The sequence below is a fragment of the Haemaphysalis longicornis genome, unplaced genomic scaffold (assembly GCF_048455015.1).
Source record: "Haemaphysalis longicornis isolate Haplotype H1 unplaced genomic scaffold, Haemaphysalis longicornis Haplotype H1 scaffold_19, whole genome shotgun sequence".
Taxonomy (NCBI): Eukaryota; Metazoa; Arthropoda; class Arachnida; order Ixodida; family Ixodidae; genus Haemaphysalis; species Haemaphysalis longicornis.
The window spans coordinates 7,174,998-7,246,684 of NW_027526288.1; the positions used below are offsets into that span (position 1 = coordinate 7,174,998).

The following is a 71,687-nucleotide window of genomic DNA, read 5'->3' on the forward strand; positions in this document are numbered from 1 at the left end:
TCTCTCTCTCTCTCTCTCTCTCTCTCTCTCTCTCTCTCTCTCTCTCTCTCTCTCTCTCTCTCTCTCTCTCTCTCTCTCTCTCTCTCTCTCTCTCTCTCTCTCTCCACAATCAGAAATAAGCACAGGAAGACACGAGACATTCACATACACTGTGATTGTAAAAAATAAAGACAGAGCGTCTTGACGGGGTCCCAAGCAATGTCATCGTAGAATCTGGGGCATAAAGATCTGCTCAATCTAGTTCATGGAGGTGTTGGGGACCCTACATCCAATTGCTTCATCGAGGGCACTTGCTTTACTGAATAGGGTCGTGGAAAAAGTGCTAAGAGCCTTGATAATTAATTGTCACATTTTGCTAGTCAATCGCAATGTTTTTACATGAGTAGCAAAATTTTGATAAGTTTCGGTGTGGGCTACGGGTTTAATGTCGCTACTGTTAATTGAGCATGGAATTGCAAGTGATAGGCGTTTGTGCAAAATGTGAGGCATTAAGATTGGATGAGACGGATGTGAGAGAAAGCAACCCTAAGAGATCAACACTGTGGAAAAGCACGGCTCGCAATGGTTCGTCATGCAAGACTGCATGGTATTCGTGTGTTGGCATGGTTGCCATGCGGCCGTCTTGCGTGATGAATTATTAGGACCTATCCCAACTCTAGGTGCATTTTTTTCTCCCCTCACCAGTTCCACTTCCTTGACAAGTGAGAAACCCCTGCTGACCCTTGGGGACTTGTCCAACGTCCAGTATGTGGACTGTGATGATAAGCCAGCTGGATACGACCCTTCTTTCATCCACAACTAAGGATAGGAATGCTGCTGGGAGTCAGGTAAGAACACATGCACCCGGCATTGCGTTCTTTCTAGTGGGTGCAGTTTAGTGCTGTCAGTAATTTCGCCAGGCTTGGCACAATCGGGTGGCCAAAGCACTGCCCGCAACCGGTGCACCTTTTTGTTCAGATTTGTGAGGTCCTGAACATTGTGGAGGCACGCCGTGTGTGTCCGTCTTCACTTCGTCCATGTCTCCCCTTTTTTTCGCAGTGATTTTATTTAGTTATAGAGTACCAACATGCCCAGGATGCTACTCTTATTAAGTCCGGCTTTTGCTGTGTTTGGGGCAGGAGAGAATCAGCTGATTAAAAGGACATGGCCCACGAAGCTACTTTTTTTTATTCGTCATAGAGTCATTTGGGGGGTTGCACTGGAACATATTATGGAGATGGACAACGCAGAAAAACCAGCACATTGACTTGAAGGCAGTGCATTTACCACCGGTCTTATTCTAAATGAGGTAAAACGTATAAGCGTGAGGATTGAAAGCAAAAACTATAATGCGAAAAGTGGAAAAGGAAAAAATGCGAGGTTACATTTTTTTGCGGTAATATGCCCTTTGGTGTAACCTAACACAAGTTCGCTCTTTTCTCCAAGAGCGAACACAAGAAGAGAGCGGTGGTGGGGCCCCCAGAGCCATCGCTGGAGATGGGGGAGTCTCTGAGGAGACTACAGCTGCAAAAAATTCCTCCAAAAAAATTACCCCACCTTCCCGTGAGGGGAACCCTGTGGAGATGCGACGCATCTTGGGGGTTCACTTGGTGTTTCCGTTGGGTTGATTCTCTAATTGCGTGAAACGTGTGAGGAACGCATATGATGTATTCTTTATTTCTTTGGCCGGTGCTGGAACGACCGCGGCTATGACACAACGTGGCGCGGCTATGACTCAACACAATCCAACACAATCCACTTTAATCCAAGCCAAGCCAGGCCAAGCCAACCCAATCGAATCTAATCCAATGCCCCTCGCGAGAGAGTGTTCGCTATCGGAGAGGAGAGGGGGTGAGCAGCGGAGAGCACAGCTTGCGCGGCGAGGGGAATGGGGGAGGGGTGTGGACGGACAACAACAACGCCGTATGGAGGGACAAGGCGAGTGAATGAGATGCAGTCGCATCTAAAAGTGCATATTGGGCATAGTGAGTGTGATAGAGGGGGAGCTCACGTGCTCTCCTTCACGCCCTGATGTTATGGCAACGGCTTCGAAAATATCCCATGGAATTCTGCCTGATGAAGACACGAAATTATTGGTTTATCAAAGGCGGCTTCACATTTGCACCTTGCTTTAGTGTAGGACAAGATTCCCTGCTGCTGTGGCTTGCTGGAATGCATTTCGGTGCTCTTTGAGACTGTCGTTGATGCCTCATGTAGTAACAACCATGAGACAAAGGCAAGTAACAAAATGATGCATGTGCCTGATTTTGCACATTGCCTTCCTTATTTATACAGCTTTGCATAATCCACTGAATTTTAAAGGAGCAAAAAGAACAACAATTTGTGCCACCTTCATATCGGTGTACTTTTTAGATGCGAAGCATCTCTTGCTCTCGGCTCCGTCGTCCGTCCGTCCACACCTCTCCCCCTACACTATGAAAAAAGAAACACAGTAGTTAGCGGCGCCCGGTTTCGATCCCACGACTCTCTGGCCGCAACGGGAGGTACGTGGCGCTCTTCCCACTGCGCTACAAAACCAAGACAGGAGGAAGTGCTACGAACCCGCCTTATGTCTTTGACTCATTCGAACTACGTCAAGAAGCTACTGATACAACGAAGGCACGCGAGGGTGAACGTCAACAAAAACGACGAACTGAAAACTTTAGAGGAGGATGTTGAATTTCCCGTGGGAAAGCTGTAGCAGGAAGCGCCACGCGCCTTGCAGCTCTACCAGAGAAGGGGACGAAGAGGGCAGGAAGCGGGGTAGGAGTGTGAGCACGCAGTAAAGAAAGACGAGAACCAGGGGGTGTTTGATCAGGTAACGCCGGTGTCGGTCTCTTCGCTGTAGGGGGGTTCACACTACGTTCCCATTCGTGCTCCGATAAACGAAACAACATAACGGCAATACAATGGAACCTACACGAAACCCCTATGATGCTTCGCATCCTCCTCATGGTTCCCCACGGGAAGATGGTGTAATTTTTTGTTGTTGTTGTAGTTGTCTCTGTCCATAATACATAACAGCATAACTCCTCAAAAAATGCTATACCAACAAGCCAGACATCACACTTTACTCTTCTAAGGATTGGAAGCCCCAACAATGATAGTTTTTTTGTACAGATTTGAAATATGCAATTAGTTTGGTGTAGCTGCATTGGTTCTTGAACTATGTAATGCGCAATAGTGAAAGATATTACTCATAATGGGCACTTTTTCAAGTAATGAATCTTACCTAAGAGCACCATGCTGCAGCTTATGTAGCTGTTTGGAGATAGCAAGGTGCCAATATTACACAGAAGCGGCGTTTAAGTACTGAAACTATAGTACAAAGTTTTGAAACTGTAGCTAATTGTGGCACAGTTCTCTAGAACACTAAGTGCGTTTACATGAATATGACAATAGCGTATCGCATTGGTTTGTCGAATGGGGCGAATTCGACGCGTTTGCGTTACATGCATGCGCATTGGAGACTAGCGCCGCCCTGTGTCATATCTGGGAGTTGTGTGGTCGCATTTCCGGTGAATATCAAATTTACCCTTCAGTGAAACTTATTCGGCCCAGAAGCTTACTTCGAGCAAGCTTAGTTACAGCACACGCAGACAAAAAAGACACGGACATCGAAGACTAGGATAAGCACTCGTTGTCTTTCCTGCCCATGTCTTTTATTTTTTTTTTGTGCTTTGCAACTGCAAATATGGAAGACCAACTAGCCTTAACCGGTTTTGCAGCCCTTCTCCTAGTAATAACCCTTGAGTCATCACTCATAGCTCTGTATTGGCAGAAAAGTCCTTTTCGTGTCACACATTTCACACAAGTAATTTTCCAATTCACCTAACATACATCTGATTTAGCACACACTTGGTTTGTGCAACGCCTGCTGTGTTAAGCTTTTTTGCACATTTTCGGTGTCATGCCATGAAACCATCTCAAGGGAGCTGCCGTGCAGTGAAGCTTGAATGTTGTTTGCTGGTCTTGCGGCAGAGGAATCTTCTGTTGCTGTATTTGTAAGTTTTGAGTATTTGAACACTTCTAATACTTATAACATTAAATTTACACTGTGAATCTAACAGCAAACAGTATTCGTGAAGTATTCAAGGTTTGGAATACTTGCACTATTCTCACATTCAACCTCTTTGGAATCTCTAGTTCACAGGCATTGGATGATTTGATAATTAAAGGGCAGAAGGAGCAGCAACAACTAGTAAGATGAATTACAAGGGGGGAGTGGTGTATTATGCAGGGCATGTCGTTTAAGGAAAATGCAGTCAGTGAATGTGTAGGTTCTTTCAAGAAATGCTATGTTTCTGAGTTATAAGTGAAATGAAGTTGGCATTTCGAGGCAAGCTATTCTGTATGGTCATAACTGGTTTAGAGGAAAAGGCATACAAAGATGTGATGAAGACAAAAGTCCTCCAGGAGAGAGGCAGAGAGTATAAGCTTTTATTTATAGCAAGCTCTGATGTTGGGGCGCCTGTCTGGTGCAGGGCATCCTAGTCATTCTACAGGGCTCTTCAATGGTGTAAAAGGAATTATTGTGCACTCCTATCTTTTTTTGTATGTATTCCTGCTGGTCTATCATTTGTGGATGTGTTTGTAATGATCTTGTGAATGGCTCACAATTGTACGTGCAGCCACATTCATGCGGTGCGCCTGGTCCTCCAGCTGGGCGACCTGATCGACATCAACAACGGCGGCTGTGGCGTGGGCCTGGACCGGGTGCTGTCGATGCTGGAAGCCCTGCCCACCTACCACACACTAGGCAACCACGAGCTGTACAACTGCACCCGGTGGGAGCTGGCCACCCACTACTCTGCCCACACCTGCTGCCCGACTGGACTCCCCCGTCCTCCGACGACCCCGTCTTCTACTACAGGTGAGGGGGAAGCTGCGCTCCGAGACAAACTACAAGCAAGAGGGAACGGGAAAACATTTTTCATGTGGAAGCTTACTTCGTCTTGAAGCGTTTTCTGAAAGGACCTTGCCAACACCTCTTTTCATCACTTTCAGTTATCGATAAATCTGCTCTTGCGCTACAAATTGCCACACTCCTGGTAGCTCAGTTGGCAGAGTGACTGCCCTAGTGGAAAGTCACTCTGATTGGTACACATTGTCTTCGGCTACAAGTATTGGGGGAAACCTGTACAGCTTTTCTTTCAGCCATGTGGCTGCACTTAAATGCCAACTGCAATGAAAATTTACCTGCCCCAAATTCTGCTTCAAGGTGTGGTATGAACCACAAAAGTCTCTTGTGACCTAATTTTAAACTCCAGAACTGCACAGTTTTTTTATTAAAACCGTTCGAAAACATGCCACTTGAGCCGACGCAGCACCTAGCGGAGTGTCGCCGCAACTTGTCGCCACTGCGGCGAACTTCTGGATGTGACGGGCCAGTCAGAACTCCCGTGCGGCCGCCGCCTCTCTCCTCAGTAAACCTCTTATGCGCAGCTTCACGCAAGTGAACAGCGTTATACGTGCCTCTTGCATGAATAATTGCTTTCACGCGTTTCCGTAATGCAAGACGCTGAAGAAGTTCAGGGTTGCCGATACTGAAAGAGCAAATTCGAAGAGTGTCGGGGCCGGTCTACGCGAGGCAATACACCGTCGGTGAGCGAGTACAGCAGCTGCAAAACGGCTGATTTCGTGCTCGTAACAGTGGCAGCAGGCTCTCAGTTGACTCGACAAGCACGCGAGTCGCGGGTACGGCCTACGCGAGGCGATACGCTGTGGGCGCGGCTGGTCGGTGCGTCGGCGGGTGAACGAGTACGGCGGTTGTGTGGCGCACTGCAAGATCGCGGTCGGGCAGCTCCACAAATGGCCGACGCGAGACGATACGCTGTTGTCACGGCTGGTCGGGGCACGAATGGGTGCGGAAGCTGTGTGGTGCACTGTAAGCTCACAGTAGGGCGTCTCTACGAGGGTGCAATACGCAGAACGGCCGACGCTGTTGTCGCGGCCGGTCAGGGCGTGAACGAGTACGACAGACGATCACGGCCGGTCGACTCTTCGGAGCACGAGTGGCGCAAGTACAGCCGACATGAGGCGATACGCTGTTGTCACTGTTATGGCGCTGGTCGGGGTGGGAAAAAGTACAGAACGAGGCGCACGTTCACTTCAAACAACTTCGTCAAAAAACAAATAAATACTAACCGCTGCTGGCAACATTTCTCTCACCAGTTCTGTTTTTCCCCTCTCACTCTAGGGCTGAACTTTGATCAAACAAAAATTTCTGGGATTGCTTTACGTTCTCCACTTTCTGTCAATACTTACAAGTTAAAACGAAAAACTTTGAAAGCAATTGCCAGTTGTCATGCTAACAGCCATACAGCCAATGAAAATGAGAAAGAAGAGTGGGGAGAGAGTCACCCACTGGTACCTTTGATCGTCCAACGGTTTTCTGTGGGGTAAAATCGTGGCAAAATGAAATGCACAAATGAAGACGTGCACCCAAGCACGCAACGCATGTTTCTGTGAGAGCAACACCGTAGATTGCTGATTGTTATTTCTAACCTTGTGTTTTATTTGTGCACAATTTTACACTTGTCATGGCATCAGTAGACCAGAATAGATTTTCGCTAGTACAGGTGCCCTCAGTTCACACTAGTATTTGCAAAATAGAAATGACATGCTTCGCAACCCACAACTTCCTCTTCCCACTGCTCTGATCATCCCAATTTCTTGTGACTCTGGGGAAACGGCTGGGGGATAACTTAGTGTGCTCAGTGAGGGTTATCTCTCTAAGAAGTGTTCCGATGCATTTTGTATCTCGTCTTTCAACTGTGCTAGCCGGCATGAAGCCAGCTGAGTCCTCTACGTCACTGAAGGTGTGCCGTTTTGCTCTCGTCGTGCAGCTTCAGTCCTGTTCTGGGCGTGAAGCTGATTTCGCTGGACTGCTTCGAGGAGAGTGTGCTGGGGCGTGATCCGTTGGAGCCGCGGTGGCAGCTGGAGGCCCAGCTGCTGACAAGAGTCCATTGGACGACTGATCGGGAGGTGTGGTAATGGCCGGACAACCTGCAGGGGCTGGACAGGTGCTTCGTAAACTCCAACGGAGCGCTCAACGAAGCTCAGCTGCACTGGCTTGGTGGGGCGGAGCTGACGAAGGCGGGCACCGTGGGAGACGCCATCGTCGTCTTTGGTGAGATTTGAGTGCAGTTAGCCTTTAAAGGAGCCATGAAGAGAAAAGACAACTTCATTTAATTTGAAAGAACTAGGATTCAGTATCTCACTCAGCTCCATTACAGCCACAAAAGATGTTTTTTTAACGAAAAAAACGCAAAAATTATTTTAAAACTTTCAAATTTTGCGCCACAGTGACGTGTTATGAGCAAGAATGACGTCATACGGGCCAACAATAAAATATAATTTTCAGTGCGTTAACTGCACGTTAGCATTCAAGTGATGCGGTCAAATGGAACTAGAGGCCCCATTACAGACGTCCAGTCATGTGTCGTCGCGGCAGGTCAGCTAGGCGGCCGCCAATCGCACAAACAAGGTTCCGTGACGTCATAGAAAAGTTGCGGAAAATTGGCTAGGGGGGTCGCGCCTGCTTCACACGTTTTCTTTAATATCTCCGTTATTTGTTTGAAGATTGCGATGATATTGGTATCAGTGTTATCGGGACTAAGCAGTCTTTCTAATAAACCCAACTGGTATTTTGTCTTCATGGCTCCTTTAAGTTGTGATGAACTCTTCTGGGATTTCTGTGCAGCAGAAAAATAGATTGTTACATTTGTTTACACGGTATGAAGCCAACTGAGGTGTTCTGCCGTCACCCCTTGATTCAACACAATGTGGGGAAAGGGACCCTGGAGTTGTTGCAACGGGATTTTTTTTTTTCCGTTTCCCCTTCCAGAATACTTTTTCTATAGCACTCACGGCTATTGTGGATGTGGAGTACCAATTCGTCATGGTTGATGTTGGAGCACGAGGCTGGCACAGCGACGGGGTTGTGTTCGAGGCATCCGAGTTTGGACACTAACTAAGGAATGAGACCCTGGATATTCCCAAGCCTTCCCGGCTCCCAAACAGCAGCAGGGGTGCCCCATACGTCTATGTGGGAGATGAAGCCTTCCAGCTCAATCCTGACTTCATGCGTCCATTCCGAGGAATGAACACGCTGCCATGCAACATGGTCGTCAACTACCGGCTGAGCAGAGCAGGGTATGCGAGCCAAGTGGGTAAAAAAAAACTCATGAAAAAGTAGTTCAAGTTCACGTGATAATGTCAGCTACGGTTAAGCCAACAGCTTTATAAGGTAGTGGGCCCCTTCCCTTTTAAATACAGCTTACACAAGCCTGTGGCCATGGGATGTTGTGCTTTTTGAAATCACACTTGTCGTGAAGCTGTGTAACCTTTTTGTATTCATTCCAACGCATTAACTTAAAGGGACCCTGCAACAGTTACCATCGACTGCTACGAATGTATTTTGGGGTAAAGTCCATTGTCTCAGCAATCTCCTCCCACAAGAATTATGAAAATCCGTTCACAATCACCGAAACTACGCGCGATGAAAAATCGCGCATAATCGTTCCCTCTCAACTCGACCGCAGACAACGCGCCGAAAGCTGCGCCACTCTCCCGGAGAGGGGGGCGGCTCGCGGCATTCTCTTCGGCGGCCTTCGATATATCACAGGCCGGGGAGTTTTCTCCTTTTCCCCGCAACGTGGACGGGTCTATTTCCGGTCTGGTGCCACAAAAAAGCAGGCATGGGTGCCTGCTCACAAGCGCTCGCTCGGTCTGGTAGAGCGTTTTTGAAGCAATAAACGTATGTAGTCGAGTGTCCCGTTGAAAGGGTAGTATTAAGCTCATCACTCAAACTCCACGCGCACTCAAAACACAAAAGAAACGGCAAAACTGTGCCTACAGGTTCAGGCATAGAAGAGGTTCATACACAGCGATGACGACGGCGAAAATGGGAGAATCTAGCCACGAAGTTGACCAGTGACTGCCGATCAGGCAGCCATGGCCTCACTGGCGTCGCTTAGGCCATGCCAGGGGTGCATAATGAGGAGAACTGAAGAGAGTGCGGTTGGTTTTTCCGCGTCTTTCACAGCGATTTGCGTGCTCACCGCTTCACGTGCACGTGTAATATTTGGCTCAGGTATTCCTGGCAGTGTAATCTAAACGTCGCGCAGCTTTACTTGCACTGCTCAAAAAGTGTTGCAGGGTCCCTTTAAATGAGTGCATTGAATGCGCTCATTGTGTTCACTGATGGACTGTGAACAGTCTATGTCTACACGCTTTAATCTAAGCAAAAAAACTAGACGAAACTGCCCTACTTGGCAATTATCACATACTTCATAGTATTTACAGTTATCCTCAAGCTTTAGTTCTTATTCTGCTTTTGTTTCGTCTCTTTGAACTCTGTTTTTAACCTGGACTGCTCGTTTTTCTTAACTTTTTTTTCTCCTTTTGCGAATCAAGGGAAGCTGCTGGAGCAGATTAACCTTCATTGCCTTCGTCGTTGATATTCAGGTTGTTCAACACGTTGCTTCCCATTTTTGCAGACTGTTTTACATTATGAATTTTTTTTAATGTAGGTTTAACTTATTTGCACTTTATCGTTTATCCTTTTCTATAATGTAAATTTATTGCCTGCAGATATGTACAGTGCTTCCTACACCACTGAAGCCAGAATTGAGAACCGGGTGCCATGCACATGAATTGGAAGCCAAACGGACCACAAACAACTGTATGCAGTAGGCAAAGAGTAATTCAAAACGTACTACACCTGCTTACCATCATCGTCACAGTCAGCACCATCATACATTGCAGCAGAAACGGCTTGTGCATTTTTGCTGTTCTCTGCAACTTGTGGCTCTTGCTGGAAGTTGCTGGTACTGCTGAGAGAGAAAGAGATGGAGCAAAGTTGGTTATTGGACAGCCTAACTTAACAATCTCTGTCATGGTGAATGCTTGCAACGACATTAGTATAACAATAATTGCTTCGCGTAGGGCTGGCAATTACGAGTGCGTTTTTATTAGATTGCCTGACTGTCGGAACTAATACTTCGCGTATCAATCAATGTCCACTAGTCTCTGCAGGAACATTAGCAGGTAGAAGTATGGCTGCGTTATTGGCTTCTTCCCCTTCTCGCCTGTACTGGCCGAACCGCTCGGTGCACCATCCTTCCTTGTGCAGCTCGTACTTCTTGGTGAAAGTGTCTCGCAGCCCCTTCCACCGTTCTTGTGCCATTGTACCTACAAACGAGCAAATTTTAGCCAAAATTGTATAAATGCAAGAAAAATGATTCCATGCCCGTCTGTGGAACTCAGGTGTGTTTTTTCATTGAGTCAAATTTAACAGATATGTGTCTTATGCGTTTCTTCTACTACTGCAAAAAAAAACATGGTAGTGGTAAAATGACTTTCTGGAAAAATTTTAAACTAAATGCATCTTTCCACAATTATCTCAATCATTTCAGAAAATATTTTTTCGCTAGCCCTTTTTCTTTCTTATTTATGTGAATGTTTGTGATTTTTATTGCGTCTTGACAATGTGCCTTTCACTCCTTTTTTTACCAGTTTATTTTGCTGTACGGTTGTCGCAGTTTTGCAAACTATTGTGGCCTGTTTTCGATTGCTTTTTTTTTTCTGTTACTACAGACTGCATTCACTGTTTTGAGGTGCCATAAAAGTTCTCTCTCTCAAAAAAAAAAAGAAAGTAGGCTTTCTTGCGGAGCAAGCGAGCTGTGCGGAGGAGAGTCAGGCGTCTGAGAACTGGTCCATGAAACTGTCGTAGATCGAAACTTTCTTTTTCACTTTATGCTGCACGTAAGCATCACGTGTACCCTTTGGTACCACATCAGTGATGCAAGCTCAAAAAGGGCTCCTAACACATTCATCATGTGACATTACTGAACAAATGTACAGCCACGAACAATCTGAAGGTAATCGCAAGAGCATCACCCAGCGGGCTTTTAAAGCTGCATAGCAGTCGATTTCCAAGCTTTGGAGATGTTATAAAATGTAATCTGGTTGGAAGGAAGACGAGGCAGAAGGAATGATCCCAGCAGCAGCAGCACGGGCAGCGAGGCTCGTGACATCATCATCTTTTACTGAATCACCCGCCCAAAGGTCATAATAAACTGGTGCTCCTTTAACCGCGTTTGCTTCCTGGTCTTCAACAATTTAGTGCCGTGACCAGGATGGAAGGATTACACCGTTGAAGACCTTTACCGATGAAGCAGACCCATTGAAGAGGATGCACCAGCCAAGAACGACGCATTGCTCCAGCACCTGCTAGCGCGGCATCTCCGTGTACCGGGTACCATCATGGACCGTCTCAAAAGGAAGCGTGGTGCTCTGCGTGCCTCAACTACACGTATCATCATCATTGAAATGAAGGCCACAATGGAGACTACCCCGCTACTGTCGGGTGAGTTGGCGGAACAGCTAAATATTCTCAAGTTGAAACAGACTCCTTTAAACGATATTGACAAAGAAATAGAGGGCCACGTCCCCGATGAGGAATTAGACGATGAGTTGGAAGCCGTAGAACAGTACCGTGACTCTATCGCACGTACAGGGGTGAGACAGCTGCGCATATTGCGCAGATTTGATACAAATTGGTTTTCCTGCGCCAGGCTGCTCCAAAAGCTTGAAAATTGGTAAAATTGCGCCAAACTGCTCCAAAACAGTCTGAGAGCCAACGATTTTAACGCTCCCATCAGTTTCAGTGGGGGAAATTGCTTACTGACCGCATACTTTTTCATTATCCCCAAGGTGATGCTGTTTGTAAAAATAATTTGACTGATAATTCAATAAAAAACCCGCATAAAATGGTCCCCGAAAAAGTTTTTTCGGAAGTCACAATGTCGGGTTGCACATGTTATATTCTCTACGTTTTTAAAGCTTTCCCATCGAAAATGATTGCAAAGTCCTAAATAAAAATCCTAATGTTTACTGAGGCGACAAAACTTGTTCAAGTTGTTGACAAAATGGCAATTATTTGAGCGCCGTATCTCCGGAACGACATTACGTACATATACGGGGCGCCGCCATCTTGGTATGGTGAGGATCGGAAAACATGGCCAGCGGGCGAAGAAGTTGCTCGTAGTTCAGGCTAGTTCACTCTAGTTCAGGCAGACAGCTCTTCGCAGATTTCTACCGTGCTTTTGGTTATGGGGGTGGCTAGGTTTACATTTAGTTTGATCTGTTACGGGAAGTTGCGCCACTCGAAAGGTGGAGTTCATAGAATACAACGCGGTGCCCGCGAATTCGCCGCGTTTCGCACTTGAAGTGAAATTTCGGACTAATTGCGGTATTATAAAACGCTTAGTTATTGCTGCCTTTGACAGCGAGCTTGCGAATGACGGGAACGGGACGATCGACACTGCAGAAGTGGAGGCGCAGGCTACATCGCCGCAAAATGTTCGAGCTGTGTCGGATAGCGGGACGGACTAGTATTGCACGATAGTAATATTGCTTCATCTATCAGAAGATAAAATTTAATGCCAAGAGGGAGGTGGCTAAACATACCAACGTTACTGAAATTGCGATTGTAGTGAACGTGCACCTTGTAATTGAAATGGGAGGGCTGGTGGGGTGTGACGACGGTCACCTCGCTTTGCGCAACTTTTGCCGCGATTCTACACTTCTGCGTAATGTCCTTTCTGGGATTACAAAAATAATAATTTCTGCATTCACGTGATAGTAAAAGTGCCCTACAATTGCTTAGTTTTTGAATTTGAAATTTTCAACGCTATCTATGCATAGAGCCTGAGACTTTAAAACCGGTTTACAAAAGGTGGTGCAGTTCGTACCTTGTGATACTCTGGTAGAAAACACTTTACTGAAAGGCAGTTTCAGTGTTATGCACGTCCAAAATTGATTAAAAAGTGCACTTTTGCCCCCTCAGTTGCCAAAAAATTGATTTTTTAGGCTCCTAAAGTGACATAATAAATGTAGTTCTGCTCCAAATCAAGGTTCTTCTGCTCCGAAATCGACATTTTGCTGCTCCAAAAACTGCTCCCAAATCCGATTCAGCTGTCTCACCCCTGCATGTATGATTTTCCGCGCTGAAAAGCATCTTGCAAACGTGTGCCCTTTAACGGCGACTAGTGCAATACAGGCTCCAACCTCTCACACCAAGAACGAGTTCAGGTTAGACTGCCAAAGCTTGAAATTCAGCCTTTTCATGGAGAATTTATTCAGTGGCCTGCATTTTGGGACCAGTTCGAATCGACGATGCGTAAGAACTCATCGCTAGCCAACGTTGACAAACTGAAGTACCTGCGCAGTTATTTGAAGGGGAAAGCGGAAGGCGTAACCAACGGATTACCAACAACCAATGAGAGCTACCCCATGGCCATCGAACTGCTGCAGCAGCGTTTTGGAAACGAAACCCTGTTAATCAACGAACATATGAGAAAGTTGCTGAACCTCCCTAAAGTGACCTCCTGCGACGACTTGAACGGCCTCCAGACGCTCCATGAACGGATACAGACTAACGTCAGATGGCTTGAGAATCATGGTGTACACATTCAGTCCTACGGGGTAATGTTGAAGACAGCGGTATTGCAGAAGATGCCCTTTGAACTCGTCCTCAAATGCAACCAGGTAACATTAAAGCAAACGTCAACACGAGGACCCCGAGTGGAACGGCCTGACAAAGTCTCAGCGCTACTTGACCTATTGAACCTTGAAATACGAAGTCGAGAGATGACTTCAAGGATCACTGGATCAGACACATCTGCCAAAATAGAACCAACCAGGAACGAAGTCAAGGACAGCATTCAAGGTTCTTCTTCCACGCTAACGATCAAGATATCCCGCCATAGATGTGTTTTTTGTGAATCTGACGAACACCGCACAGATGACTGCCCGGCTGAACTTCCGTTAGAAGAAAAGAAAGCCAAATTGCGAAAACGGGGATGTTGCTTTCGCTGTGCCAGGCCCTTCCACTGCGCCAAGGAGTGCAAGAATGCAAGGAAGCTTTCATGTTGGCATTGCAATGGACGTCATGTTACTTTCTTGTGCGATCCAACCTGGAAAAGCCCATCAGAAACACTGACGACTGTGTCCAGCTCTACGGACGAACCAGAGACATCCCAGAAAACGGTTATTGGGTGGACACTGCAAGGAGATGCGAAATTTATGTCGCCAGACATCGAATTAAAAACGGCGACAAACTTGCACGTGGCAAATGAAGAGCGAGTTTCCGTGCCGAAACCATTTCGGGAGCTCGACCACCTAAGACTCCGAGATAAGCGAAAACATTCCGAAGGAGATTATGAGGACTTAACAGCCTAAGCAGTGAGCGTAACCTTGTTGAATTGCGTAGGAGACCAACTCATCATAAGGCCGGGCATGACGAAAACACCGACAACATCAGCCTTTTCGAACACGGCGAACATATCGGCGACAAAGGTGCAACGTTTCCACACCTAACTCGACGAGGAAGGAATGCTGAGGACAGCAGAGCTTCTTTAGCTAAGGAACTTCACCGGAAGGAGCGTGCTTGCCGAATTGAAAGGGGATTTTTTGCCCGTTACCCAACTGCTTCCCTTGTTAGTTTATGCTCAGCTTTAGCGCTTGAATCTTCATCAACAGAAACCATTTGTGCGCAATGGAAACATTGAGGGCCTGGATTGAGCAGTCGATGGAACACACATTGCGTACGCGTGAACACCTGCACAAGTGGCCCGCCACCCATATGACTCCAAGGAAAGTTTCAGTTCCTCTCGTCCTTGAGCAGAAATGCGCACATCGACAAACATTGACGAATGACTCAACGTTTCCTGGAAGAGATGGAAAAGTTTGCTTACGTGAAGTTCGCAATCCTGCCAAAACCATTTCTAATCGACCGATTTAGCTATGGCACTCCGACTTATCCGCAAAGAGCTCATTCCAGATCCAAGAAATTATTCAACCAGATCCGTATTATTTGGCCGGCCCGGAGCTCATTATAAAATGTGATCTGGTTGGAAGGAAGTCGAGGCAGAAGGAATGAGCCCAGCAGCAGCAGCACGGGCAGTGAGGCTCGCGACATCATCTTCCTTTACTGAATCACCCGCTCAAAGGTCATAATAAACAGGTACTCCTTTAACCGCGTCTGCTTCCTGGTCTTCAACAGGAGATAAATATAGGACTGCCTTCTTCCCTTCGAAGTCCTTATTAAGATACAACCATGACACAACCCATAACATAGCGCTGCTGCTTGTTTCTTTGCCACCTGCACGATCACCTTTAAATTGCTCACGACTGCTTCTAAATTTTCTCGCAATTCTCTGGCCGCCTGTTAAACGTAAGCTTCCCCGAGCATAAACATTACGAATCAATCCCACCCGCCCTGCAGTACTGCGCAGTGTTGACTGAGAAGAAAGAAAAGGTCACTTGCTGTCAAGGTCGAGGACGACCTACTGTTCCACCTTAGCCCACACAACAATTCCTTTTGTGGAAGTCCTTGTAAGCGACATCCTTGCAATCCCATAGCATGGGATGACACTGCACGGCTACAATCAGTTTGTCATTGTACTCTATTCTCAATAGCTTCCTATCTATGCTTTTCGCAAGAGATCTGATCAGTATGCAGAAAGGGTGTGAAAAGAGTCGGCTTTTTGGCTGCTGAGTGTGCAGGCGCTCTTTGCAGACAGGAAGTAGAAAGCTGTGATTGGCTGTGGCTTCAAATTGCACTTTGCCGCTTCCGGTTGCATTCGCCGCCACACGTCCGACATCTAGCTTGTGCAGATCGCTGGGGAAAACCCATATTTACAATGCTGGCGGTGGAGCAGCTGCCACCTGGCATCGTTCGCTGCTCCTGCGCCGACATTTTGCTCCATGGAGGTTGGCCTTTAGGGTACTTTCATTTCATTTTTAGCCACAAGTTTGGGAACATAGGCAACTTTGCTTATTTAAAATACAGTTATTTAAAATACAAAAGAAGAAACTCTACTGTGCAGTGGATTTTTATTGTGCTGACATGTTTTATTGTGGCATGTGTGGTGTGAATTGTAATGGCCCAAGGAGTTGCACTGGTTCATTCAGCACCCAGTGCCATAGTGCTTTTATCTGTTAACCGAGTGGCATGTGCTGCATATTTCCACTCAAGCTGTGCCTTCATAAAAATTGGCACAGGAGTGAGGATGATAATTGTCCAACGCAGCTGTCTTAATGTACTCACGCGTGCACTTCACCTGTCCTTTGTTTTCTGTCACTGGGGATTCGAATTCTGATTGTCTTATTAGCTTTTTTCTTTTTGTCATCTACTTAGTGCTCTACTTTGACAGCTGGGAGTACACCCAGTGCAACTCCAGACAGCCTCGGGCTCATTGAACATTGTTCCTGCCACCTTTAGGCACTTGCACTGGAGTCGCCCCATGCCTGGCAGTGAAGAGCATGCGGTGCGCCTGGTCCTCCAGCTGGGTGACCTGATCGACATCACACAACGGCGGCTGCGGAGTGGGCCTGGACCGAGTGCTGTCGATGCTGGAAGCCCTGCCCACCTACCACACGCTGGGCAACCACGAGCTGTACAACTGCACCCGGCGGGAGCTGGTCGCCCGCTACGTCTGCCCACACCTGCTACCCGACTGGACGCTGCCGTCCTCCGATCATGACCCCGTCTTCTACTACAGGTGGGGGGGAAGCTGCGCTCCGAAACAAACTACAAGCAAGAGGGAACGGGAAAACTTTTCCCCTGTGGAAACTTGCTCCGTCTTGAAGAGTCCCCTGAAACGGCTTTGCCAACACGTGTTCCCATTGCTTCAAGATTCTAGTGAGTCCACTCTTGCAATACAAACTGCTATGCAGCAGGTAGCTGTGGTCCCTGCTTTGAATTCAAAATTGGAACACATTGCTTTCAGTTGCGAAGTTTTCAGGAAAACCTGTGAAGCTTTCCTTTTATGGCCATGTGGCCGCACTTCAGGCGATTTTCCCTATTTCTTTGGTGGTTAATCTAATGGGTGTGTGCAGTGGTCTGCTGTGCAATCAGGAACAGACTCCAAGAATGTAGAGTTGTCGCTGTGAGCGGGGAAACATGATTCCACAAATGCTGGTTTCCCTGTCTGGCAAGATGAGATGGCCATACCTAGCCTGACACACATGAGGAACAAAGCAAATGGAACTGCTTGGGAGCAGTGTGAAAGGGTGCAACCTCTGTAAGGCAGCAGTCACATTGTTTTTATGTGGATAGATGTGGATGAGGAGGGGGGATTAGGAGGGGGGTCGCTATCTTCCGAGGTGTGTCAAGCGAGGACAGTTGGGGTTATCATGCACGCATGAACTAAAGGGTGCCTTTTTTTCTTGTGTGTTGAAGTTAGAGGAAAGCAAGGTGTGCGCGCTGCGTCAGATGCCCAATTTCATCCTTTCTTTTTATTTTATCCCAACCGTTTCCTGAGCAGGCATAATTATGGCGGACAGAAATGTGAACTGGAGATGTGAACCCAAGCACACAGATTGCCTGGTTCGCTCTGCCAGTAAAATTGGTGCATGGCTCTGCAAGTTAAAAAGAAACGAAAATGGTGGTTTCATGGACCTCCATGTTCAGCTAAAAAAAAGCGCTGGGTATGGGGCAACACAAGCCATTAAAAATGATGCCTGATTCATAAACTTATGCATGCGCTTACCCACACTTTTGCCGACGGATCCCTATCTTTTCACTAACAAAGCGTTAATGTTACTTTCAAAACAAACTTGCACCGCACACACAAGAATTTTCAATATGTCTTTGAATTTTATGCCTAATGTAAATGTATTGAAAAGAGTTGAGATCGGAATTGAGGAAAGTGCCTGGTAATAAGTTAGCCAGTTTTGCCCGTGTGAGTGTCAACACTTTTTTATAAAGAAAGCTTCATTGTGGTTTCTAGGAGTACAGAGATAGATGAGGTAACCTTCTTTCCAAAGGCTTATGTAGAAAAAAAGGAAAACATTAGAGGCAAGAAAAAGAAATAAAAAATGTCAGCTTTGCACATCATTTAATTGGAAAATTTGGGGACCATGCCCCTACGCAGCTGGGTTTTCCTATGTAGACAGTGTGGATCAGGGCGCTTGAGTGTGACAGCGTAATCAGGCTGTAGAAAAGGAAGCACAAGAGCAGAGTTGGCCCAATGCCTAAGAGGTACAAGGGGCTCCCCAAAAGCACCTTCCTTGTGCAGTTTAGCCGCACGTCACTAATGCACCAAGGGAAAGCCAATCGCCAATAGCAGAAACTGCCCGTTCGTGTTTTCAAACTTTGGAATACTCCGAAAATTTTCAAATAGTGCTATTCGATTTTAATTTTGTGTTATTTGCTTTGATATTCAAGAGGTGCAAATATTTTCACACACCCCTATATTGTGCACATACAGTAGTGTCATCAGAAGACGAGAAGAGTATTTTGCGAGCATAGGTGTCCACAGTGCACACTATTCACATAGGTGTTATGGGTGCATTACAGCGCACTTGACAGCCTGCGGTTTCCTCTTTCTACTGCACTGTTCATTTCCACTTGTTGTGTCCTTCACGAAAGAACAGACGACAATTTCATGTGCTCAGTGAGGGTCTCTCAGAGAAGTGCTCCAATGCATTTCCTGTCTCATGTCGCAACTCCATTAGCTCATGTACTTGGCCTAATGAATGGTCACGGCCAAATCCCCCAACCTTACTACAAGCATGCCGTTTTGCTCTCGTCATACAGTTTCAGTCCTGTTCCGGACGGGAAGCTGATCTCTCTGTACTGCTTCGAGGAGAGCGTGCTGGGGCGTGATTTGCAGAGTTGAGGTGGCAGCAGGCGGCCCAGCTGCTGACCAGGGTCCGTGGGACGACGGACCCGGAAGTGTGGGAGTGGCCGGACAACCTGCAGGGGCTGGACAAGCGCTTCATCGACTCCAACGGAGCACTCAGTGAGGCTCAGCTGCACTGGCTTGGGGCGGAACTGACGAAGGCAGATCCCGCGGTTGACATCACCGTCATCTTTGGTGAGAGTGGTTGGCTACTTAAGCTTCCTGTCGTGCTTTTTTTTTTTTTTGCACGATAGGGGCACCTACACTGCAGAAGGCATTTGCAAACATCTGCGACAACCAAAAAGGGCACTTTGGGGCCATAAATATTGGGGATTGTGTTAAGCTGCTTATCCACTGGATTAGGAAAAGCAGGGAAGGTCGGTTACAGTGCTAGTAAACAAAAGGGCTGTAAAGACTGGTTCACTTAAAAAAATTGCTTTCTCCCTTTAACAGTGATACCAATTTTATCACAAACTTCAAACAAAGGATCGGGATAAAACAAGTACATGGGAAGCAGTGGTGACTCCCCAGCCAATTTCAAGCAGTTTCTCTGTGTGACGTCACCGAATTTTGCCTGTGCGATTGGCAGCAGCGGACCTAAGCCACCATTAAGAAACATGACTGGGTGATTGTAGGAGGCCCCTAGTTTCCTTTGATCATAGTACTACTTGAATGCTCAGTGCAGTTAACACACTGATAAGTATGTTTTTAATGTTTTCCTCTATTGCACCACGCCTGATGTCACATGGGGTAAAATTTGATAATTTTTGAGTATTGCTTGCGTTTTTTGGTTAAAAAAATGGCTTTTGTGGCTGTACTCACCCTTTGGTAATGCACTTAGCATTACCAAATGCTGAGTGCATTACGAAGGGCTACTTGTTTTAAATTAAACAAAGTTGTACGGTAGTTTATCTTCATGGCCCGACGTATAACAGTTTAACTCTTTCGCGACCGCTCCATAGGCGATCGATCACATATGATCGATGGTTTCGCGAGCCTGCAGAATACAAATTTTCGCTCGATGGAACACCTAGCGACATCTAGGAGATAGTTTGAAAACTGGAGTTTTCTCTTTTGTGAAGTTTCTTTTTTTATCGCCAGGCGGCAACACGTCAGATATTTTATTCTGACGGGCAGCGGTTTCGAATGTAAACAAACATGGCGTCATACTCGTGCGAGCACGATAAGAAATCCGCCTCATCTCGGCTCGCATATCTTCACCTTCTACTGTGGATTTTAACGATGAGAGTGGCAGTGAAGAGTCGAAATGCGGCTTTAGAGATCGGATTTCAGCTCGAGTGAGGATTCGGGTGTCGATCAGCCTGGAACATCAAATCGCGCTCAAAGGTGGGTGTTGGTTTCGGTTTCAATTGGCTCTGGAGCAGGTATGTGCGCTCGAACTATGTTCTGGCTGGTTTATATTTATTCGCTAGGGTGTTAACTACCTATGGTGGTGATCTCCTGCCACCAGTGCAGAAACGGATCAAGTTTTCGCCGAGACGAGAGCCCGGCGTGTACCTGGGCGACGACGTAGCCATGGCTCTAGTGCCAAAGAGATCACACATAAAACAAGAAACCAGTTACACCTAGCCGCATAAAACTTTTTCAATGAAGAAACAAAGCATTGTGTTAGATTTTGTATATCCTGAAATAATTTTATTCTTTTTTAATATTCTTATATTTACGCTTTTTTCTATATTTTTCTGTAGTTTTTTTACGAAGTTGTTAGTTTCAGATTTTTTCATGGTACTATCGTCAGTGTTGAAGTAAAACTTGGTATTGTATGGAAAAGAACTTATAATTAGCTGCATTTTGGTATATGCTAAGGCAGGATGGTGCCTTTGCTTTATGTAAAAAAAAATTTGTACCGAGACCTCCCTTTTTCATCACTTTTTGCGGCGGTCCCGAAAGAGTTAAGCTGTTACATTCGACTCGCTTGTGGAGCCCAGACACGCTGCTTTGCCTTTATGGTTGTGACCACCGGCACCCTCTTGAGGAAGAGCGGCAACTATTAGTTATTTGCTAAGTCACTCAGCCCATAGAGTTTCATACAATAACAACTAGAGAGGAATCTGGTGCTGCGATCGTACGCTTCAATGGGCTTGATGGGTAGTTCTGGATTTAGATTGGCGCTTGATTGCTTGTGGAAGTTGCTATGGATTGCAGGCAGTTTCGTTTTCGCTTCAGATTTACATGAACGCATTTGCCTACACAGGATGTTGAAAGAAGCGATCAAAAATATGTTCCTCCCTGAACTGCATGCCTCACATGCACTGACACCCTGAGTGGAATGTTTTATAACCAGAGTTGCGAACTGGGTAGGTTATCAATTCATTGCCGCACAGCGAGCACGAAAACACAAATGACAGCGCTCTGTGCAGCGAAGTTGTCTGCGAATTAGGAGTTGCGGCGCTGCTCATACGGCAGAGGAATGTATTGTCAAAGCTGACGACAGTTGTGAATCGCTTGGAACATTTACACCTTTCGTGTGAACGCCGGCTCCTACGGCATAGAACAGCAGCACCGGCAGCTGATAGGAATGCAGCTTGATGAATGTCACTAATTTAGGCAAGAATAACTCCACCAAAGGTAATCGGTTTCTTTTTTTTAGGAGCACAAAACCTTTCTTAGTATTACAAACTACAAGCACCGAAAATTTTACAAATAGTTTTTAATTAAAGAAGTCCGAGTCCTGCTGTAGTTGGCGGCAAATGGCAAACCTGCTCCACAAACCTTCTCGACTCCGTGTCTGCCAACATTTATAGAACCTTGGTTCTATAAATGTTGGTGTCTGCTGTTTATTTAAACGCGCAGTTTTGTTTCGTACAAAACCAGTTTTTGGTCACTAACTTTCTTGTTTGTCATGTAATTTACAAACTAAGAACCGGGCAATAAGAGTTTTGTTTTTTTTTTTTTGTCATAAAACACAATTTGCGCAGCCAGAGGCCCGTTTTGATCCTACGCAATCCAGTTCCAGAACTACCCATCATTCCCATTGAAGTGTAAGCGCCGGTGCCATGTTCGCGTTGACACTAGTGCCAGTTTCCCCTCTAGTTATTTGTATGAAACTCTATAGCTCAGCCCATGCAGTGTGCAAGCACTTCGAGGTTGTGGGAATGAGAAAGTGCTCAGGAGGGGTTAAAACAAACCTTTGCTTATTGTCTCTAGAATGGTGTGAGGAAGCAGACGGACTGTGATTGTAACACACTTGCTGGCGTGTGTCGGCGTACAGGAATCGAGCAGGCAAAGTTTTGGAGATGTATTATGATGACAACAAGCAATGAAACTGCCGTTATGCACTTCAAAGGGTATTGAGAAAGTTCAAAGAAGGATGTACTCGCAACGACTAGGAGATGAGAGAAATGAATGCTTGACAACTGCGTGCAACTTTTCTGGTTCATTGCCTGTCACCCAAGAGAAACAATCCAACTTGATAAGGGTTCCATCCCTTGTTGATGGATGAGATGAGGGTGTGGTCTTGGCTTCAGCGGCTGGAGGAAGTTTCTGGTCTGCTCACGACCGCCGGGCCCCATTTTGTCGCGTTGTGAGCACCACAGGACTCCGCATCTCGACCCAGCCACCTCGTCGCCGTCTGGCCTTGCCATCACGTGCGGGCCCCACTCCTTAGGAAGTGTCAGCGTAGACCCACAGTTCTTGCTGCATTGAGCCTGTTCCTGCAGCCGGCCAGCTGCTTGTACGTGACCGCGGGCTTCTTCTTCCTCCTCTGGCCAACCAGCTTGAGATGCACATGAAGGAAAAGGAACAGGCAAGCATGTGCACAAGACCACAGACACCACTTGTTGTCATACACGCACAAGAAAACAGGAACAAATGAATTAGGTACCTTACCTCGAAGCGTTTACCAACTTGTAAAATCAGGCTGTCCCCCCTTTTGGGTGTAGTTTCTGCAAAACAACGGAATGTTTAGTGGACCCTAAGCATGCTAACTGTGAACAAGGACTAGCCGCTACCACAACAGCATCCTACAACAAATCCCAGAGGGGAAGAGAAGCAACGAATCACAACAAATAAGGGACAGTTTTGCTGGACAGTTCGCTTGAACATTTGGGTAGTGGTGTGAAGTCATGATGGCTGGTAGCTAGTGATGAAATAAATAAGGAACCCAGAGTTGTTGAATGTCAAAGAACCACCCCTGCGCACCTATTCAAACTTCCACTACTGCCACTTTCCTCTCGGTAACTCCTACACCTGTAAAGAAGCTGCCTATGGTTCTGCATATGCATCCTCTTTGTCAATTGTGTTGCATATACAGGTATATAGATGGTATTTGTTGAAAAGTTTAGCTGTCAATTTCTTCGCTTGGCAACACTGGAAGTGGCCACAGACATGGTCGATCCGCCACGGACATGGTGCGGCTTGGGCCACTGCGCCCGCATGCCGAAGAAAAAACTAACACCGGCATGCTTCGTCTGCTCTGTTTCAACCCTATTCTCAACGGTGGTGTCAGCAGAGATTCTATTAATCACACTCACATTGGAGTCGAGGTATTACCAGAGTCCGTCAATGCTTTTCTGGTCATGAAACTCCCGGCCGAGTTTTGTTTGAGGACAAAGGCTCCCGCGAGAGGCACCGCCGCAGATCAGAGGGCTAGAATACCTACATTGACGCGCGTCCGCCGTACAGAGTGGAGACACGTATGCGTTGCGCCGCCATTTTGATTCGCTCGCTCGCCGCCGCAGCAAGTCATTGTAACAACACCGCACCGTAATTATCTCCACAACGCGGTTTACTGGCGAAGTTTGAACCATCGTATCTGTATCGCGTTTCTGCGTCTTGTGGGAAACAAAAAGAACAGCGCGTTGAGCACTTCGACCCAATAGGGGCGGTACAGGATCGTTCAAAGGGTGTCTCCACCCTGTACAGCGGTCTGTTCTCGAGGTTTCCTACGGAGGGCATCGGGCCGCCGCCGCTGCAGCGCGCATTCAGCCGTGCGCGGCAGAACTTGCGAACGTGTTTGGCGGCACTTTTCTGGATAGAAACGGAATGTTGGTAGTTGTGCCTTCAAATGTGGCTACAAAACGAAGCCGTCAGGATTGCAGCCCTTGCAGGGAAGCCGTATGCGGCAGAACGCATGCTTCAAACTGCCGACTGCTATCTGTGCTTGATTTTTTAGAAGTCCCCACGAGCCCTGCTAACACCTCAAGGAGCGTCTGCTACACGCCGCACTCCCCTTCGACCGCTTCGCCGGCTGCCCTCCGATCAACGCCAGCGCTGCGGCGCGGCCTCCCTGAGCAGCGTATGAAGCTCTCCCATAGCGTGACGGCGAAGTTTCACGACCAGAAAAGCATTGACGGACTCTGGTATATTACTTTGCGTTCAGTGGGCTAGAGCTTGGAATGCCCAACCCATATCATGCGATTAGCATGGACAAGTACTGTCATCCCGCGGAGCCCGACGTAACCAGTGACGGTGCACTCACATGGTTGCCTGCATGCATGTCTCGCTATTGAATACAGGCTATAGCACAGGAAGATTGAAAAAGAACAAATGGAAATCTGAGGGCCTTATCAGATACCACACTCTTCCAACGTCACCTTTCATCGCTTGTGAGCTGCCTACCCTGTATATTTACAAAAATGTGTCCACCGAACGATCAGCTGTTTGCTGAAGTCGAAAAACAAAAGGAAAGTGACTGTGAGATTTTTGTGTGGGGTTACTTATAACGTTCATTGCTTGATTTCGCTCTGCATTTGCACACGGTGTCCCCCTCCCTTCCCCCCGCCCATGTCTCGCAAAATAGCAGTGCATTTCATGTCTAGTTGGTCTGGTAAGTCCTACTTAGCTTAAAATTCGACGAACGTCTTTAGCATATCAGAAGCTGCACTGGGTATTCTCATTCCCTTGACAGCTATTATGTTTCTTCCAGACTAGCACAGCGTTTATTTTTCCGTAGTTTCATTAACTTTCCTTGATTCTTGCTATAAGGCATGAGTGGGCACATATTTAAGGACGCACAGCCTTGGAATATACTTAACATTTTCGCATGGCTTAGATTCTTATAAAAGGCGTAAGTAATTGTCCAGGATTGGGTAATCACATCACCGAAACATATTTTTCTGCGGCGTGTAAATTCGAAACGAAGTCGCATTCGTTTTCCACGCTGCAAAACGAAACCAATCTCTCACTGGGCCAGTATCAGGTCTAAACGAGGTGACAATAGAATTCACTTGTGTCTGACATAATTGGAAGTGACAGTGGTGATATGCTGCTGCCGTCGCCTACACCCGGAAGAGCGGCGACGAAGCGTGCAGAACCGCGTCCTCGGGCAGCTCTTGTTGGCGTTCGAGTACGCCACGAAGACGCAGCTGCTTTTTAAGCGACCTAAACGGGCTCTTTGCTTATAGAAGTCACAATAACAAGTTTTACAGGGAACGGAAATGCAAAAAGAAGCGAAATAGAACCAAAACACTGCACCAGCCCCTATCAGCCATGCAGCGCACATCCCGTGAACGCCTCGGAGAAGCGGCGGCAGGCGCCGCAGCGATCGTGAAGCTCAGGGCGTATAGTGGCATGAGTGAGCAATCAAGGGTTTGCCCTGTAGTAAAGTACTGGTCACACCAGCTGGTAGCGTTGAGGAGACAGTCAAGTATGCTTCTTATATTTACAACATGTCAAGAAACCTGCATTTCTTCATGAGACATGTGCCAAATTTTTGTTCCACTGCTTGAAAATCTTGTCCTTATCTTCTATTATCAATTTTTTTTGCACTATCATCTTATCGTGTTGTAGTATGTATATGTGAACACTGAGGTGGATTGAGCACTGACTGCCTGAAGGTATCCTTTTTTCTAGCTGTCTTAAAATCTTTGCCCTAAAGCAGGGATATTCATATCCAAGATTACCCAACACTCTAGTGAAAAATGGTGTTGCATAGACGATGTAGCCCCAAACAGTCTACTTGCAGTGTTTCTTCAGTGACATCTACCTTAATAAATTTTTATATTCATCACTTGCACTGCCCCTGTACTGTGCATAGTATAATACTGGGTGTAGCCCGAAAGAACCCATTCCCGTTTGACCCCTTCCCGTTTGAACCCATTCCCGAAACGCCCTTCCCGCTTGACCCGTCCCGTGTGCGCCCGTTCCCGAAACGACATTCCCGCTTGGGCACTTCCTGTTTCAGCCCGTTCCCAAAACGCCCTTCCCGTTACAACCCGCTCCCAAAGCGCCCTTCTCATTTGAACGGGCATCGTTCCAACCCATTTGTATTTCTGAAAATATGCGTTACCGTCTTCGAAACTGTTCACCAAAATGTGCTCACAAGCAACGGGTCATGCACTGAAAACTTGTATGCAGGAAATTTTTCGGAATCGACCGATATTCCCGGCCGATAAAAGTTTCTGAATGCCTTAGGCCGATACTGCCCTTTTGACACAAAATTTGTAGCGGCGAAAGTGTACTAGAAAGATACCCAATATCTTGAGTAATGCACGCATTGGATTTTTCTGCAGTTGGTGTTCGTACGTGCGGCAGAAATTTATTTATCAGCCACTCGTAGGCTCATTGTTTGGAGCGTAGCTTTGTCTTCGGGTTCAAGAGATCTAGATCAAAGATGTCCGTAGGAGAGACTTTAAACAAGGCAAAAACATGTACATAAATCTGAGAATTGGCTACTAATGCCTTTCCTGCGTGAGTAATGGGCAGATTTTTTATTTATTTACCGATACTTTACGGCCTGGTCGGGTTCATGCAGGAGTGAACATAAAACACATCAGTTTTGGTTGGCGTAGTTTAAAAACGCCCAACACAAATAAGTAAAATACATAAATATGTAATAGACGCAAAGAGGTCCGAACGCAAAGGGGTCCGAACAACGATATGCATTCGTAATGTATTCCAATTTTAAAACACCACGATTCAACCAGAACACACATTTCCAATACGTTGGGAAAATTCTTCTAACGATACCGAGTTCCTGTTCGTTCAGTTAACTTATTCCAGTAAGAAATTGCACGAGGAAACAAAGAGAACTTTCGAAAAGTAATTCAGCTGATTGGCTGCCTAATATTCTTACTATGATGTCTTCTCGCTAAATGTCTGAAAGGCCCTTGGAGGTAGTATTCCCGCGACAATTTTAAGTTTCTGTAGTAAAAAAAATTTAGGCTAGAGACGACCCTGCGCTGCTTAAGTTTCTGAAGGTTTGCTCTATTATGCAAATTGAGTATACTAGAGTGACGGGAATAAACAGAATCAATAAAACGCAAAGCTAAGTTTATAATTTTCGCCGCTTCTCTTGACTCATGACTGCGATTTTTTATAGCCAGATGGGACATATGTATCCAGATACACAGAGTTACTTTATTTTTATACATTTTTTTATCTTTTATAGTTTTGATCTGTTTCTTTTCGACATTTATGCACACTTGCGCTATTATAACGATGAAATGTGTTAGTCCGCCAAATACGATTTCTTTCAAAGCGAGGGTGTTTTTGCGATTTTTTATTTGTGCTTCCGCGGCGCTTTTCTGGGATTTTTGATTTTATCATTTTTGGTAACGGAGTATCAGATAGTTTTGATTTATTTAGTTCACTTTTAACATTTGTTGTCTTTTCTGGAGGGCTGGTTCAAATATTTGTTTTTATTAGTTATTTACTCGTCCTTGGAGGAATATCTTGAAGCTTGAGTTAAAAGTTAGCTCTGGAGTGTGGATAAAATATATGTTAAACCTTTGGTTGATCGTGTGAGTTAGTAGTTCTTCCTCACACTCTTTCCGGACACGGCCATGATGGCGTGGTTTTAATGTAATAAAAATTAAGGGCCTGGTGTTTTGGGGGTGGATCTAAAGAAGCTAGAGACGAGAGTCAGTCGACCGAACAAGTGCAAACGAGGGCAGCCGCAGGGCAGCCCTCGCGACCTAAATGCATTTAGTTAAGTGCATTGAGGTATTTTGCTGTTTTCGTTTTCATAAGCAACGTGTTTGTTAATTTGTTAATTTGTTGTTAATTTGTTAATTGGTTTGTTAATTTAAAAGATTTGTTTGTTAATTTAAAAGTTTTGTTTCTTAATTTTTAACTGTTAATTTGTTTGTTAGGCTTTGTTAATTTAAAAGAATAAATTATTTGTGAATTGGTATGACTTTAATTGTAACCAAATTAAAAACAATATGAAAATGTTTTTATAACGTTTCATAAACTGGGTACGTTATTCCGGGAACAGACTAAATAGGAAAATACGAAACGGGAAGGTTCTTTCGCCCCGGGTTGAAATGGGAAGGAACAAACGGGAAGGTTGAAATGGTAATGGGTTCAAACGGGAACGGGCCAAGTGGGAAAGGGCGAAACGGGAAGGTCGTTTTGCGCCGGGTTGAAACGGGACGGAACAAGCGGGAAGGGCGAAATGGGAATGGGTTCAAACGGGAACCTCCCATAATACTGGTTTTCATGGTTATATTCGTATTAATTTGTGCTGTTTATCATAGTACAGCGATACTGGTGTTGTGTATTCTACTGGGATGTAATGTTATTTTGAGTTCTAAAATCTACGACTTACACGCATCAAATGCAGTAGTGTAAGGGCGTATATGGAATTATTTTGTTGTATTTGCCTTGTACACGCTGTTGTCCACATAACCGAAGGGGGGAGGAAGGGGGGCAGTTTTGTAAAGCTGTGGTATTGCAGTTCTTTCAACAACCTCTTCATGTACTTGTACATGAAATAAAATCTCAATCTAAAAAAATTGTATTTTATTTGCAGTCAATTTTTACTGTTTGTATTCAATTCTCAGTGCCAAATTTTATATTTGCGGCAACAACAGAGCAGGGGAAATTGCTGATATAACCGATCACCTCTTCTGCTCTGGTGTCTGAGCTATAAGCTTTTAATGACCTTTTGCATCAACTTCCCACTTGCACAGGCCGTGCATCCGTCAAGCGCCAACTCGGACTGCCTGCTGTGGAACTACCCGAGACGTGATGGACTTGTTCGAGGCCCACCGGAGCGTGGCGCTGTACCTGTGCGGCCACACCCACCGGTGCGGCTATGCGACTGACGCGGGCGGCACCCACTACATGGCCCTGGCAGGAATCATCGAGACCGAGCCGCAGAGCGTCGCCTTCTCCACGGTCACCGTTTTCCCCGACCGGGTCGAGGTCGTCGGATCGGGCCGCGAGGAGAGTCGGGTCCTCCGGCTCTGCTCCGCTGCTGCTGTGGAGGGGGAAGAGGACGGAGCGGTGGCGGCGTCTACTCCAACGGCGGCGCCGCTTGCCGTTCGGGTTGCGGTCTGAGTTGTTGCACTTGTCAGGGTGGGGGATGAAGTCTTTCTACGACGTGTGGCTGCAGTCTCTGCCTTATCTGACACTTTGTGCACAGTCATAATAATCATCACTTCCTCCATTGTTACTACATTTCTAAAAGCAGATTCATTGCTCCCTTTTAAAACCAAGATTGCCGGGAGATAGTTGTGACTGTCGCTATTGCTTAGTCAAGGTTTCTTACGGAAGTTTCATTGGGAGCAGTGGGGAGGGCCATTTGTCAGGTTGCATTTAGAATAGATTCATTGCCAGTGAAGCCAACATTGCCAAATGGCTCCAAACTTTTTTTTTTGTGCGTTCATCGTAGTTTTGCTTTTCTATGCAGGCTGCACTAATTTAAAAAGTTTTAATTCTGGGGGTTCAACGCGTCGAAGCTACACCTGGGCTATAAGGCACGCCAAAGTAGAGGGCTCTGGATTAATCTTGACAACCTAGGAACCTTTAACGTTTGCCCAAGTCTCAGCACACGGGCATTTTCACTTATCACCTGCATCATAAAAGCAGCCATTGTGGATGGGCTCAAACCTGTGTCCTAGTCAAAGCAGCACAATGTCTGAGCCATTGAAGGGCTGCATTAGTTCCATATACAGTTGTGCACAGCGAAAATTTGTTCTTCCTTGGTAGCACCTTTTCTTAATTGTGCACCACTTGCAGTGATGGGCACGCTGTCTTTTTTTTTCTCCTGGTGTCTTCACGAAAAGGAGGAAAAAATGGTAAACTGCACTGCAGGTCTAGATTGCTTGTTTTCAAGCATGATGCTTGTGGAGCATCAACTTGACTTAAAATAACAAAGTACTCAAAAAGGTTATTACTAAGGATGTGTGCATACTTGAATACAAATAGAATAGTACCTCCATAAACAAGTCGATTCGCGAATTGAATATGTATACAGTGTAGACCATTTAAAACGTAACTGCTTATAGTGCAGGACTAGATATAACGCGGGTTTTCCTGACCACCAGTGAGCCTCCCGCAGAAGTCAATGCATAAGTTTACCACTTATAAACGCAGTTGCCTGAAGCGCAATACCGTTTATAGTGCAGTTATTTGGCCAGTCCAATGATCGACTGGCGCTGCTGGGGCATCGTTTTAGGGTCACGAGAAAGAATAAAAAAGATGGAATCGGCCATATATACATAAAAAAGAAAAAGTAGGCACACTTCAGTTCACATGTTCCGTTTCTGAACCAACGAAGCTAGGAAAAAATTTGAATTATAAAGTGCAGAACCGTTTGCAACATTTTTGAATAAATAGTTTATGTCTTTCTATTTATTGAGTGTTGGTGTTTTTAGGCTTACTAAGATGCCCATGAAATGCAAAAAAGAACACTATATGACGTGCCAGATTACGCGTCTTGATTGCAGTGCTCCCAAACGTTTTGTGCAGAAACAGCCATAGGCGCGCTGCCGCTTAAGAGGCGACAGGGCAGCAACGTTGGCGTTGGCTGTGCCATTTATGCCAGCCATGTTCTTCCCTCGCAGCAGTTCGTCATAGCAATAAGCAGCCGCAGTGGTTATCGCTTGTGCTGCCGGAGCAACAGGTTCGTCATCTCCCCTGTCGCTTTTTCAGTGGCTGCGCACCTATGATTCTATGCGGAACGTTTGGGAGCACTGCAATCGCGACGTGCAGGCGGGTGTGTCACGTGGTGCTTTTTATTGTATTTCGCGGGCATCTCGAGTAAGCTGAAAAACACTAATATTTAATAGATAGAAAGGCAGAAACTGTTTTTTCGGACTTTTTGCAAACCACTCGGCAACTTTCTAATTGGGATTTTTTACCTAGCTTCGTTGGCTCAGAAGTTGGGTAACTAAGGTTGACTAATTAAGCGAAATACAAAAACTAGCGCGACACACTGCATATTAAAGTGAGCAACATGCATTTGCTCGGGTCATCTTAGAGTGTGTCGGCATATTTTTAAACTGGCTGAAGTTAGCTGAAACACCCTGTGCGTGCGTGCGTAAAATGCACTGCTTTACATTGTTTGACCATGTCACCGAAAACAGCATTTTTTGGAAAGAACGGAGGGCCGGGCCTCTGGACACTCCTGGGGTTCTCCGACATCCACTTTTTACCTATTATCTTTACCAGTCACATCTATGGTTCTCTAAAATGCTCTTCCTTGTGTCCTCCCCTTTTCTTGCCAACTATTTGTGCATCTTTTTGTTGCTTTTTCTAATACAAACAATTTGTGTTTATGTGATAGAGGCAACAACCGAAAACACCCGTGTGTTTGAGATTTCGGCGCGTGTTTAAGTCACCCAGGTGGTCAAAATTAATCTGGAGCCCTCCTCTATGGCGCACCTCATCGCCTATAATGTAGCGTCCGCACATTGAACCTCACAATCAATTAATCAATCAGTTTGTGTTTGTGTATACTTTCATGTTGCTTTTGCTTGCCGTTTCGTGTTCAATTCGTATAGCCAATGCCCTCTCTGGACTCGTAACTTCTTCTACCAATGACCTCATTCATGAAAAAGACTTGACTTTAGTAGAAACGTTGAAATAAACAGTCTCCGCAGACAAGTGAACTTTTACTTTGTGCATAGGTAATTCTGCAGCAACAAATGACTACACTTCATGACTATTTTCTGCAAAGTCTGCGGCTTGCACTTCTTTGAGATGACTAATATGGAAATTTCCTGCTCATGCCCCTACGTGCGCTGCCGTTGGGGACTCCCAAACAAAATATCTGCACAAGAACTTCGATCCTTCAAGCCCTCTTTTACCAGCTTTCATCACGCTACCAGGAGCTGGCATAAGCGACATTGCCAGCCTTCTGGACTTAGTGCCACGAGGTGTCACAGCACTGATTCTCCACGCCGGGACTAATGACGTCAACAGCACAAACAGCCAAGTTGCCAAGGAAAGTTATTCAAAGCTTCTGGACCAAATTCAAGGAGGAAGAGCTGACATTCGAGCAATATTTATGACCCTAGCTGTTGCTGCAACGGGCGCGAAATCATCGATGGAACCCCCTTGATTGGCGAGCAGCCGCTTAGTACAACCGAGAGAGAGAGCGACAAAGCTTTTATTGTCCCAAGGTCTCAACAGAGACGTGAACACCTTTAACTGCCTTGTGGTAGACTTGTGCCAGTAACGAGGAAATGTGCTTTTTTTTTTGGACTACTGCTTGCACCGCTTTTCCCCAACAATGGCGCTGGCGGCTGACGGACTACACCAGAGTATTGGTGGTGGGTCAATTATGTCGTGGAACCTCTACAACCTCGATCCTCCTCGATCTCTGATGGCCTTTGATTGGAAAATGGCAGAATTATACGTTGTTACCACCAGCTCGTGAGCTGCTGCAGGTGCCCACGTACTCGCAAGTCGTAATCAACGCTGAACCGAGTCAGCAATTAGGTTTGGCTTACCTGTAACACTACCTGTGACACTACCAGCTTACCTGTGACCCTACTCTGCTTCCAGCCACCAGTCCCCACCCAACCAGTCCCAACAGCATACCCTGTGAGGGCGACTCCCCCAGCCCTAAGGTAATTGAAGCAATAACGCGCATTGTACTGGATGGAACTGAGCAGTTGTGAATTTAAAAACAAATATTTCCTTAAGTCACATTTAAAAACATATACGAATGAAAAAATGACAGCCATCTGGTAAAATCAGGTGTTTGGTATGTAAACACACACAAACCGCCAGGGTAGCAATAAGCACATATTCGGACTTAGATATTGTGTGCGTGGTTCATTTCGTTGGGACTCGTCCAATCTGGTTTATCTCTTAGAATGTGACGTGTGCAACATGCAGTACATAGGACAGACTGACGGACCCTTCTGAGTCCGCTTTAATTAACAATCACTGCTGTCACGCCAAAGCCCTCCTTAACCTTCCCCTCTCCTGACTCCTGACGATGCCAAATCACTCTCTTGATGACATTAAAGTCTCGCTCCTACAGGGCAATTTTTTTAGGTCCAGGGAGTGAGACCACTGCAAGTCCTGCTTAATCTGCAAATTTAGGTCTTAGTGAGAGTCCTGGAACAATGACCGTAATGCGTGACTTGGATAGGGTCTGAGGCTTCTGTGACCCCTGGACAGACGTGCACTTGTCGCTTTGTTATGTCTCAATTCAGCCCGTTTTTCTTCATCAGCCTCTCGCGCGCACGGTATCGCATAAAATGAAGTTTATGGCCAGGTTGCTGCCACCGGTGTGAAATTGTATATTGAAATTCCACCGACATGCCGTCATACTCCCCAGTTACTGTGATTGCCGTGTCCTCTGACCTGTCTTTTGTGTTAACAAGTTGAAAACGTCTCCTTCATTGCCCGATTATACCCAGTGCTTGTATTCGTCATAATATTTGCCGTACCCATTCTATTCTTGGAGAATGTGCAATCAAATTGTGGGGCTTGCGTTGTTGACAGAGCCTGTGTACATACAGAAAATTAAAAAAAATAGGCACCCTTGAAGTGGGCGCATGTTTCGTTTGCACTTGCGTGAAAACTGCAACTGCCCTTGCTCTCGAAACGCCTCTGAAGCCTCTGAAGGTTATGAAGGTTTCTAGCTGTTTGCCAGGTGCCAAGCTGCTGGTGCAGTGGTGAGAAGTACGAATTATCTGTGACGAAACATACTAGCGTTGAAACATACTAGCGTTTGAATTTAGCTCGCTTTTTAAAGGAGCCATGAAGACAAAATACAAGTTTGACTTATTAGAAAGGCTGCTTTGTCCTGATAAAAATGACACTGATTTCATCGCAAACTTCGAAAAAATAACGGAGATTAGAAAACGTGTGGAGCTGTGGCGACTCGCTAGCCAGTTTCCGGCAACTTTTCTATGACGTCACAGAATCTTGTTTGGGCGATTGACGGCGGCCGAACTAATCAATCGCCAGGACACATGACTGGACAATTGTAGTGGGGCCGCTAGTTCCGTTTGATCGAATCACTTGAATGCTGACGTACACCTAAGCCACTAAAAATTTTGTTTTTAGTGCTGGCCCTTATGACGTCCCTCGCGCCCATAACACGTCACTGTGGCGCGAAATTTGAACATTCACATGCATTTCATGCGTTTTTATCGGTTAAAAAACGCCTTTCGTGGCCGGAATGGAGCTGAGTGAGGTGCTGAAGCCTAACTCTTTAAAGTTAAACACAGTTGTATTTTCTCTTCATGGACCCTTTAAACATAGACGTCTATGGAGCTTGGCTGGACCAAATCGTATGGTTCAAATTACTCATACGTTCGAATTGTTGAAGTTTGAATTAACAAGCTTTCAGTACCACTTTGGACGTTCTTGTCTAAAATACTGGCACAGCTTGCACTAGCGGTGCAAGGCTGGAGACACAGCAGACCTGGCGGCCCTTCTACCTTCGTCGGAGACCCAGCTGTTGCACCTCACTGGACTTCCGAACTTGCCGCTGAAAGTTCTCAAGATCTTCTGGCAGGCCCGGATCGTTTCGCCTGCAGGCTTTCACATCTCTCCCAAATTAGGACGGGTTAGTACGCGCTAGACCGGCGGCAACCGGCTTCGCGAGCTATTCTGTGCTCCCCACTTAATTTAAGGTGTGAATGCACGTTTACTGGCGAGAAAAACAGCACATAAGAGATCACGCCGCAAACGCTGAGCAGAGTGTTCTCGAAGGTTGAGCAGTGGCGGTGCGCGCGATAACGTCATACCTTCTTGAGACTTGGCTCCGCCCACGCAGCTGCAGAAAGGTCGTGCCGGGCGCCACGCGCTAGAGAATTTTTTTTTTTTTTTTTTGCAAGCGCCAAGGAACCAAGCTCGAGCTTAAAGGCCAACTGCACTCAAATTTTTCTTTGTCCAAATAAGTAGTCTATGCTATTAAAATCACCATGGCGAAATCCTTAGCTTCGTAATCACAGAGAACGCTAGGTACCGCCGTTCAAAGTACTTCCGAGCAGACGACGTTTGCACCTGGCGGAGAGTCGCCGAAACAAGTTCCGAGCGGCCTGTGACTGAGGTTGGGGCTCCGTGGGTTGGGGAACCTGTCCCGTGAAGCTCGCGCTTCTCCGGCGACTTGCAGGGCGCTCCGCCGGGCCTAGGGATGCGTTCGCCCGGGGTTTCTCTGCTGCACCAGCGCGATGTACCGCGGTCACCATCACATGTTTAAACTAAACGCATAGGGAGCAATATCCGCCATTTTTTTTTTCAATGTAAAAAAAAAAAGATTAGAAGCCTACAAACTATTCACGCGCGCTTGCGAACGTCTTGGAGTTAGCAAAACTCTTTTTTACTTGAAAATAATATTTTTACTCAAAGAAAAAAATAGCGCGAAGCGAGCACTTGCCTTACATTTGTCATTCTTAAATTTACCACAGAAAAAAAAAGATACTTTATAAATTCTTGACCACTTGCACTTCCGCGTTCAATATTGGCCATATTTGGGCTGGCCCAACGCAGTCTCCATCCTTTAGACCTTTCCAAAAGTTTGACGACCTAAATAGAGTTGTTTTACACGGGGCTATAAATAATTGTGCGACTTTTGCCTACTCGCTAGTGAATCAAAATCAGCCGCAGAAATATCGGCCGTCGTATTCGCAAAGTGCGAAAACTGATGAAACTGCTCCTTTCCTAAATAATAGACTAGATTTTTGTTTCATTCCCAAGTGAAGTATTTACTTTGAGCGTTAGATTCGGTTTATTTGAAAGCAAAACGTTTTCAATAGCACCTGTCTCTGGTTAAAGTAGAAAACAGCGGTAGATAGGAAATGTTTTCGTGTTTTAGTGCCTCATTCAGCTGTGTAAGCTGGCTTATAGTTTCAGACCACTTTTATAATTTGATTCTCGATGTGCAGCAAGGCGAAAAATATTGGGCCGATATTCGCAAAGCTGATTGGTACGTAATGTATAGTAGAATTTGATCGCCGCCCGTGTGCGGCTTGTTCCCTTCAAAGAGAGCGATGTGATAGCCGAGTCGTCGGCTATAACAAAATCTGCTCTTCGAAATCGTATCGGCAAGTAGCTTTGTAAATCAGGGTCCACTTTTTTACTTGCAATGCTGAAAATTGCTGCTCCGGTGATGGAAAAAAAAAAATTACTTTCGGGCGGTCTACTTCATATCGGCTGATAGTAACGGGATGCCGGAATTGCGCCTAACTCCATTATCATGCGCAAAGGTTAGTGGAAGTTCTTCTGTGGAAACAACAGAGCGAAACGTGGCGCTACCACGCGCATTTGAAGGCGGCTCTGAGCGGCCGCCGGTCCTGGCGCGGCAGCTTCAGGTCCATCACGTACGTCACGTCCGCCCGCCGCTATGGCCGCCTTTTCTATTCAGTTTCGGTTCCGAAAACGCCAATGTCGCGAGCCGTTTGTGTCGCGCGCGTTGATATTTGTAGCGCAGTATTTTGCATTTCGCACCCTTTTTATATGTACTATTACGTGACATCATTTCTGCGTTGTCGAAAATTTTAGTGCAGTTGGCCTTTAAACAGCTCTGCTGTTAAACTTTTCAGCTTGATAAAGAAAGGAATCGCAACGGATATTATTCACAGTGACTATAATTTCAGCTTGAATGAAAAACAATGACCGTAGAAATGAAACACAGAAACAATGCTGACTATGAATTTTGTGCAATGTTTCATGTATATATGTGCGCTTTATTGTTAGTAAAACCAATTCACAGTCAGCAGTGTGGCATGTGTCCTTTCTTTCGTTCTTGTTTTTGTTCAAGCTGAAATTTTAGGACAATTTGAACCCACTCACCCAATCCCGAGTAATTCTACATTATTCACTGAAAAAGCCAGTGTTGGCGTATTGCTAGCGTGCACCACCGTTGGCTTCTGGGGTTCTACAAACCGACCTTATGTGGCTATTATATGGTTTACTTTGCATAAATAACACAGGCTTATCTTGCTGCGTCCTTTTCTGGTACATTGCCCATTTTTTTATAAATAACCTGCACATTAGTTGTTATTTTGCAACTTCATTTCATGTCCCGTATGTACTGTATGCCACGCTTTGAGAACCGGCAATAGCCTTTGTACATTTGTATCTAAAAGAACGATACATACTTTTAAAGACGATAGTCTTTCTTGGGCTACTGAAACCCAGAAATTTTGGTCTGTCTGTATGTCTGTCTGTCTGTCCGTCTGTCTGTCTGTGACCCGATTCAGCCGCCCGGCCAAAGCAAAACAATGCCTGCACAATAGTCTTATATAGTCACAATCTACCCGTCTATGTCCGGTGTAATGTTCATACTTGTCAACATTGTTGAAGAAGAACAAGACATTACGCAAATATGAGACAACAAATCAATACAGAAGTGATATTTGCAGTGTTCCTTTATAAAAAAAATCAAACATGCTTGAATTTGCGAAATTAAATACTTCATCAACTGCAGCAAAAGAATTCACTCCGCCGTCGCCTGCTGTCGCCCGCGCCACTATAGCTTCTGGGGCCATTTTAAGAAATCAACCGGCAACAGTTACGCAAGATTCCACTAGGTAGGTTCCACGTTCTGCTTGCAACGCACGTGGAGTGGGGAAACGCTGTTCTATAAACGCTGAAGTAGGGCGCCTCGATTAACGCGCGTCTTCGCCGTACGGCAGCGTTCGCATCGAGTCACCCGGTTTGGAGCAGTGGAACGCGGAAAATTTAAAATGATTTAAGCAAACCTTTGGCGTCTTTACCTTGGGAGGAGCGCGACGCAAGAGGAACATGAGAGGTGAGCGGGAAAGCGAAGGGGGGCATTTACTTCGCAAAAGCCGATAAAGACTATCGTCTTTTGACGGCATTTGCAACGAAAGGAGCAGATACGCGGCCAATTTTTTTATTCCCTACTGTGTATTTCCTGACATAATATTTACGAAGTATAGACATTATTATAGCGCATGCAACGATGCATTGTTATTTTTATGGCTATTATTCGTGTCGTGTCTGTGAGGGGGTGAAAAATATTCTGGGCCCCGGGTGCAAGTTTAGCTAACAAAGCCCCTGGTGACTGGTCCCAACCCCTTTCCCAGCCCTCTCTGCACCATTTGCGGTTCGATGGACCCTGCCCCCGACCACCGGTGTCACCCCACCTGCTTCTTCTGTAGTCAGGGCCACTGGCTGCCCCAAGCGCTTTCAACCTTGCCACCCACCGCTGAAGACCCTCAGCGACCTCACCACCGCCCCACCCCAGACTGAATGAGGCCACCCACCTGCATCGCACACCGCCAACAGACACACCTACACATCCATGATCAGGTGAGTGCAGCGCTGCTCCCAACCTGGCCCACCCCCCTCCTGACACAAAATGGTAGACCGAGATGAGCCAAATGTGCTAGTAAATGCAGCAAATCCGCCAAACAGTCATTCTCCTACGTGCTGAGAACGAGCGTCTTGCCTCTGAAAACCGACTTCTCAAACAACAACTCTATCACTCAACTGCCCCCTCCCCCCCCCCCCCCCCCCCCTATACCCTCAGATCCGCACACTTCCATTTCATTCCCTGCGAAAACAAAAACGTGCACTCTCCAAGCCCCCCCCCCCCCCCTGACTCACGTTCACCCTCACCCACTGCCGTTGACATCACCTCCCTTCATTCGGCAATAGAAACGGCCATGAACACTCACTGCCAGCACACCAAGGCCCAAATCTAAACTATACAGGCCACCACGCATGAGCTCCACCAAGAGGTTCTCCAGTGGATGAAAGCGACCGCACCTCACATCGTTCCACTCCCACCCTCCCTACCCCCCATCCCTTTCCGAACATGATCCAGACCTCTAGCCCCTTTCATGAGTGGGAATGGAATTGCCGAGGTTTCCGCACCAAGCGGGCTCACCTGCAGGCCCTCTTTGCCAATGCGGAACACCCCCTGCCATAATAACCCTCGAGGAAACCAATCATCCTTCCGTACTCAGACTATGCCACCTACTCCCCCCCCCCCCTTAATTCCCCCAAAACGCCACTCTTGTGCAGCGCAGCGCGTCACTTTTACGTCCACCATCCCTCACCTTGGCCAATCTCCCCAAGTGGGTATGCTTGGCTTACCGTCTCAACATCTCCCTCGCCCAGCGGGAAGCAGCGCTGGGTTGCTCAAACCTGGATCTCCAGAAGCCGCTCACGGCGGGTCGGGCAACACAGTCGGCGAAGCACAACGTTCTTCGGCCACCAAGCAGCGCTAACACTTGGTTAAATCTCTCTCTCTCTCTCTCTCTCTCTCTCTCTCTCTCTCTCTCTCTCTCTCTCTCTCTCTCTCTCTCTCTCTCTCTCTCTCTCTCTGCGCACGCAGTGAATGCTGGAAGGTTTTTGGGGGGGAGGGGGGGAGGGGGGGGGATATTGGCCAGTCTCCCTGAGTTGGTATGCTTGGCTTGACGAATGTGCGCTTGAGGCACGCGTGCACGAGCGCTCGGCATTTTCTTGGTATTTTTAACTGCGGCCACCATGCATGCACAAACGATTTGCTCAACAGCTTCTGTGGTCTTTCGCTTGTACCACGGGGATACACAAGAGAATGTAGACGCTTTCACCTTCTTTACCGGCTTCCCCATCCCTGACTAGACCTTGAGTCTCCCCTTCCGAATAAAGAATTATAATAATAATAATAACTGCGGCCACCATGCATGCGTAAACGATGTGCTCAACAGCTTCGCTGTTAAAAACAAATATCGCCCAGCTGTTAAATGAACAATGGAAAGAAAAGGTTTCAACAGGCGGTGTGCGAGAAATGTGAACCCAGGAAAATTGATTGTAAGTGTGCAGACTTCAATCGCATCCATCATAAAAGGATGGAGAGGGCAGAGCACCGTGATGGTGTGGGCAGGAGGGGGAAAAGAGGGGGTTTTAACACAGGGGTGACAGAAGACTATCATGTTAAATTTCGACATTTGCAGTGTAAAGGTGGCCTTTTTTTTTCTTATTAAGCCTATTCTTTCTTGTCTCACGCTGATGGCCAACTTTCCACAATTGGATCGAGGGCACATATTGGCGTCGCATCACCATTTCCTTTGGGTTCGTTGTGCGGGCGTTGGATTTCTACTTTGACTTGAAGTGTAATTTGGCAGTTTGGTTTGTGGACGTCGACCATAGCCTAACGACGACAATTGCTCAGCTTTCTCGAGAGGGATTCGTTTGCTCTCGCCTGAGTTTTAGACTGACTCGCAGGCAGTTTTCACTTTGATCGTTGACGCTTGGGCTTTGACTCTCAGGCAGTTTGCACTTTCAGCGGCTTTTAACAGCGACGCTGTTTAGCAAATTGTAATTTTTTGTGTCCGCAATTAAAAAAATTAGCTATGGAATTAGCTCGGCTACGCCAGGATATACGTAGCGTGAGCTAAGGTTCGCTGGTTGTTATTAGGTTTCCTGGTTGTCTAGGAATAGCTTGATTATCATGCTTACTGCTGCTTCAATGACACAAACACGGTATAGACGGTATTCGTTGAAAAGTTTAGCGGTCAATTTCTTCGCTTGGCAACACTGGAAACGGCCACAGACATGGCCGATGCGCCACGGACACGGCGCAGCCTGGGCCACTGCGGCCGCACGCCGAAGAAAAAAGAAGACACCGGCGTGCGTCATCTGCTCTGTACCAATTCGATTCTAAACTGTGGCGCTAACAGAGATGTTATTAATCGCACTCTTAGTGAACTCGACGCAATACTTTGCGTTCGGCGAAAAGTTCGTAACGTGAAACACAGTCATGTGTTTCACAGTCGTGGTTAGCACGGACAAGTGCCTCCATCCCGCGGAGCCCGACGTAACGAGCGCGCCGCCGGACGCTGAGAGAGAGAGAAAGTGTTTATTAATATGAACATATTTACAGGGCGAAGTTTTAGGCGCACTCACATGGTTGCATAGAGGAGAAGAGGGGTGACTGATCTGCGGGCCGTGCGCACAACGTCGCCTAGCAACAGACGCTTGGCCACAGATATGGCGGCGCACACTTGGTTGCCTGCATGCATTCCACGCCATTGAATACCGAGGATACGCATTATTATGTCGCACATGTATATTTATCAAGCGGCTCCGGCGCAGTGTCAACAATCGCCCCAGAGCTAAGCTGGTTCCACAGGCGCACGCCGGTGTTGCTGCGACGCACGAGCCATCGGTTCGACACCCGGCCACCCCTAGCATGATCATCAAGTGGACCAGGCCGCCACGTGCGGAACCGAGGTTTGTGAAGACGCTGGATGCGTGGGGTGTGTGAGAGACGCCTGGCAGCGAGCAACGTTCTGTGCGCCGTGTGACGTCACTGCTCCTCGCGAATGCGCAGCACGGCTCTCCAGGAGCCACGCGAAACTGCTCAACCTCGGCCAGTGTAGCTCACGCTACAAAAATAAAATGACGCAATTCTAGTACAATGGTGCAGCGTCGCAAAAATGACTGGAATGAAATCAAGCGAAACCTGGCATAGCGGTGAATTTGAGGTAGCAGCTAGGGTTCTGTGGTTCTATAAAGTGGTTACTCAGAATTTTAGGTAATAGAACCACGACGATTGCAGTCGAATGCTCACACGAGGATGGCTTGGCGCTGGTGGAAATGGCGCTCTGCAGTTGCTGCTCCAGGCGCTGGACGCCTGAGGAACACAATTTCACTCCACAGGTATGACTGCTGCTTGATGATTACTTTGCTATGCCCTATTTATTTATTTATTTATTTATTTATTTATTTATTTATTTATTTATTTAAAGTACCTTACAGGCCCCTTTTGAGGGCATTCAGTAAATGGGGTAATAAAGTGATGTTACAGATCATACAGCATAAATTCGCGAGTTACAAAACATGGCAGAACAACCAATAGCGACGAGGTTTGCAATACAAGTTCGGAAAGACGATAACAAGAAAGAAGAAAGGTCGATACCTTAGTCGATGTCCTCATGGCTACCCTGAAGAAAAATTCGAAAGTGTGGTCCACATCTTGTAGAATGTGTGCTCTGCTCTTAGTGCGGTTTGTCCTTGTCTCTCCTCCGCACTTGTTTTGTTACTCTCATAAAGCCCCTAGAACAAATATGTACTGGGGACGTCCCTGTGACAGGCGGGCTGGCTGCCTGCAGTGTCACAGCAAGGAGGGGTGTGCATTTCAGTCAATCACCTGGCAGCGGCAAGAACCCTGCTCATGGTGCGCCGCCCTGAATTGCCAGCTGGAGAACAGGGGGATTTGCATCCCCTCTCCCAGGGGACGCCCTCCCCGAACCGCAGCGGCGCAGTGGCTGCATGGCGCGCGCAGCTGCTGGAGCCGAAATCGGGGACCGGCCACCCGGCTGCGGCAAGGGCGAAATTCACCCGTTACTGCATGGGTCAATGCATGCGCGCTCGTGTGCTCGTGCTTGTAGTGCACGTTAAAGAACCCACCATGCATGTTGGTGGTGAAATTGCGGAGGCACCGGCCGCCCAGTGCGGCATTTGTAACCAATTAGGCAAAATTCCAGTTTGGGGACGCTGGGTACTTCGATTCGGCAAAAATTTTTGCTTCAATAACGTGTGCATATTGTCACGCGTACAATAAGTTTAGAGAGGACATTGGTGGTCATTGCGTTCGAGAGTAGGCAGATTTAAGACGTTCGTGGAGGCGAATGAGTTGTGCGGAGCTCATTGAACCAAGAATGACATTAGAGCGAATAGCATTAGATTTTTGCGTGTAGCAGCGAATTAATGGCATCAAAACTTAAGGCATTAAGCACTTAATGTCATTAGAGATGTACAGGACTGAGAAATTGGACATCAGAAAGGAAAATTTCTACGATAATGCCAACGGCAGTGCAGGTTAGAGCAGGTTGCTTGCGAACTCAGAGCTTTGTGGGGAAGTGTACATTTTTTCTCGCCATTTGTTCGTTTCTATCTGCCTTGCCACTTTTTTGGTTGCCTTGGCTGTATTGAATTCTCCACCGCTTTTTCCGTTTTTCATCGTTAGCTTTCTAGTCTTCCTTAGCCATGCGTGTCCACGGTTTTCAGGTATAGGTGCGTGTGCTAGTGCCTGCATCAGTGCTATAGTGCCATTGAAAACCATTATTCCCAATTTTTCTGCGCTGAGATTTAACCCGGGGTCGGTGGCTTCCTAACCGCTAATATTTATGAGCCGTTGCATATCAATCTGCTTATCAGCTAAACGCTGCCCGATGGAGGCGCCAACTGTTGGCGCTCGCTAGCGTCATGATGCACTACTTCGCTTTTTCTACCGTTTGTCCTGTGTTCGTTGTATTGGCGTAATCTTCGTGACGGATATGACGACATAAAACACTTTCGTGTTAAAACATTACGCTCATCCCGCTGACCCTCCAACAGTGATGTCCAATGATTGTCACTTCCAAAAAAATGAAATATGCTGCCACTTATGGCAACAATGATAGAGTAAAGGTCGTTGCGGAAGCAGCCAAGAAGCAAATCGGCTGCTATCGTGGACTTAAACCGTCGTGATGGTCGTAAAGGTTGCGCACAGCTTCGCTACCTTGAAGTCGTACGCGTTGGTGTGAACTTCCTTAATTTTTTTTTACTTTTACTTTGGCTCTTCGCCATTTGATTTTGGCACGCTAGAAAGCTTCACGTTTCAACCATCGTGGTCTTTACACAATATTGCCCCTGGTTTTTCATTTTACTGCTGGAAGAGCGGCGCGTGAAAAGACCGGGGTAGGATGCTGGGCAGCAGAGACTACTTTCTGTCGCACAGATGCACTTTACTCATGTTGCAAAAATGCACTAACGTGATGTGCGGCGAGATACACTGATGAACAGTCACGGTCAAATGAAATTCGAACACGAAAAATGAACCAGAGCACACTAAATTAAAAAAATACTGTTCATGGCGGTACAATTATGGCGCGCTATTGGTTTATTTGGAAAGCCACATTTCCCAATTTTGTTACTGTAATAAAGCCACGCGTGAATTTGACTTGCATGGAGAGAAATTGCGCTATTTGTGCGTTCTTGTTCATATTTTCGTGATCGCATTTCATTGGACCATGACTGTACTTAGTCCTCATTGTGTTTCGCCTTGAACCGCAATTTTACTCCAGCTAAATTTGCATCATTATCGCTAATTGATCTACCTCTTATACAGCAGTGGAATTAAAAAATTGTTACTATATTTATTTGCTATATTACAAGGAGAACAAATGCAATGACTCCTGTGTGTGGTATCTCAATAAAAAAAAAAGAAGGAACTGTTCCTGCAGGAGGCACTCCCGTTGCGACGACGCCACACTGGCGCTTGATTCAGGCAAAGGCGCGAAAGTTCAAAAAGTGCAGACGTTCTTCCGCCTCATCGGCATGCCACGGACGCAGCCGAAGGCCTCCGCGAAGAGCGGCAGGTTCCTCAGCGGCCCGTTGACCGAGTACGGCGCCGGGGAGCGGACGCCGTGGTGCAGGCGCTCGTGGAAGTACTGCTCGTCGTACGACTCGCAGCGGTCCAGGGCGAACTCGTAGAAGAACAGCTGGTCCGTGGAGTAGGCTCGGGAGTCGCGGAACTTGAACCTGCGTAAATGAGTGGGGGCAGGAAGGTGTTATATGCACTGTACACTCACTGGCCACGCACCGTCGTTTGCCACCGCAACAAATTGTTCACTACTCCTGAGAATTGCCTTCCTAATGTGTAGACGTTCTTTTCACCTGTTCTCCTACACAGGAAGCTCATTTGACTTGTACACGTCCTTCTTATGAGGTAGTTAATTGCTAGTGTAACCAGGCAGACCTGACTCCTGGTGAAGCCGTTGCGTTCTTGCTTCCTGCGCACAGTCCGGCCATATCTCCTCCGGAACGCGTAGTACCATTTATCGAGAACGCTCTTGGTGTCTTTTACAGTACAACACTATTTTCAGTCTCACTAAATTGCGACTAATTTACCCAGCGATGCACTCTTCGCCCAACTGCACTTCCTGCCAGTCCCTCAGCACCCTAGAGGTTCTCACGCGGTGATGCCCGAGGGACCCCATCTAATATTGACTATGCCTGAGCAGTTGGAGGAGGCGATATATTGCGCTGTCCGGACAAGAAGGCTCAAGCTTTGCCAGTTGCTCGGACGGCCGCGGTGGCAGCAGAAACAGCAGCAAGCAGAGTGGTCTTCTACGCCCTTAAGACTATCAAATTGACATCTTCTCCTAGGATACTTGTGGCAGCATCCAATTTTACTGCGAACCAGTATACCTTTACCCTTCAAGCAAATTTTCGTGGCGATATCAGCAAAAAACTATCATTAAAAAGGCAGGCACATAAATACCCAATACCTGGCAATACCGGTAAAGATTACGGTTGCGTAAGCTACTCTGAGTGCAAAAGTACCCAACAGCATAGAAATTACGTAGTGCACGTCATCACGTTTTCATATATAAAAAGGGAGACTGGTATAGCACCTCTTTCAGTTCATTCCAGGCTACCTTGTGTAGACCACGCTAAAGACGTCAGAACAACAGCCAAAAGAATAGAATTAAACAGTCGGGAATGTCATTGTGCAGTAGTATAAACTTTGGTTAAGTACACTTCCATTGTCTCTGCCTTCAACCTTTGTAGAGCCTCGTGTGAGAATAGAAGTGACATCGCATGGGTAATCATTGTGGGTGTCGTTTAAAGCTTCGCAGTCCAAACGCCTTCACAACGTGGATTTGAGCCACATTTTTCTATAGCCATAAGTTCCGGTTCTGTGCGCTTTTTATATTCTTCAACTAAGTTTCCTGAAATTGCTGTGGAAATTCCGGAGAGAGCTTACCTCTCATTTCCGTGCGCTGCGTTCTGGCGGAACACTTCCAGGGCCACTGGAATCGCGAGCAGGTCCCACGCGTCGTCCCGCGCCGAAACCTCGCTGGAGGACCGGTTTCCGTAGAATTGCCTTTGTAAGCAACTCGCTAGGAGCTCGAGTCTCAGGTGCGGCACGTAGGTTGCCGGACCGAGCTCCCTGTCCAAGTCCGTGAGGTGGGCGAACACCTGCTTCGCCAAATCTAGGCCCAGCCTGGGAATATGGTGCACCATGAAGGCGTCCTTAGTGAAGTCTTTGTCGACAGCCGCCGGAGGAACGCCTACGTAGCCGTGGTCGAAGTCAATCCAAGGGCCTTCTCGAAGAGGCGGTCCCCTCCAGAATGTCTCGAAGCTGCGGTTGGACAGCTGGCGAAAGTTGTTGAGCACCAGCGATTCAATGGCACCCTGCCAGGTTAACACTGGCGAGTGCATGCCGTGCCCGAAGAGAAGGTGAGAGTAGTGGTCTCTCAGCCTTGGCTCCTTGAGCCAGTCCGGAACGAAGATCTGTCGCCGGAGATTGAAAATGTCGTCGCGAAACCGGTTGGTCACGCGCGACGTCAGGTTCAAGTCGTACCTAGCGCGACTTGCCACCTCTCCGATCACGTCTTCAACGAGAGCGTCAGTCGCGTCCTTGACGCTACGCCGGCTCCGCAGTTGGGCGTTCCAGTAAACGTAAGCGAACGGTTCGGGCAGAGTCTTAGACAGTGCCCTCAGACAACGCAAGTCTGCCGCCTGTTTCGCAGAGTCACCATCCTCCCAACCAGGCAGTCTTGCCCCTGCCAGGAGAACGAGCTCCATGAAATCGTCAAAGTTGAGGAAGAGCGAGTACCGCACGTAGACCCTGAAGGCCAGGTAATTGAGTACGGTTCCTGGTCCGAAGCGCTCGATCAGCGCGACCAGATTCCTGTGAAAGGCATGTCCTTTGACCAGAACTAAGGTGTCGTCGCGGACGTCTAAGAGACCGCTGAAGACCCTCTCGAGGAAGGCGCGCCAGTTCCAATGGCGAGAGCTCATAAGCTGGGACACTGGTGTTGCGACATAGTTCTTCACCCCCGTGCTCTCTCCGGCCAGTTTGACGAGGGCCTGCTCCAGCTGGAAGAGCTGCGGCACGTCTTGGAGGCGGCCGCTTCTCTCCACTGCCGAGTAGAACCACTCGGTGTGCACCTCTGGCATCCGGACGAATCCGCGAAACAGCGGTTTGGGAGGCCCTATTGTAACGGCCAACTGAGCTGGTGTTCCCGGCTTCAGGACAGACTTGGTTATCGCCACGTCTGCGAGAGCGGGAATGCCGGCGTGTACAAGGACCTTAGCGGCAGTCACAGACACGTCGCGGGTCTTGTTGCTCTTGTACGGGAAGCCGTCCAGGCCGTAAGCTCGGAGGATCATCTGGAAAGACTTAAGCGAGTCGTGTCCTCCAGCCTTGTCCCGACAGAAACGCCAGAGCTTCAGCAGCTGCTTCAGGGAACCTTCGTCCATTTCTTTCTTCATCTCGGTGAGGAGCACTCGCTCGAGCTTTCTCAGCCGCAGCGTCTGCGGGGACGCCAAGGCGGATCCTGGCGATGGTTTGTGACTTTCGAGCCACTTCCCGCAAACGTGTTGGTAGAAGTCGCTGCAGGGATCAATGCGGTCGTCGAGAAGACCGTGCAGTTCATCGGCAAGCTCCTTGCAGCCGATGCCGTGACAGACATGAGCGGAATGCTTCGACGACGACGTCTGCTCTCTGATCGAGGCGGGATAATTCCGGGGTCGAGTTTCCGCCGCAGTGGTGTCCGCGTGCCCGGTCGAATTGGCATCGGTAGCGTACCAAGCGTCTTCGGTAATACCCGGTACGAGTTGACGAGGACGGGCCACCGGCACAGTGTCTCGAGGGCGGTGTGGCGCGACTCGTTTGGTGCCGGGTTGGGTCGGTGTAGCAGCGAGCGCTCGTTGGGCGGGCCGGGACTCGTCTACAGGGCCGGACGGAAGATGCGCGTATATGTGTTGCCTTTCGGGGAAGCTTCGCGCGAAGACGACCAACAGGAACACGATGGTGCAGATGAACACGAAGAGAAGAGCGAGGTCGCCTTTCCTCGGTGCGTACTCTTCGGAGCTTGCGTAGAAGCGCCTGGGATACGGGAAGGCGCCGTCGGTCGTGCTTCGGCTTGAGGACGAGGGGAAAAACATGGTTTTGAGGCGGAGGACCGAGTCGGGACGATGCAGCACCGAGTTCTTCTTCGTCTTCTTCCGATCGCAGTCACGCGCTTACGTGGCTCGCTCGAGGGTGACGAGGATGTTTATGGTGAGCCTCGGGAGCAGGTGTGTATCCGATATGGGGATTGGCCAATAAGTGGATGGTACTAAGGTGTGAAGGAAGGCTAGTTGGTTTACAGTTATGGCGAAAAACAGCGGATAGAAACGGAAGGGAATACAGAAAAATAGACTCGTATTTCTTTTTCAGCGCCCGTGTTTGTCTCTTTCTTGCCTTCCGTTCCATTTCTGCGCGCAGTTTTTCGCTATAAGTGGATGGTTTTTAACTAGCCTCGAAAAGAACCAAAGATAAAATGTTACGACTACGATATTTTCGAGAAAAATAAAGATAAAGTAAGCTCACCTAACCCGTAACACTTGAAGGTAGCGAAGCTTTACGGAACCTTCACGAATTTCACGGCGGTTTAAGTCCACGATTGCAGCCGATTTGATTCTTCGAGCTTCCTTCATTTTTTTGGAAGTGATAATCATTGGGCATCAGGGGCGTATGCTATGACGTGCGTTTCTCGTTCAGAGCAAGTGTTAACCATGATAACGGTGAACGCCAGAGTTCTTAAAGCGAAGCTTTTTACCTCTACCCCACCCTGCGATACATATGTGGTGCAGGCTGGGAACCTCTTTCCCTCTCACAGTGACCTCACCTCTATCCCCAAGGGTTCTGTCGCGACTGTTGGTGCCAACAGGAAACTCCTGCGAACAAATAAAAGAAGTTACTGGCACCGCCAGGATGCGAACCAGAAACGGATCGAGAGCCTGTTGTCTTACCGATTGAGCAACGAGCCCACGCGGAGACGAAAGAGACAGACGGTGCACCCACCGAGCACATCTGCGGTTTTCCCGACGGCCTCTTACCCCCAGTCACGTGCACTCCGGAGCTATGGGAGGCGGCGCTGGGCTGCTGTGACCTGACGACGCAACAAATCCTGACGGACAGAGCAGCCAAGGTCGCTGAGCAGCTGCCGCTGCTGGCCACCCGCCCCGCCTAACAGGGCCCGATTTGAATAAATTGTTTCTTTCTCTCTCTCTCTCTACCCCTCGGTTCTCGCAGAATGCCACGTGTAGCGGCCGCGCGCGCGCCTTGCGCATGCGCTTGGAGTCGCAAAAATTAAAGGAAGCCCACACCAAAGCATGGAATCTCACTTCTCCGTCTCTGTCGCCGACCTCGTCGCCTCCGTCGGGGGTGGCAGAGACGGAGGAGAAGTGAGATCGCCTAACACCGGGTTTTAGCTTCCTTTATTTTTATATAAAAAAAGAGTTTCCACTCATTTTTTCGCCGATACAACTCAACCAACAATCGTGAATCGTGCATTGATTTGACCTTAGCAAAGAATATCTCTTTGAAGTAATGAAAGGTAGGTTAAGTGCATTTCACTTGTCTTTTTATAGAGCCAGGTGTGTGAATTCAAATGACGTCACATGGGTAATCGTTGTGGGTGTCGTTTACAGCTTCGCTTTCCAACCACCTTCACAGGTTGGAGGGGCGCGCCTTTTTTTTTTTTTTTTTTTTTGCCAATCCTGGCCAATCTCCAAAGTGGGTATGCTTGGCTTGCAAACGTGCGCAGGGGACGCTAGGCGGTCCCCGCGAGGCACGCACACACGAGCGCTCAGCATTTTTTTGGTTTTGTTAACTGCCGGGCGGTCGCCGTGAGGCCCGCGCTCACGTGGGTGCGCTAGGCAATTTCTTGGTATTTTTAACTGCGGGCACAAAAAATTACGATTTGCTAAAGAGCCTCGCTCTCAATAGAAGCCCTAAGATAACAAGGGCAAGTGAGTTGACACATACAAGGCGCTATATGTGTGTCTACTCGCGCATGTCCTTGTTACCTTAGCGCTTCTATGCTTTGCCATGTCCTACCAACAGGCCCAAGCCAACACGCCTGTTATCTATGAGGACTTTGTTTCGACTGGAACACATAAGAAAGACGACCGTGCGGGGACAGAACTATTTTAGCACCAGCCTAAATTATTGATAATTGCAGCGATCGGTCGACCCGCTGCATTCGATAGGCTTAGCAGCAAGGCAGCCCGCGGCTTTCTGGAATAAGAAGATGCCACCCGCTTTTCTTTTCTTTGTTTCGCTTTATTTCCGGCTCATAAACGTTTTTTCCTCCTCCTCCTCACATTAGTTGTTTTATCAAGTCGTGTTCAATGTCCCGTTGTATACGCACGCCTACTCTTCCACCAGCTGTTGTTGGAACGTTTATTTCAGCCGATAAACAAAGTAAAATAAAGGAGGGTGGCCTCTTGGTTTAAAAAGCCGCGGTCGCATACTCTTGCAGGGAAATCAGGCGTCCTTTAGCCTCGAGGTAAGTGCTGGTCATTCCGTTAATACAGGGACGGGGTCGTAAATAGCACAAGCGCTCATGGGAGGATCACACAGGGAGAGAGCAAAACACTTCACCACGACCATCAAAATGGGGGAGGGTCCCAGTTCAAAAATTCATTTGAAACTCCCGTCTTTTGTTATGCTCATTATTTTTACTCGTATGTCTGTAAAGGGCTACACACGTGTGTTCTCTCAACCTTTCCTCTGTTCGTTGCAGTGTTTGTTATTTGGTCTTTCTTTGTGTATATGTAAAGGTGTACGACCTGTTTTGTAATGTGTTTTCGCGCCTACTCTATATATTTTCTGTACTTGTTCAGTAATGGCTTCTAACCGCTTCCAAACTGTAAAGAGAGAGAGAGAGAAAATTTTTATTGGGCGACTGGGGTTAGGGAAGCGGCGTGGTCGCCGGTTGGAGGTCGGCGGCGACGATGGCAGATCGTTCCACCAAGGCGACCTGAACGCCCGGGTCGGAGCTACCCAGCGCACCCTCCCATTGCTCGTCACGGGTGATTAAATGGAAGGGATTGGAAGGACAGTCCCACATGGAGTGGGGAAGTGTGGCGCGCTGTCCACGTGAGGGTCAATGAGGTGAGGGGTAGACGGAAGGGTGTATTTGATGGAGCACCGCCCTGCAGGGAAAGGAATGAACCTGAAGAAGTCGCCAGGTGCGCGCTTGCTCATGGCTGAGCTGGGGACTCGCCGGGGGGTATTTTCGGCGGGCGAGGCGGTGATGCGTGAGTATGTCATGATACGTAATTAGTCTGTCTCTGGCTGATCGGGCTGCGTGGTAAGGAACTACTAGGATGGCTCCCGCTGGATTGTGAATCCTCGAGCCGCGACATCGGCCGCCTCGTTCCCCCGGAGTCCCGAGTGCGCCGGGGTCCATAGCAGTTCTACCTGGGAAGTTGGAGGATTTTGAGCGATAATTTTGAGTGACAGGGGCGAAATGAGACCACGGGAAAAATTTTGAACGGCCGTGTTTTAATCAGAGATTACGATCGTGGGGGTCGGCCTTTGTGACAGGGCGAGCGCAATTGCTGCCTCCTCCACCGTGGCAGGGCAAAGGGTGCGAACATCAAGGGAAATCGTCCGGCCGATTCACAATGGCCAGAGCATAAGCATCGTGGTGACGGTATTCTGCCGCGCCCACGTATAAAATATCTGGTCTTACAGGTAGGCGTAGCTGAAGAGCCTGCGCTCGTTGCATTCTGCGACCCGCATGATACACAGGGTGCATGTTGCGTGGTACAGGACGGACGACAAGTCCAGCGTGAATAGCGCGAGGAATGGGGGACTTATGAGCGGGCAAAGTAGGGGCACGAATCCCGAGTCGGTCTAGAATGTGCAGACCGGTTGACGTAGTATAGGCGGGATACGCCGATGACATCACCCTCTGGGTGACAGGATGCGCACATTGAAGAGACCCTTCAAAATGGTGCAAATATTGTGGTTAAACAAGCAGAGTTAGCATGGCTTTACATGTTCACGAGCTGCTCGTCTTACCACCTAAAAGAGCAGCCCGCACAGCGTCAGATATCTCCATTTCTATTAGTGGTTGGTTATTCAGTCTCGGGAGTTCACAGAATAAAAGTTCTCGGGCTCCTTGTACAACGGAATGGAACCAACACAATATGTCACCCAGTTAACTAAGCATGTTGTCCAAACAATTGGTCTCATAAAAATGATTGCCAATCGCCGACATGTGTTGTGTGAGAGGGAGAGATTGCGACTCATTCAGACCTTCATGATCAGCAGAATAACATACTCCTCCCCTACCTTCATGCCAGGGCAGCTGAGTTTCAGAAAATCAATTGCCTCATCAGGAAAGCCTACAAAGTGGCACTTCAGATACCCATGTACTCTTCCACTGCTAGATTAGACCGTCAGGGTATCGCTATAATAATGCCGAGGAGCTTGTGGAGGCGCACCAAACTGTAAAGGGAGCCGAGAACTTGTCAGGCCTCGTGGCCTTTTGTCTCGGCTTCCTCTTTCGCTTCAGAAAGACGCAAATAAACTTAAGCTTGAAACTTGGAGCAGAAACTACTAAGTGGCCCTCTCCACCAACCGATCCGGGGAGCCGAGACTGAAATTGGACAGCTGCTTCAGAAGTAGGAAAACCAGCCGGAGCTGCTTCTCCTACTGCTGACTGTACGCGTGCATGACTCAAGGCTTGCCGAACACTCCGATCCGATTCGCTACAGGGTGCACTGCGGGGACAACTGCGTCGGATAGAGCACGGAAAGTCTGGTCGGTTGAGGAAAGCCATTTGTCTGGAGAACAAAGCTCCTGGCTCATTGTTAGGGATTTATGAAACTAAGCTGGAACATGAAACTAAACGCTGACAGAACCGTATTTATCCGTATCACTAACAAAAAGCAGCCATGTGAATATCAGTACACGGCGTTCCTATCTCTCAAACCGACAGTTTCAAATACCTTGGGGTTACGATAAATAGCAATTTAACTTGGCCTACACACATACTTAAAATATCCGCGTGAGCTCGGAGAAAACTGGGTTTTCTGAGACATAAACTGAAACGCTAACCTTCCAACATAAAGCTTCTTGCCTAAACATAATAATACGACCAAGTTTAGAATACGCATGCGTAGTTTGGGACCCGCATACTAAAAAAGACATTAATAATCTTGAAAAAGTTCAAAAATTAGCTGTCCGCTTTATATACAATCGTTATCGCCGATTTGACTCCCCAACCAATCTAATGAAAATTAACAAAATCCCAACCCTGGAATCTCGAAGAAAAATAGCCAGGCTAAAATTTCTTTTTCATTTAGCACAAGGAAGTTCACGACTTGATGCATCGGCCTTACTCACTCCGTTATCATCGCGTCCCACGAGGCACTATCATTCCGCTAAGTTCACGCCTATCTCGGTGCGCGCACTAACACATTTACGTATTCCTTTTTTTCCCAGGACTATAACCGACTGGAACAACCTCCCCCCTGAAATTCTTTCTTCCAGTAGCATGTGGAAATGTATTGATGAAATGTTTTATTTCTAAAAAAAGGAATTTTCACATATGTACCTAATAAGTTTGTACTGCCTTGTTCACACGTTTTTTTTTTTTTTTACCCGCTAGAAATTGTGTAACTGGTCTTAGCACAATGTAACACCACCACTCCTGCTTAGGCCCATTCGTGGCCCGCAGTATTGTTTAAATAAATAAATAAATAAATAAATAAATAAATAAATAAATAAATAAATAAATAAATAAATAAATAAATAAATAAGTATTCGCGGGGGATATATAAGGCTCCCTTTATAATTTATCATTTTATGTGATTTCTTGGTTCACTTAAGCAAAGGACGCGCCGTCCCTATCCAATGCCCTCGATTAACCTGGCGGGATACATGTACGACGATATCGTGGTTGGTTTTGTTGTCCAGGAGGGTCGAACGAGCTAGGGACCAAACAAACTTGACCTTTCTTTCGAGTTGATTCTCGACCGTGGCGTCTGGAGAAGTCTTGAAAATTCTCCTACAAAAGAAGTTTCTACAAGTCTGTTGGGATTCCGTTATGATGGTATCTGCATATCTCTGGAAAATGGCCTCGGCCGCGGCCTACCTCGGCCTGTGGAGGTTAGGGTGGTACTATGACTACGGCGGTCATGGCTCCCCTTCTTGCCCAGGCGGCGTCGATGTAAACCGTGCGGTCTCGATCCCCGCTCGCGTTCTGCAGTCCCCTATTCCGCCATGGTGAGTGTACGGTCCATGTTTCGACGTAGGGGGGTCAGCGTCAATATTCACTCTTGTTTGGGGAGATACGTCTCGCATTTTCTGCGACCTTTATTCGTGGGTTGCCATACCCAATCTGGTTAGGAGGATCCTCCCGAAAGTAGAGTCACGCCTAGACGCATGCACATTCTGGTTGGCGAGCCCCTACGAGCTTGGCAGCTGTGTTGTGCCCCATTTCGTTTGAGGTGCTTACAAGTTTTAAGCCGCCTTAAAGCATGTTGACTAGCTTTCCGGGTCATGGTGTCTGTCATGTTCAAATCGTTTTTGCTTAATATAACATAGGGAACGGCGTACGTCCGGCTTCATATAACAAAAGCCTGGACCGGGGTAAGGTTCGCCTCCTTTATTCGCCGCAATTTGGTAGTAATTCGTCTGAGCATACAGGTGATTTGCGCCGTCATGTGACTGAACCGGTTGAGGAGACGGGTTTTCTGCAGCCCTTCTAATGTAATCCCGAGGATCTTGAGGCGGAGGGATGGCAAGATGCCGTGGACATCCAGGGGAACCTGCACTGCATGGGTTTTTGGTTTGCGTCCTTTTCTTCATTGACCATGTGGAGTGCAAGCATCTGCTGTTAGCACTATAGCCCGCACTTCTTGGCATAGTCACTCACACCATCAGCAGCCAGCTGGAGATGGTCGTGAATCTCGCCTACAATGCCCTTGCCGGTCCACACTTTGATGTCATTACCTTAAGCCTAGGTGTTGCCCTGGGTATGGTCCTAAGGATGGTAAGTAGGCTTACAAGGGTTATATTAAACAGTACGGGGAAGAGAACCGGTACTTGCGGTGTGCCTCTGGCGCCCGCGTTGATGGGGCCGGAGGAGAGAAGGGAATGGAGTAGGCTTTATTGTCATCACTCTGAAGGACGAGTGCACATTGCGAGAATGTCTGGGCTCTTCGTCTCATCAAACGGCGGTCATAATCTCATGGAGCGGCAGCATGTATCCCGGGAGGAGAGCTTGGCAACGCATCCGCCCTCTGCTCATTACTTTTGTTATGTATGCCTTCGGTCACCGCAACTATACCGATAGGTACACGGACAGATGCAAGTGCTGCAAAAGTGCAGCCCCCACTCTACAACACATGATCTGGCAATGTCCGAATAAACCACAGGCCGGAGGACAAGCCGCGATTTTGAATATGGCCTTCCTCTTTGGGAGAAACTTTCTGACGTAGTAAGTATACGTGAGGTGCCGCAGTCGAGGCCGTTTTACAAAGCGGGAAAGGTAAGACAGGGCGACGAGTGACATATGAGAGTTGGTTGGTTGAAATTAGATCGACAGGTTAACGTGGCTGACTGCCTGACTGGCTGAACAAATGCTTTCATCAGCGCCCAGCCCGCACCATTGGCCGGGGAGCTAAAAAATTTGTCTAGCGAATTTCTTCCCTGGCGTCCAGGTTCCGTATCGCAACATTTCTTCTTGTGTTTCACGCTGATGGTGTGTATAGCTTATTTACGTTTTCATGGATAATCTAGCTCTTCATTATTTATCTATATAAGGGGCTCAATTTGCTTTGCATGCGAGATTACTCACACTCATATCTAAACACAAATTTCGGGATTATCAGGTATTCCACCCCTAACGTTGCGGTGTCTCAGTCGTTAAGTCGTTGTGCTGCTAAGCCGAAGACGCTGGCTCTAACCGGGCTACAGTGGTCGTTTTATTTTATGTGACAGCGTATTTCCACAGTGGTGCTCAAAATAATCCTCAAGATGCAAGACAAAAAAAAAAAAAAAAAACCAACCCGACATCTATATCGTGCGGACACGTACAGGGCCACGAGTTTACGGAGGGTAACAAGGTAGCTTATGCTGCCGCCCGAGGCCATGCCTACATGGCAACAGACACTGTCATCACTACCGTCACAGAAGCCGGAGCTGCTGCCCCATCGCTGTTACCACCAATCCCACCATGCAGGAGGGACATGTTGGAACACTACAGATTATCCTGAAGAAAATACTCATGTCCTCATCCGGAACTCACTAACATTCAACTGGCTGAGTTCAAACGAACTGTTTCCCTCACACCACCCAAATGCATATGATTCAGTCCCTAGTCGGTATACAGTTACAACTCTGAAATCTGCGGGACGCCCTACTCCCCAGAAGTTACTCCCGTAAGTCCTGGCGCCGTCGACGTATCAGTGGGAGGTTCTGTCGTGCAGCGAAGTCCTGAAGAACCGGCGGGACAAGCAGCTGGAAGGCCTCCCAGGGGAAATCACCCGTCGCTCCTTTTTTTTAACAGACAAGCTGTTTTTGATAGAGTCTTTCATGGGAAGAAATGCGGTATATATCTTGAGCTCGAAACACCTCTTCATTCGGTTTTGAGGCGCAGCAGTTGTTTTGCGCCTTGGTTTTTCTGCCTTTATTGCAAAGCAACTGAAAGCACGGTTAAAAACTCCGCCCGCACACTTCACGTCATCACTCATATCTACAACACAGTCCAGTCTGTATGAACTATAAACTCACTGTCGCGCATTCACTCAAGGTACAGAACAGTTCGGTTCGGAAATAGGCCGGCACATTTTCACTAGCGTGGGGAACAACGCCGTTGCAAGAGTTCATAACAGGCGATGTCCGAGCAGCAGCGTAGAGCATTCGCTGTAACGTAATTGTGCAGAATAGCACGTTGCTGCACGCTGTCTTCAGGAAGGGGGCACCTCAGGGGATCCTGCCGCTGCACGACGCTGTTTATGTTTTTTTTAAATCATAAGCGTCTGTCTGTAGGCATTTGCATTAGTCAACAGCAAATTAAACGCCAACGCACAAAGATGAACCCCAAATTGAATTTTCACATTCGTGACCTCCAGACTAAAAAGAAATAAAGCACGGAACAGCTTAACGACTATTAATGTACTGAAGCTTGGGTAATTTAGTTCAAGCGCGTATCTCAAACGTGCGTTAGCCAGAATAAAACCATATCGGTAGCTTTGGTGAGTTTTTCACCCACGAAGACAGAGAGGCGCCCCACTAGTTCGCTTTACCAGAGACAGTATAGAGACTTTAGGAGGACACTGAGATATATGGTCTTATCATTTTATGAGTTCATAAGTCACCGAGGGCAACATATTTTCAGTTTCCTCAGCCAAATTAACTTGTCAGCGAAACGTATTGCTCAAATGTGTCGTTTTTTTTTTTTTTCTCGCCATTCTCCCCGCACAAGTTGATGATTCCAACTCTGATGACGATTTCATGAGCCCGTAAGGTGGGATTTAAGACTGAAAGCACGCATATTCTCCATACTTGGTGAACAAAAACACACCTAGTAGTAAACATGAAGGGTTCCCATTAACAATGAGAAAACTGAGACGGCTCCAACTGAAATTGCCTATTGGTGGGATGTCACGATGGTTGTCGTAGAGGCGTCATGCGCATTCTACTATACCAAGTTGAAATAGAACAAGTATCTGTACAGTCCGCTGCCTATTGAAATAAGAAGGTTAAATGAGTTGACCTTTGTCAACAACGCAAACATGGGAACGCGTCGACTGGAACATCACAGAAACACCCAGGTTCCGAAAATAATCACCAAATGGAGACTCGCCAGGCTTGTGCATGAATAGTTTTCTGGAACTTCTGCAATGGCCAGAGAGAAGCGTTAAAAATGTCACTAATTCTACTGTTCATAGCCGCAGGGAGTGGATTTGCTCCATCTACCATTGTTCCGTAACATAACTAGCAGCCCATACCACAGGTGGAACAACTGCCGACAACGTAAGAAGGCCAGTCATGCCTCCATTTCAAAGCCACTAGCCAGAAATAAGTGTTGGACCCATTCCCTTCGGTGCCCCTTCAAAGACAAGCGTATACAATTGTTTGCGTTACATAACAGCATGTGGAGGTCAAATCAAAAGCAAGACCTTCAGATTCAGTGCACTAAGGTCCATAAGCACCAGTCTATTTGTTGCTGACTGTCTACCCGTAGTTGGAGTCTGTGCTCAACGTCAAGGTCCTCTCGTGTTTGGCACCAAAGATGTCATCGAGTCCGAAGCGAGCGCGCTCAACACCGTCTCCCCTGTATAGTCACGGCGGCCACCCGAGGTCTCGGCCGATGATCCGGTATAGGCGCCTGTTGTGAGGCGCGTAGAACTGCCTGAGCCTCCTCTCGAGGTCCTCGTCGAGCCTCGGGTGCGGGCGACCCTTGGACGGGTCGAGGCAGTGGGGCGCGGCGCCCGGCTCCCGCAGGAGGCAGGGGAAGCCCTTGGTGGAGTTGAACACGAGCTGCGCGGCGCCCACCCACGGCTTGGGGAGGCCCAGGAAGCGCTGCAGGGAGGCCAGCTCCCGCTCGGGCTGCGCCACCAGCCGCTCGCCGCTGACGAAGTGGAAGCTGGAGCGCGGGAAGTGCGCCAGCCACCGGGACACGTGCTCGTCGTACAGGCCCACGCGCACCAGGGGCTTGCTGCGGTCCACCTGTACAAGAGGAGGGTAAGAGTGAGTCAATGAAAGTCTCTAATTAACACAAGGAGGACCCAGGGGCCAGAAAGCGGAGGGGGAAAGAGGAAGGCAGAGGTGGTCACGACGTGAAGTTCATTTGAAGATCCTGAATGCACAGTTCCTGAATGCACAGATAGGGGTGGTAGACCGCGGCTAAGCTACTTTTGCGAGGCCACTCTCGAGAGCGAAGCGCCCAAGGGCAGCAAGGAAATCGGGGGTCGTGCGGGGTATCTCGCTTGGATTGGGCAGGGCATTCAGCAGGAGAAGAAGAGAGGTGAACGGGGCTGTATAATCATAATAAATAATTATCATAATCTCACAAGAGTTCACTGCAGGACGAAGGCCTCGTTAATGGTTCCCCACCCATTTCTGGCTTTCGGTGGCCTAGTTCCTGAGTTTGTCTCCGAATGTTCTAGTGTCATCATTCCATGTAGTTAGTGATCAACTTGTCTCGACTTCCGTCTCTGTACGCACACTGGTCACACAGTTAACCTAATGGTCTATCGGTTGTGGTTCCTCCGCATTACATGCCCTGCCCTCTTCGTGTCTTGAGCTTGGTGTCTTTCCCCCGAGTTTGACCTCTGCAAGGAAAAATGATTATTATCAACGTGGGAAAGTTTAGGAGCACCAACAATTTTTCAGGCGAATTTATTTAACACCAACACCACCACATTTGTGTGCCGTTGCAATGAAGCTATATACGCATACTAGTAATGCATAGGTCCTTCAAAACCTCATCATTTGCACTGCATCAACAGTACATTGCCCGCTTTTGTTCCCGCAGATCTAATTGGCCATGCTCTGCGGCCGTCAAATGTTGGGGACTGAAACGGTGAAACTGGAACACCCAGCACGAAGTCGCGGGTTCGATTCCCGGCCGCGGCGGCCGTCTTTCTGATGGAGGCGAAAAGCAAAAACGCCCGTGTGTACGAGATTTCGGCGCACGTTAAAGATCCCCAGGTGGTCAAAATTAATCCGGAGACCTCCACTACGGCGCGCCTCATCGCCTGCGTTGCGTCGGCGCGTTAAACCCTACAATCAATCGAAACTGAAACACCCAAATTTCACCCCATATTATCTCGTTGATAATTTCAGAACCTTTTTGCGCTCAGTAAAGCATTATTGCATTTGAGAATGGACAGGTGTAAGTTATTTGCAGAGGACAGGTGTCCTTGAAGTCTGTCTTTCAACAAGAAAATTGCAAAAGACTCTATCACATGGTGTGGGAGTCCCAGCTCAACCCCTCACTTTCCGCGATTTTTAAAGTAGCCATGAAGAGGAAATACAACTTCGTTTAATTTGAAAGAACTAGGATTCAGTATCTCACTCAGCTCCATTGCAGCCACAAAAGATGTTTTTCAACGAAATAAAGCAAGAAGTGTATAAAAACATTCAAATTTTGCGCCACAGTGACGTGTTATGAGCAAGACTGACGTCATACGGGCCAACAATAAAACATAATTTTGAGTGCGTTAAGTGCACGTTAGCATTCAAGTGGTGCGATCAAATTGAACTAGAGGCCCCATTACAGACGTCCAGTCATGTGTCGTCGCGACAGGTCAGTTAGGCGGCCGCCAATCGCACAAACAAGGTTCCGTGACGTCATAGAAAAGTTGCGGGAAAATCGCTATGGGGTCGCGACTGCTTTACACGTTTTCTCTCATATCTCGGTTATTTGTTCGAAGATTACGATGATATTGATATCATTGTTATCGGGACTAAGCAGTCTTTCTAATAAACCAAACTTGTATTTTGTCTTCATGACTCCTTTAACCCCTCGGTTGAACATTGGGAGGGAGAGCTGCCAGCTCGAGCGTCGAAGATCAGCTTCGGCTGATCCACCGGGCTGAGTCAGCTGGACGCTCCAACAAGGTCCTGGACTGAGGAAACCAACCACTGGGGTCCTTTCATCTGGTAATATTTATTATCTCTCTCTCTCTCTCTCTCTCTCTCTCTCTCTCTCTCTCTCTCTCTCTCTCTCTCTCTATCTCTCTCTCTCTATCTATCTATCTCTATCTCTATCTCTATCTCTCTTACCTAACTCCGCAATTTCCGACGTCCAGGAGCTTAGCAGAACCATTTTATAAATGCCATGTTCCCAATACAAAATTCCACCATAAATGCTAAATTCCCGTCAGAAGTCATATATCAACGATAATTGTCACGTGTTTTTAACTGGGGCTCCTGGATTATCGTTCCCGGACTCATCGCAGACTCCCCGAGAAGCAGTCCGACATTTTTTTCTCTCGCACATATTTTAATGGCATGCGGAATCCTCCAACTATCTGCGGACTATTCGCGGTGAGTCCGAGGCTGTAAGTCGAAGGTCCCCAGAGTTTCGCAGCCTGAAATTCGAAAGTTTTGAATTTCCCGCTAAACTACTGACGAAAGTTTAGCCTTGTGCGCGGCGGCACTCACCGCGCCCGTGCGGCTGTCGGTGACCGAGTGCAGGAAGGAGCGTCGCGCCCTGCCCTTGGCCGACGCCTGCGCGTAGTCGGAGACGGCCCGCGTGGTCGGGTCCCTCAGCACCAGCACCAGCTTCACGCGCGACGACATGGCGCGTACCCGGCCGGGTACGCCGTCGCGCACCAGGTAGCTGGGCGTCTTCTCCATCGTCACCTGACCACGCACGCTCTCGGGCATCTGCGAGCTGTCCACGACGACGGAAGTTAGTGGGGAAGAGGAGGAGGAGTGAACACACGCACACGAAATTCACGAGCAATTCAACTCTGTTTAGGTGGATGGCCAGCGAAGCTGGAGTCTGGGCGGTACGCGGTTTCCTCTTACGGCGACAGAAGATGAGTGAATTTAGGGAAATTCAAAACTAAATTTCCCCGCCACCACGAGGAGCCGGAGGAAACTTCCTACACCAGCGCTGGGGCACTGATAGGGTCGAACGTCGACATGACCGGCGCGGGTCGCACAGAGGGAAATCTACCATCTACCTGAGAGTCTGCTGATCTGGAAACGGTGCCTATATGCACGAAAATGCCTAACCAAGGAATGCGAAATACAAGCTTTTGCATAAAATAAAACCATTTTGAATCAAATATATCATAAAAAACTTGGTTTCTGTTTTTCTTTCGTCCCTGGAATCTATTTACGATGCTTGAAATTGTGAAGACAACAACATACGAGCAACCTAAGATGGAATAAAAAGTCCCGTTACAGTTTATAGCTTTTCGTTGCTCATTAATCTCCGGGTTGTAGGCCACGGCAGAAAGAAACATCACGTGGCTGGTTGTAATACGCGCATGCTGTAAAAAAGATTTACGCTTGATTCCTTTCTTTTAAAGGGGCCCTGTAACACTTTTTTCAACTTTTAAAAATTTTAAATGCTTGAAGAACGTAGTCACCCAACACAGCCAGTACTTAGATTATGGGGTCGCAAAGTACATCAGCCAAAAATTACTGCTCTGTGCCCATCAGATAGCTTGTAAACTTGCTCAAAAGATTTTCCCCTCTTTCCCTGTCTTGACGTTCTTCGACGGCTCGAATTACGTCACTAAGGCCATGTAGCAGCTGTTGGCCGGTTTTCCTTCAGTTGCAGTAATAAATTAATGCGTTCGATAGCAACTTAAAAAAAGCCACACAAACAAAGCAGGAACGGAAGGCGTATCCACTGCGACGAACAAATCACGCAGTGCCGTTCCGTGTGGCGATAACATAGCTTTCGCAGTGGTTCCAGACGCGAACGAAAGAGTGAAAACGCTTATCGAAAGTGTTGCGGGGTCCCATTAAGGAATTCGCAACATAAGATAGGTACATTCACACAGACCACACACAAACCCGTGCCCTACCTCAATCTGCTCCGAACATTAACGCGAAGGGCGCGTCGTGGCATTCTCTTTACTAGAGATATTGCGACACGCTGCATTTAAATGAATAACAATATGCCTACTCAACCAAGAAACCCGTCCGTCTTTTTGCCATCACGTAAGCAGTAAGACGGGCTATGCCTTACCCTTGAAAAAGAATGTCTTCCCACCAATGCTTTTGTGCAAAGCAGTGAATCTTATTCTAAAGAAGCTCGGTGTACTATAGCGTTTCATACACCAGAGGCCTGACTTGAGGTATTTGATAAGGGGCCTTTCGGCCATCGTACCTCGATAAGAGTTCTTATATCGCCTCTGAAATACTGCGTTCCACGCAATGCATCTGCGTCTAGCAGTGAAGCGCACTCTAAAGGACCGTATGTGTGTAAAGGATACACTGGATCTTATCGAGGTACTAGTACATTGCCCGTGCAACCATGCCTGAAGAGCAATGCATGTGTGTATAGCAGCGAAGCATCCTTTAGAGGTATCGGTGTGTGACAGCCGAGTATTATCCCGCAAAGCCCACTCAGGGGATCTCGCTTATGCCTCTGGTATGCAGGCGCGTTCGACGAGGAGAATCTTGACGGCATTGACGAGCTGTCATGCGACCACGTTAGACGCTTCCGAGGTTATAAACGGGTTCTATAAGCTCCGAAGCACCAGGGCCTATGAGACACGCCAAAGTGATAAGTTCACCGAAATCAGGTCATTGAGGGTTCTACGAAATATACACAAGAGCTAAGTTTTCGTTGTTGCTTTGCTGTTGTTGTTGTCGTCGTCGTTGTCGACGTGGTCATCGTCGCGGCTCCGAGGAAACTCATCAGACGCCACTTTACTCGTCTCTCTATTATTCGCGCACGCTACGAGTTCCTCGGAACGGAAGCACGAGCTCATTCCCAGTCGCTTGGCCGATAAGAGCATTTATTCCAGCAGCAATAAAGGGAAGAAGAATTTAGAGCCCCTTTATTGGGACACGATTCGGACCGACTCACGTCAATTGACGAAGCTTGAAAAAATACGGCGGGGAAAGCATTATTATCCTCAGCCAGCTGAGGTAAAAACAAAGTGCGTATGCCCAATCGCTTGGTGATGGGTAGAGCAATGGGCATGCAGTTATGTACTACGCTCCCCTCATGGAATCAGGCTCTTGCCAGCTCTTGCCGCTGGAAGTGACGGAAGCGGCCCATCCATCTGGGGGAAGCGACCGCCCCAGTCGTGTACACGGCGCACCTCCTCCGCACTGGCTGGCTGTCCGGAGCGCGGAGCTACTAATGGCACGCGAACCACGTGCGCGCGTGTGTATACAATAACAAGGCACACCGCAGTATGCACCCTGGGCAGCGGCCTTGCTGGCGCGGCGCGCTGAGCGACGAGCCGCAGGCATACCGTGATTATCCCTCCTGTATGCGAGGTGAGGCTCGCCGTCCGCCCATGGCACGAAGTAAACAAGGTGAACTCATTCCCGAAGGATCACGGGACGTTGGGTTAGCGAACGAAATTAGGCTAAGCTACGCGTCTCTTGCGTGTCCAGGGTACAGGCTGGAGACGGCACGCAGTGCGTCAAGTCAGCTTTTGCGGCCAAAAATGTGTACTCCCATCACCTTTTCGGGTGATTCGAACAAGTTTTTTTTGTTTGAAATGCTCATTACGCGAGGTTTCTTTGTGACCACCGCGCTTTTTAAATTTGTTTTAAGCTAATGACAAGTGCAGCTTTTTAGGCCATCGTAGCTCTTTCACACGAAATTAACTCTTGAGTTATCCAATGCATGCATGCGAAATACTCTCACACGGCTACTATTGAAGTTGAAAGCTTTCGGTCTGGGCAGTTCGAAGTTGCTCCTCCAGCTTCCGGAGCCGTGGGAACTGTCATACACGAGCAGTAACTTTTGACACCAAGTTACACAAACACTAATTATTTCTGCAAAATATTGTAGCAGGGTTTATAGCCAAGTCGATTCCTCGCCCTACTCGAAATATCAATATTCTAAAACTGTTTTACAAGGTTGATGGTTGGTCGGCCTTTTGAGCGAGAAAGCGCGGCGGGATGAACTTAACTTTCTTTATATTCTATGCACCATTCCGGGGGGGGGGGGGGGGGGGGGATGCTGTATATACAACACGACTACGTCGTTCATGCGTCAGAAGGCCCGCTGTTTTTTGAGAAGGCCGCAACGAAGAAGCTATATGCCAGGTCAGCATTCTTAAGCCTTCTTTCTCGCTGTTGTGTTCACGGGGAACCATGCGCGGTAACTTTCTCGAAGGCGGGTCTCCCACGCGATTATAGCCGGCGGGGTGAGTGATTAGCAAGGCTTCAAGTTCCCATTCACTTCGATGGACCCCCTGGGCGCATGGCAACCCACGTGCCCTGCTTCCGCCGCCAGGATTAACCTGACTGCTTTCTCCGGGGGCCTTTTTTTAGGGCGACCTCGTGACACACCCGCCGCTGGGCGCTTAAATCGCGCCTCGCTTCGCAAGGTTGCCGAGGTTTCAAAACAAAAATAGAGGGGAACACGCCAGGAACGCGTAGAAAGTTTGCGCACTGTTGGCGTCGCTCGCTTCTCGGTGCGCTCGAGATGGTTTTAAAGCGAAGCTTGCTATACCTCCCTGATGGCGAGCATCCCGTCTGTTGCATTCCGTCCATCGGATGAACAAAAATTGTCCAGAGGACGAGGAGGACGGACCAGGGGGGCCGACAGGAAAGAAAAGAAAGAAGACGAACTTTCGGACACCATGTTACTAGCAGCACGAATTCAGTTCGATTTAAAAAAGAGTTTTGTTTTCTGGACGGCGGCTTTCGGACTCCTTCCTTCACCACCGTCAACAAAACGAACTGCAGGAAAGCCAACTTTAAACAGTGGGTTTCACAAAACGATGGGGATGCACATCAAGGGCCTCAAGCAAAAGAAAACGCTTCTCGCGGTCGGAATCGGACCTGGATCCGCCGCGTTATGAAGCCGACGTATATCCGCCTGCGCCGTTCCGGCACGGTCGAAGCATTTGGGACTTTGACTTTGATTCGGGTATCATGGGAGAAAGCTTCGCGTTTTAAGCATATTTATTTTAACCCTTTGATGCCCAATGTTGCTCAGGAGCAACAACTGAAAAAATATATTTTTTTCTCTCCCACTTTGTGGTTTTTTTTTTCGAAATTTAACACCACCTAGTGACATACAAAGGTTTCTGGACCTTCAAAAATTAAAAAAAAAAGACAGGGCAACACGTATCTAAAAAAAGTATTGTTTACGCGTGTCAACTCGCATCGAGCCCAGGTGGCTCAATGGGCTAGTGAAAGGTAACCGAAATTGTGCAATTTCGTTGTTATTACAAATGATAGCCAAACAAACTTTACGTTATAGTCTTCACTTGGACCATTGATCATGCTGATCCAGGTAGCTCTCTTGTTCAACTGATATATGGGCAGCCAGTGCCCAGTGTTTCCCAGTGCCCAGTGTGTCCTAGTGTCCGTCCTAATGAACCAATTGTTTTTCTGACGTCATATTTGTGATGTCGGTAGTCCTTTTATATCACAAAGAGTTTTCACATGCTCAAGCAACATATTAAACTTTTGGGCATCAAAGGGTTAAAGAAGCTTTGAGTTTTTATATGCTTGGCGAGCCTGAGCCGAAAGCCATCCGGTTTCGCTTCAAACGTGAGCCCAACTTGGTTCGAAATGTGATTTCGCCTCAGTGTGCCACGTGCCAAGCGCAATACTGCAGCCTTTCACCAAGGAAATTCCCACCGAATACATGAATGAGCCGGATTCAGCCATTCTAGGCGTACGGAACGTCGAAACAAAGCTCGAGGGTGCCGTTTTTGCGTTGTAAAAAAATTTACTCTCACTAGTAACTTCGGACGAACTTCGCATTCAGGAACTGTTATTTCCGATCGAATTGGCGGGTTCACGTAACATCGGGAAATATGACGTCTCTATCATGTAAGAAATTGATTAATTCACGACTATGTGCTTTACAAGTTTAAAAAATACTATTCGCGCGAGGTCTTCAGGTTCCCACGCTCCCACCAGACAATACATTTTCATAGAAATAGCGCAGACCTACTGCGATTGGAACGGAAGGTGTTTGTTTTAATCAAGATGGTCATTGAAGGGGGCTGTGCACATTAAAGAACCCGTAAGGGGAACGACAACTGAGTGACAGCTATAACCGAAAATACTACAACAGTGTTTTATTCCTCTAACGTGTGCAGTGAACTTTGTATTGCGATTGTTTCCTTGTGTATTTCACTGCAATATTACGTTTTCTATATCCAGAGTATACGACTTACACAAGTTGCAATCAAATGATCGACATGAAATTATTTGCTGCTGTATTTGCGTTGTACGCACTGTTGTCCAGGTCCAGGGGGTTGGAGCTTTGTCAAGCTGCAGTACTACACCTTTTCTCCAATCCCCTGATGTACTTGTACATAAAATAAACTGAATCTGAATCTGAACTGGGGGGGGGGGCTCGCTTGGTGCGTTACGCAGCCCGTATTATGACGTCACAGCCATCGAGACGGTGCAGTATGATCGACAGTCAAGGCACGCAGTGCTGGAACAGCGTTGACAGCACACGTTACACTATGCCAGTATTGAGGACGTCACTTCAGGAATTGTCGGGATGCGACGCGTGTTAAATACACGGGCTTCAGTAGGAGCTTTTACGGAGAAAAAGAGAGGGAGAAGTTTGTGGGAGGCGAATTAAGGAAGAAACAGATACGCATCTACCGAAAACTGGTTAACTAAACTATTATAATAACGAGAACACCTGTTTTTGATGTACATCAAAACGAAATAGTCTGTTGTTAGCTTCTAACGTTGATCTTCAAAGTGTGACAGAAGATCATTAGGGATCGCGGTTTCTTCCCGAATTTTCTGGTATCGAACACTGCCCGTTATGAAATTAAGAGTATTGAAAATTACATCCCCGTAGCAAGCTGCGCACTAATCTGACGCGGTTCTGATTCCTGCTCTCACCAAAACGACAAGCCAGCCATTTTGCAATGCCTCTACAGAAAAACAACAAACAAAACAAGGGAAACGTCAAGTGGATTACGCTCACGTCATATGAATGAATGAATGATCTTTATTTAGGAAGAGGCTTGAGGCCCTGGTGGGGGTTGGGGGGAAAAGGAAATGGGAAGAGACTTATTAGAAATAATGATTACATGACGTAGTAATGGCACGGTTTGAGTGTTCACATATGTGCACTGGTCGTTGTTATGTGGAGCACTGTCAGGAAGGTTCACACGGGTACAGTCGCGTGCGCGAACACTTGAAAAAAAGGCGGGAACCATTCAGCCACTATACAACTCTGTACAGATAACTTGATTCAGCAAAGTTTGCTACCCTTTCAAGGGCGCGTGGATCGCCTCTAATAACCCGCAAGTGCGCTGGTAGTGATTGCGGGGCTGCCTTAGATCTAGGAGTTGCTCTCTGCCAGTTGAGAATGCTGAACAAGACCAAATTAGATGGAAGAGGTTGGGGGTGGTCTGTGCTGCACAGAAGGCACATTTAGACACCGAAGCCTGATTTCTCGTCCATTTAGAAATCATGTCCAGTGTGCAAGCCGCATCGCCTACACCTTGTTGGCGAAGACTTCTTCTCGTCTCCATAACGTCTTCAAAGGTGTAAAAAAAAATTAGGTGGGGAAGCTTCAGCCAATCGTTGTCTGCTGAGTAGTTTGAATCGTTGGTACTCTTGTTGCCAGTTGGTAGTGAGTACGTCTGTTTGGACGGACGCAGCGCACTCAGTGACGACGAGGGGGGCCAAGGCAGGATTTTGTACGCACTCCCGCGAGCAGCGTTATGTGCCAGTTGGTTGCCCTGCGCTCCTGGTGTATGTGCTGGTGTCCAAGCCATGCGGACTTTGATCCCTTCAAAATGGAGTTCGTGTACCGTTCTTAGTACGGAATTGGCTGTAAAATTTTGCGTGAAGGCTTCGTTAAGAGTCCGTTACGACACTTGTTTCTAGTTGTTCCGAATGATTCTGAATGCTTTGTAGAGCGCCTAATATTCCAAAGAGTTCCGAATTCCTGCTTCACTTAATCGTTGTCTCTGTTGTTTTTTTACTGTGGTTGCTGCTGCTTACTTGTTTCCCTCTTCTTACGTTCCACCCTTTCCATTTTTGGGGTGCATATTGTCCCGTGGCCACAGACGACGCAGTTGTCTTCAAGAAAATCAAATTTATTGGACCGAACTTGTGCTCCCCTAACAACTTAAAGAATACACAGGCGGCGAAGCAGCAGTCAGCAAAGTGACGTACGCAAGCGAGTGTCGGCAGTCGGAATACCGCAGCTTCTGCTCTGCAGGCTTTTATCTTTCGGCGCCAGTGTTTCTGGAACCGTCGATTTACATCTAGAACATTGTAGATCAAAGAAGATTATTCGAGGGTACTGACGTTAGGACGAAACGCTCTCCGTATCAGAATGAGATAACCCGTGCGGCATAAAAATAAAGAATGGAACACGCGCTTCGCTTGGGACACAGATAACGCAGCCGGGCGCGGCTGGGCACTAAATACAAAACATAAACAAACAAACCCAATGCCTAGTTCGCGGCAGTATATATTAATGCAATGAAGTAGAGGCTCTTAGATTAACGTATTTTAAACGAAGCTTATAACTCCGGGTACAAATCCAGGGAATGCCTAGTAGCGTCACTCCGACCTTCTAGCTCAGACAAGGTCAAGCAAACGCCTCGCGCGGTTGCGCAGTGGAAGCGCGCGGCGAACGTAGTCACTGCGAACGAACAAATTTACGACGTGAAATGGTGTGCTTGGCACTGCCTTTTGATAGGTTTCAACATACATTTATGAACGTGCTCGGAACACGCGTGGGAATCAGTGTGTGCATATGCGTCCGTCTCTGTATGCGCCATGCTCACAGTGCTTGTGCATATAGCGCCTTAAAAAACGAAGTCCAGAACCAAGCCCAGCTTCAACAAGGGGAAAACATAACGCCATACACGTAATACAAGTAAGACTTAAATAATTACGGGGGCTGCCTAAGTGGCATCACTTCCGAAGGACAAGGCCAGAAGTTTCCAGCGACCTGCAGCCGCGTTTTCCTGTTCGTCCATCGATCGCGCAGATACCGCACCCACCGCTGCCGTTCTCTGCTCTCCTGGCCTTAACCAGCCCACACGCGGGTCGAATGAAACTATCCTCGCGTTGTTGACTTACTGCGAGGTCTTCTTCTTCCTCGCCGGCGACAGAGTTCTTGTGCGAGCTGGTTACGCTGCTCGTCCGTCTAAAAAACACGCTCCGATAATAACCGCCCAGCGGGGCCTTAATCATACGGCAGCTTCCCGACCATCGAGATTTATGGACGTTTTCTATCGCCGCCGAGCGGGCCGTAAAAGAGAGACTGCCGAGACTGGTATCATATGCATGGCGAGCAATGCACAGCCCCTTTGGGCTGCAGCGCCGGTATTTTGCGTAAGGGCCCCACCCACGTATCGCGGACCAGCCGGCTCGCGCACCCAAGGCGGCACGGCACGCACACGGTCTGCTGCTGCTTCTGCTGCCCGGTGATCCGGGAGCTTATCCGTATACCGTGTTCTCCCCTGTTTAACGACACCGCAGTGCGGAATGGCACTCCGATTTTTCTCTCTCTTTCAATTGAGGGATGCCACGCGGGGTGGGCTCTAAGATAAAAAAATTCGCAGTGGCTTAGCTCGGCTGTGACAGGATATACGTAGCGTGAGCTAAGGTTCAGCTGGTTGTTCTTAGCTTTCCCGGTTGTCTAGGATTAGCTTGGTTATCATGCTTACTGCTGCTTCAATGACACACACGCACGGTATACGCATTATGTGACACATGCATATTTATCAAGCGGCTCCGGCATAGCGTCACCAATCGCCCCAGAGCTAAGTTGGTTCCACAGGCACACGCCGGTGTTGCTGCGAAGCACGAGCCATCGGTTGCACACCCGGCCACCCGTCGCATGAAAATCAAGTGGACCGGGCCGCCACGTGCGGAACGGAGGTCGGCGAGGACGCTGGACGCGTGGGGTGTGTGGGGGACGCCGGGCAGCGAGCAACGTTTTGTGCGCCATGTGACGTCACGGCTCCTCGTGCATGCGCAGCATGGCTTTCCAGGAGCCACCCGAAACGGCTCAACCTCGGCCAGTGTAGCTCACGCTACAAAAGCAGAAAGCTGGTACGCACGTTGATCACTGCGTACACACGGCGGCCTTCACAATGAAGAGCCGGCTGAGAGTCAACATATTGGAACATTACCCTATTAAGGCGGACGCGCTATGTGTCTCATCAAACACCAAAAGTGACCTTAGTCGTCGTCACAACGAATGGTAGAATGGTACCAAAGTTGCCGCAGCTGCAAAGAGGAAATAAATTGGGTGCGTGTGGGATCTGAGCTTGGGTAGCCAGAGCACCAGCCACGTGCTGTGGTAGTTTTTCGTCATTTTTTTCGCGTCAAAAAGGACGAAAAGAAGACATAGATGCAAACACGATGCAGCTGTAAAAAGTATTCGATAACCGCCAAGCTTTTGCTTCCAAACAACGTAAGCATATGCATACTTAAGTGCCCGGGGAAAGTTTTTGCAGCTGAAAAATGTGCGCCGGGCTCTATAAGGGAAAAGCAGGCAGTTGGAGCAATGGGATATAACTAAATTTTTCTTGCTCTCTCTCTATTTCTCTCTCTATCCTTGGCGGGAGCAGAGTAGCACTGCAGATGAAACCGGACGCAGCGGCAGACACGGGCACTTGATTGACCGGTTGTGCTGAGTTTCGACAGGGCTGCTCCGGAATGGGTAATCAGTCAAGCCCACTGGCGTGTTTACGCTAGCCAATAAAAGATTCAAACTTTAAACGTGCATCATATTGTCACGAAGCCAAAGACGGCGCAGTTGTCTTTACGGAAAACACGTTTATTGGAGCGAACTTGTACTCCCCTAACAACTCAAAGAATACACCGGTGGCGAAGCAGCAGTCAACAAAGTGAGGTGCCCAGGCGAGCGTCGGCGAGTCGAATGCCGCGGCGTCTGCTCTGCGGTCATTTATCTCTCGGTACGAGGGCTTCTCGAACAGTCGAATTGCATCCAGAACACTGTATACATCAGAGAAGATTATTCTACGCTTGTGACGTTAGTTCGCGACACTCTCTATCAAAGGAGAGAACATGTGCAGCATAAAGAATAGAACATGCGCTTCACTTGGCCGACGGATAACACAGATAACAGCCCGGCGCAGCCGGTCGGAAAAAAACAAAACATAAACAAACAAACCCAAAACATGGTCCGGGGCAATATAACGAAGTGTTTTAGAAAGACTTCGCCTGCTGTTCTGGATCCGCCATCTATTAAGCATATTTTTGTTGTTGTTTCTAGGCTGCAGGACCACACGGGGCGTAAGAGCGAAAACTCGTTGATCGTAATTCGCTCAGTTGCGCTAACAGCAATGCATTATATTATTATACCGTGAGAAATAGATGTTGCACGCAGTTAAAAATTTGTGTAAACAATCTGCGGACGCAAAGCGACAGAGGAGTAGAGAACGATAGAGCAGGTGCGGAGAGGG

At 47.7% G+C, this 71,687-nt stretch overlaps 2 protein-coding genes and 1 pseudogene across 3 annotated transcripts in view; 1 reads left to right on the forward strand and 2 right to left on the reverse strand.

The window, feature by feature from the left end:
• Nucleotides 1–690: 690 nt before the first annotated feature.
• LOC144166820 (uncharacterized) lies at nucleotides 691–30,243 on the forward strand (annotated as a pseudogene). The gene is made up of 10 exons (XR_013321778.1): nucleotides 691–827; nucleotides 4,611–4,852; nucleotides 6,828–6,971; nucleotides 8,005–8,136; nucleotides 16,274–16,377; nucleotides 16,412–16,553; nucleotides 18,072–18,082; nucleotides 18,669–18,872; nucleotides 22,358–22,443; nucleotides 28,553–30,243. The product of XR_013321778.1 is annotated as an uncharacterized LOC144166820 (transcript).
• A 13,834-nt stretch (nucleotides 30,244–44,077) lies between these two features.
• On the reverse strand, nucleotides 44,078–47,732 carry LOC144166821 (neprilysin-2-like). Its single transcript, XM_077696309.1, has 2 exons — nucleotides 45,544–47,732; nucleotides 44,078–44,315 (listed from the first exon to the last, which is right to left on the reverse strand). The coding sequence occupies exons 1-2, from the start codon at nucleotides 47,730–47,732 to the stop codon at nucleotides 44,078–44,080; spliced, it is 2,427 nt and encodes an 808-aa protein (XP_077552435.1).
• An 8,525-nt stretch (nucleotides 47,733–56,257) lies between these two features.
• Nucleotides 56,258–71,687, reverse strand: part of LOC144166792 (heparan sulfate glucosamine 3-O-sulfotransferase 6-like) — a 92,011-nt gene continuing 76,581 nt past the window's right edge. The window contains exons 3-4 of the mRNA XM_077696280.1: nucleotides 60,751–60,982; nucleotides 56,258–58,308 (exon numbers count right to left, since the gene is read on the reverse strand). Coding sequence (XP_077552406.1) covers nucleotides 57,922–58,308; nucleotides 60,751–60,982 — 619 coding nt within the window. The 3' untranslated portion in view covers nucleotides 56,258–57,921. The remainder of the gene's footprint in view (nucleotides 58,309–60,750; nucleotides 60,983–71,687) is intronic.

Coding starts and splice junctions, on each gene's coding strand:
- LOC144166821 (XM_077696309.1), bottom strand. CDS start 47,732: ATGTTTTTCCCCTCGTCCTCAAGCCGAAGCACGACCGACGGCGCCTTC. Junction 44,316..45,543: donor GCAGCGCACGGAAATGAGAG/GTAAGCTCTCTC, acceptor TCATTTACGCAG/GTTCAAGTTCCGCGACTCCC.